At 42.6% G+C, this 72,089-nt stretch overlaps 4 protein-coding genes across 4 annotated transcripts in view; all 4 read right to left on the bottom strand.

The window, feature by feature from the left end:
- The window catches only part of LOC143975649 (gamma-crystallin-3-like), a 9,464-nt gene extending 8,047 nt beyond the window's left edge, over window positions 1–1,417 (bottom strand). The window contains exons 1-2 of the mRNA XM_077478139.1: window positions 1,313–1,417; window positions 769–1,011 (exon numbers count right to left, since the gene is read on the bottom strand). Coding sequence (XP_077334265.1) covers window positions 769–1,011; window positions 1,313–1,321 — 252 coding nt within the window. The 5' untranslated portion in view covers window positions 1,322–1,417. The remainder of the gene's footprint in view (window positions 1–768; window positions 1,012–1,312) is intronic.
- Window positions 1,418–19,896: 18,479 nt separating this feature from the next.
- On the bottom strand, window positions 19,897–27,345 carry LOC143975647 (gamma-crystallin-3-like). Its single transcript, XM_077478138.1, has 3 exons — window positions 27,260–27,345; window positions 24,381–24,623; window positions 19,897–20,224 (listed from the first exon to the last, which is right to left on the bottom strand). Exons 1-3 carry the CDS (start codon window positions 27,266–27,268, stop codon window positions 19,949–19,951), a joined length of 528 nt encoding a protein of 175 aa, XP_077334264.1. The 5' UTR covers window positions 27,269–27,345; the 3' UTR covers window positions 19,897–19,948.
- Window positions 27,346–44,614: 17,269 nt separating this feature from the next.
- On the bottom strand, window positions 44,615–53,675 carry LOC143975646 (gamma-crystallin-3-like). The gene is made up of 3 exons (XM_077478137.1): window positions 53,646–53,675; window positions 46,437–46,679; window positions 44,615–44,939 (listed from the first exon to the last, which is right to left on the bottom strand). The coding sequence occupies exons 1-3, from the start codon at window positions 53,673–53,675 to the stop codon at window positions 44,664–44,666; spliced, it is 549 nt and encodes a 182-aa protein (XP_077334263.1). The 3' UTR covers window positions 44,615–44,663.
- An 11,577-nt stretch (window positions 53,676–65,252) lies between these two features.
- Window positions 65,253–67,216, bottom strand: LOC143975645 (gamma-crystallin-3-like). Its single transcript, XM_077478136.1, has 3 exons — window positions 67,104–67,216; window positions 65,698–65,940; window positions 65,253–65,576 (listed from the first exon to the last, which is right to left on the bottom strand). Exons 1-3 carry the CDS (start codon window positions 67,179–67,181, stop codon window positions 65,304–65,306), a joined length of 594 nt encoding a protein of 197 aa, XP_077334262.1. The 5' UTR covers window positions 67,182–67,216; the 3' UTR covers window positions 65,253–65,303.
- Window positions 67,217–72,089: the final 4,873 nt, after the last annotated feature.

Raw genomic sequence — 72,089 nt, 5'->3', positions numbered from 1 at the left:
TTGAACATTTGTTGTCAGACTTTCCACCAACAAATGTTGGCTAGCAGGTTCTCAAATTTTCCACCAACAAAACATTGTTGTCGGACTTTCCGATCAAGTCCTTCGCACAAAAGTTCATGCATGCTCAGAATCAAGTACGAGTCAGAAGCGCTCGGACTTGTAAAACTAGCGTTCGTAATGGCGATATTACATAACTATTGAACTTTCTTTTTATCGGCTCACCATACGTCTTGTACATCACTACGTTCGTAATTGTTGGCCAACATTTGTGTGACTGTGTATATGCAAGACAAATTGGAGCCAAAAACCTTCAAACAAAATTACACAGTCTTGTTGGACTGTCCAAACGTGTGTACAGGGCAAAAGGATTGGACCACCCCCTCCCTTACTTCTGCCTGATCTCTGGTGGTTGGCAGATCCTTAATGTTGCAGGGGGCTCAGCTGCTGTCTACAGAATTCCCCTTTGAACCCAGGGAAGGGGAGAGCGCTTGGCAGTCTGAGTTTACAGGAAGTGGATTGAATAAACTTGAGTGGCATTCAACCTAGAAGAGGAATGGTGTTCGATTGGTGAACAAGTGATTCTGCAGGGGGCAGCTCTGGGGATAGGGTGAGTGTAGCAGCTTTTTTGTATATTAAACAAATGATGGCAACCAATTTTTTTTTTTTTTTTTGTGGGTATTTTTTAACCCACATTGATAATATTCTTTGCAGCAAAAAAATAAAAATGGAAAAAGCAAAATGATTTAATAAAGAGTACAAAAGTGTTACCTGGGGGCTCAGACGCACAGATTTAATGGAGTCATTGTAGCCCATCCATTGCTGGAAGTCAGGATAGTCTCCTCTATGGAGGAAGTACTGGTGTCCTCTGTAGTTGGGGAGCTCATACAGGATCCAGTTCCCACTCTCCACACGGATGGAGTTGCAGCGTCTGAAGTATGAGGACAGGTCGGGACATTCAGAGTTACACTCGTAAGAGCGACCCTGGAAGTTTTTGTCCTCGTAGAAGATGATCTGGAAAACAGAAATGGAAAATACAATGGTAAATTCACAGTGGAAATTATTAGCAACTCACAGAATGTTTTACCATTTTTACTTTTTAGAATACTTAGCATTTTGGATTTCTTTTGTTTTGTTTTTTGTATTCCTTCTTTAAAATACTTACCTGCAACTGCTTTCGTAAGAGACCACAACGTTTTTTTTTTTTTTTTTTTTATTACTATTAGCCTTAACATATAGTGTCACTAAAATAAAAAAGCCAGTGACACAATAGTGGGTAATCATATTTCTTATAGCAGTATTAGTAGGTTCTTACCTTTCCCATGTTGCTGGATGTGTACTCCAATGCTGTAATGAGGCTGACATCAAGAGCACAGGCTTATATACATCCACAACTGCTTACACCCTCACCTGCTGACACCATGCACAGTATGCACAAAGGGTGGATTTTCCCATTACTATGTCTTTTTTGTGTATGTGATTCTTTACACCTATTGTGTGTTAGTTTTTGCTTGTGTTAGTGTTATCTGTCATGAGAAGGGGCCTCTTTTTATGTGTGAGTACTATCACTATACCATTGAACTCATGTCTACTGTAGACTTCAAGGCTTACAATGATCAAATCAGGGGAATCTGTGATTTACACATTTTCTGACCCTCTTATCTGTAGAGGATGAAACTCAGGATTCAAGTCAATATACTGTATACACGATATTACCAAAAGTATTGGGATGCTTGCCTTTACATGCACATGAACTTTAATGGCATCTCAGTCTTGGTCCGTAGGGTTCAATATTGAGTTGGCCCACCCTTTGCAGCTTTAACAGCTTTAACTCTTCTGGGAAGGCTGTCCACAAGGTTTAGGAGTGTGTCTATGGGAATGTCTGACCATTCTTCCAGAAGTGCATTTGTGAGGTCAGGCACTGATGTGGACTAGAAGGCCTGGCTCGCAATCTCCACTCTAATTCATCCCAAAGGTGTTTTATTGGGTTGAGGTCAGTCAAGTTCCTCAACCCAAACTCGCTCATCCATGTCTTTATGGACCTTGCTTTGTGCACTGGTGTGCATTCATGGTGGAACAGGAAGGGGCCATTCCCAAACTGTTCCCTCCAAGTTGGGAGCATGAAATTGTCCAAAATGTCTTGGTATGCTGACACCTTAAGACTTCCCTTCATTGGAACTAAAGGGCCAAACCCAACCACTGAAAAGCAACCCCGCACCATAATCCCCCCTCCACCAAATGGTTTGGACCAGTGCATAAAGCAAGGTCCATAAAGACATGGATGCGTGAACTTGGTGTGAAGGAACTTGACTGGCCTCCACAGAGTCCTGACCTCAATCCAATAGAACACCTTTGGGATGAATTAGAGTGAAGACTGCGAGCCAGGCCTTCTCACCCACATCAGTGCCTGACCTCACAAATGTGCTTCTGGAAGAATGGTCCAACATTCCCATTGTTGGAATCAGACAGGAATTATTATTATACATCTACACAGCTGTTTGTACAGCCGAACTCAGCACTATTGATGCCAGGCAGTTTCACATGTTTAAAAGCAAGGAATGTGACAGAATCTGCATAGCAAAGGAGTTATCTTCAAGCCCACCTGGTGTACGCAAAGCTTCAAAGAGATTGATGACGAAGACGGCCCAGGGCACATCAGATGCATACTGGCCACAAAAGCCAAGTATGGCAGGGCAGTCAGTAATATTAGGAGGGCTGTCATGTGAACACTGATTGGTCCAAACCAAATGGGACTGGCAGTAGGGTGTGGTATGGCTGAGGTATGTTTAACAAAAAGGTTTGCAACCATGAGGTCTCCCTCTGTCTCTTTATTCCATCATGAGGCGTAGCTGCGAAGGTCGGATAAGTATGGCTTATATTGTACTTTGATTGTATGCTATGTATTATTGTAACTTCTATTGATACTTGATGCACGTTTTTTATTTCCTTGGGAAATAAATGAGATTTAATTGACATTAGACCGTGTATTGATTTCATAGCCAAGGGTGGTAGCATTGTGGTATTAACAATAACATGTGCTTGGCGTAATAGACTAGCTAAACTATAGGGACTAGACAAAGGAATACATGACTGATAATAGTAGTACTAGATTGAATTGATCAGTTACTTCACCCATAGACACACTCCTAAACCTTGTGGACGGCCTTCCCAGACGAGTTGAAGCTGTTATAGCAGCAAAGGGTGGGCCAACTCAATATTGAACCCTACTAAGGCTGAGATGTCATTAAAGTTCATGTGCGTGTAAAAGCAGGAGGCCCAATACTTTTGGTAATATTGTGTATGTGATGGAACTTTGGGTACTTCCGTCAAGATACAGCTTCCTCTAGTCTGGACCCAGGAACCAGGTATTATAGCTGAGCAGTGAGCACCGAAGGACTAGACGACACTAGCTTAGATGTAAAACAGAACTAACTTTATTGAAAATTCACACAGAATATATAGCACAGAAGATCAGGTAGAGCCTGAACACATTACCCTAACAATACAAACTGTAAACAGGAATTTAATTAACATAGCTAAGGAGCAGCCAACATAAATAAAAACATTAAGCTAATTAAACAGTAAGCTATTTAACAACTAGTCACTTAAGCAAGCCTAGGTGCCCAGACCATCCGGCAACAAGCCCACGGATACACAAAGTACATCACACATTCTAAAAAGCATAAACACATAATCATCCCACAATGGTTCGGTAACAAGGTAAAGTGGGCACAATAATAATCGCATCTCCAAGAGATGAGCAGACTGACTTAAGCATTAGGTGAATTAATTACCAATGGGGATTAACACTTAGGAGGCGCACAGTGGGACAAAGAAACTTAACACATAACACCTTAAACAGATTATAGCAGGAGACCCCAGGATCAGGTTGGTTTGAGCTGATTATATAAACATATTAACTACCCTGAGTATCACAGTCTAAAGCAGTCATTGCTGGTTTTGGCACAAAAGCCCCAAATCTAGAACCAGGTCCTAGATTCCTAGAGTCAGTGTGTTTTTGGGGAAACATGGACCTGAACCTGGCACAAAACCACTGCAAGGGTTCCCCAGGCACACGACTCCCAAAAATAAAGCCCCTTCAAAAGCCAAGGCCCATGGCCAGTAGACAAGAGGCTTCCCTGCAGTCTCCTCCAAAAGCCCCTGTCCTGGTTTGGTCTGTCAAAGTATATATATACGAAACACACACATGGTGCCTCGTGCAGGGAAAAGAAAACAGGCAAGACTCCTCCCACTGGTTCCTCTGTTCACACAACTCGCTGTTTTTTTTCCAACTCTGCCAACAGTGGATGTCAATCACTCTTTAAAGAAATGGCACAGTCCAAAAATTATAACCCTACCATGTAGATACCACGTGGTGTACAATTCTCTTTCTTTGCGAGGAGTAACGGTAAATCCCGGACTACGAGCCCCCACATGTAGCACTGGCCCCCGAAGGAGCTGCTGGTTTGATTTGGGCCTACCGTTACCTTCTTGACCTTGCCTCCGTCTAGGGGTTTCCCATGGTAGATGGCCCAAAGAATTGCAGAAACTGACACTGACCACACAGACAGAAACTCTTCTCGACCAGAACCCAGAAACACGTGATGTCAGTACCATAAATACCCTCTCCCAGAGTGCATATCAAGACGACACTCCCACTGGGCTGGTTCCGAGAGAAAACAGGGCATTCAATGCACCCAGCCAAACTGCCTTCTCATACCCACCGAGGTGACAGTAACACCTACGGTCAAGGAGAAGTGCAATCCAGCTAGACTGGTACTTGTAGTGATATAATAATAATATATAATATAATAATGTTGTAGATTTATGTGGGATTTTATAATATATATATATATATATATATATATATATATATATATATATATATATATATGTGTGTGTGTGCACATACAGTACAAGATTGACTAGGCCAGATTTCAGTTGACTGAGTGACTTGTCCGAGCCAACTCAATTACATATACAGTGGTGTGAAAAAGTGTTTGCCCCCTTCCTCATTTCCTGTTCCTTTGCATGTTTGTCACACTTAAGTGTTTCGGAACATCAAACCAATTTAAACAATAGTCAAGGACAACACAAGTAAACACAAAATGCAATTTGTAAATGAAGGTGTTTATTATTAAAGGTGAAAAAAAATCCAAACCATCATGGCCCTGTGTGAAAAAGTGATTGCCCCCTAAACCTAATAACTGGTTGGGCCACCCTTAGCAGCAACAACTGCAACCAAGCGTTTGCGATAACGTGCAATGAGGCTTTTACAGCGTCCTGGAGGAATTTTGGCCCACTCATCTTTGCAGAATTGTCCTAATTCAGTTACATTAGAGGGTTTTTGAGCATGAACGGCCTTTTTAAGGTCATACCACAACATCTCAATAGGATTCAGGTCAGGACTTTGGCTAGGCCACTCCAAAGTCTTCATTTTGTTTTTCTTCAGCCATTCGGTGGTGGACTTGCTGGTGTGTTTAGGATCATTGTCCTGCTGCAGAACCCAAGTTCGTTTCAGCTTGAGTACACGAACAGATGGTCGGACATTCTCCTTCAGGATCTCTTGGTAGACAGCAGAATTCATAGTTCCTTTTATCACGGCAAGTCTTCCAGGTCCTGAAGCAGCAAAACAGCCCCAGACCATCACACTACCACCACCATATTTTACTGTTGGTATAATGTTCTTTTTATGAAATGCAGTGTTCCTTCTACGCCAGATATACTTGGACACACACCTTCCAAAGAGTCCCACTTTTGTCTCATCGGTCCACAGAATGTTGTCCCAAAAGTCTTGGGGATCATCAAGATGTGTTGTGGAGAAATTGAGACGAGCTTTGATGTTCTTTTTGCTCAGCAGTGGTTTTCTCCTTGGAACTCTGCCATGCAGGCCATTTTTGCCCAGTCTTTTCCTGATGGTGGAGGCATGAACGCTGACCTTAACTGAGGCAAGTGAGGCCTGCAGTTCCTCGGACGTTGTTGTGGGGTCTTTTGTGACCTCTTGGATGAGTCGTCGCTGCGCTCTTGGGGTAATTTTGGGCGGCCGGCCACTCCTGGGAAGGTTCACCACTGTTCCATGTCTTCGCCATTTGTGGATAATGGCTCTCACTGTGGTTCGCTGGATTCCCAAAGCTTTGGAAATGGCTTTATAACCCTTTCCAGACTGATAGATCTCAATTACTTTCTTTCTCAATTGTTCCTGAATTTCTTTGGGTCTCGGCATGATGTGTCGCTTTTAAGGATCTTCTGGTGGACCTTACTGTGTCAAGCAGCTCCTATTTAAGTGATGCCTTGATTGTGAACAGGTGTGGCAATAATCAGGTCTGGGTGTGGCTAGAGAAATTGAACTCAGGTGTGGACAACCACAGTTATAGTATGTTTTAACAAGGGGGGCAATCACTTTTTCACACAGGGCCATGATGGTTTGGATTTTTTTTCACCTTTAATAATAAACACCTTCATTTACAAATTGCATTTTGTGTTTACTTGTGTTGTCCTTGACTATTGTTTAAATTGGTTTGATGTTCCGAAACACTTAAGTGTGACAAACATGCAAAGGAACAGGAAATGAGGAAGGGGGCAAACACTTTTTCACACCACTGTATCAAAGGGGCTTGTTGACCAAAAGGTTGTTAAGATGGTATCTGTTAATCTAATTGCTCATATTGAAGGAAACTTGTTGATGTTAATATGCAAGAATGCGAATTAGGGCAATTTATGACTACAGCTGTTCGTGACTAGGGGTCATCTTCTGTCACTCTGAAAGACACATGGAGATCAAAGCATTTAATGGAAAGGGCCAATCAAATTGCTCAGCCATCCAATGTGTTGGGGATATAACACGGCATTCAGTCTTGTCTCAGTGTGTGGTTATGAAGGCACCAAGGTCTAAGGAACATGGGGCTCTGAATATTTACTAGTGTTGTCGTAATTATAGTCTGTTGGATTGTGTCATCTGTTGCAAGACTTTGTTCTGTGTTGGAAGTCAATAAAGTGCATCTCTCTGGAAGAATTGTGTTGCTGTGGAAGAGTACTTATAATAACTAACAAATCATCTACCCAATACACCCACGCCAATATTAGATCACTACAGTACTGAAACCATAATTTGGCAAAATTAGCCCTAAAACCCAACTGTGGTTTTAGGAATATTAATTTTTAAAACAAATAGCGCATGCTCTTCAGGAGCCAGTGCTACATATATATATATATATATATATATATATATATATATATATACGTATATACAGTATCTCACAAAAGTAAGTACACCCCTCATATTTTTGTAAATATTTTATTCTATATTTTCATGTGACAACACTGAAGAAATGACACTTGTCTACAATGTAAAGTAGTGAGTGTACAGCTTGTATAACAGTGTAAATTTGCTGTCCCCTCAAAAGAACTCAACACACAGCCATTAATGTCTAAACCGCTGGCAACAAAAGTGGCCACTGGCCTGACCACCAACATTCCCCAGGGTCCACCCATTGGCCATCCCACCAAATCCCCTAAAAATGGAGAGGAATACAACCTTCAGCCTACCAATACTTAGATGTGGTCATCTGGTCAGTTACACACCTCTTGTATTAGGGTAAGAGTACCCCCACTCTGGATGAAGGAGCAACAGAGACACCTTTGGACAGCAGTCTGAGGAGCAGGGAGGTGGGGGGGGGGGGGGGTGTTAGATGTTCTAGCAGTTTTTTAGGTACACAAATTGTAGCCATACTCCAGCTCACAATTTACAATCAGTTACAACAAACATTTTGTTTTCCTTTTGGGATACAGGTTTTACATGAATAAATGGAAACTGATCAATGTAAGCACCTCACCGGTGTTAAATGGTTTGTACCCTCTAACTACTACATCTTCAAGACAGCTTGTTCTTTTGAGAAAAAAACAGACTTACTAGCAGGATCACCAGGTGAAAAGAAAAGATAGAAAACCAAAAAAAGAAAAATGCGGCCATCAAATTGGAAAGCTGCAATAAAATAAATGTTTGCTTTTGAGTTTAATACCACTTAAAGTGGATAAAGTTAATAACGTAATTCTGGTATAGAGAGAGAGAGGGGGGGTGAGAGAGGGAGAGAGAGAGCGAGGGGGGTGAGAGAAAGAGGGGATGAGAGAGAGAGTGGGTGGTGAGAAATAGGGGGCAAGAGAGAGGGCGAGAGAGAGAGAGGGGGGACGAGAGAGAACGATAGGTAAGAGAGAGAGAGGGGGTGAGAGATAGAGAGAGGGGGCGAGAGAGAGAGAGAGGGTGTTAGAGAGAGGGGGGTGAGAGAGAGGAGGCAAGAGAGAGGACGAGAGAGAGGGGGGATGAGAGAGATAGGTGAGAGAGAGAGGGGGCGAGAGATAGAGAGGGGGGGCGAGATAGGGGGGGAGAGAGAGGGGGTGAGAGAGAGGGGGAGCAAGAGAGAGGGGGGACGAGAGAGATGGGTGAGAGACAGAGGGGGCGAGAGATAGAGAGAGGGGGTGAGAGAGGGGGGGTGAGAGAGAGGGGGTGAGAGAGTGGTCAAGAGAGAGGGGGCGAGAGAGAGAGGGGGGACGATAGAGATGGGTGAGAGAGAGGGGGTGAGAGAGAGAGAGAGAGGGGACGAGAGAGAGAGGGAGGGCGAGAAAGAGAGAGAGGGGTGAGAAAGAAAGAGAGGGGGTGAGAGAGAGAGGGGCAAGAGGGAGGTGAGAGAGAGAGGGGGGCGGGAGAGAGAGGGGTGAGAGAAAGAAAGAGGGATGAGAGAGTGGGCGAGAGAGAGAGAGGAGGCGAGAGAGAGTGTGGATGCAAGAGAGAGACAGAGACAGACAGGTTAGGGTCTGGTCAGTGAGAGTGCTCACTCACTTGGAGGGTCCCTGGGGGCTCTCACTCAGCAGCTTCTCTCAATGTGGCTGTCAGCTTGTTCAATCTTCCCGATCCCCTTCACAGACGCAGCAGCACACCGGCAGGGAGAGAGGAGCGGGAGAAGGGATGTGTGCAAGAAGCTCAGGCACGCTGGTGGGGACACATGGTGATCCTCTTTTTCAAGGACAGCCGCATCTCCTGAGCCACCTGTCATCGCACACTGAGACCAGGGATGGTTAGGAGGACGGAGCGGCCATCAAAGGAGGGGGAGGAGAGGCGCAAGTGGATGCAACCACTTGTGTTCCAGAGGGGGTGTGGCACTAATTTCTGCACCCCTCGACGTGCTCCAGCTATCCCTGCACGCTAGGCCACTGGCTGGGAGCCAGGAGCCAGTGCAGCGGGCGGCATCAGCGGGAGTCGAGACTAGTGCAGGGGTGGAAAAGAACAAAGGGAAGGTGCCAACTTGGGGTCCAGGCCCCTCCGGGATCCTCTACAGATCATAATATCTATCTATCTATCGAACCTATCTATCTATCTATCTATCTATCTATCTATCTATCTATCTATCTATCTATCTATCTATCTATCTATCGATATAGATCTATCTATAGTATATTGATAGATAGATCTATATCGATAGATAGATAGATAGAGAGAGAGAGAGAGAGAGAAATGGGATAGGCTTCCCTGAAGAGATTAGTTTTTAGGGATAACCAAGAGATAGAGCAAAAGATAGCCAGAAAGGTTAAGATAGAGAGCTCCAGAGGACGAGAGAGGCTCTGAAGAAGTCCTGGAGGTGAGCATGGGTGGAAGTAAAAAGGGGCTAGAGAGCAGGAGGTCTTGGGAGGAGTGGAGAGGAGGGTTTGGGTGATATTTTGAGATGAGGTTGATGGTGTAGCTTGGGGCAGTTGTGGATAGCTTTGTATGTTGTTGTTATTTTCTTGATTTTTTTGTGTGCTGGGCAATAGGAAGCCAGATGGATAGCTGGCAGAGAGGGTTTGCAGACACTGAACGATTGGTAAGGTGGATGAGTCTGGTAGCATCATTCATGATATGCTAAAGCAGGGATAGGCTATGGAACGGCAGGCCAATGAGGAATGAGTTGTAATAGTTGAATAAAGAGATAACCAATGAGTGAATCAGCAACTTAGCAGTGTTATTGGTTAAGAAAGTGCTTATAAACAAAAGGGACTACTAAGGAAACAGGTTCAGGTGTTTCCTTGATATGCTTCCCTGAAGAAATGCTTTTTCAGGGATCAACTAAAGGTGGACATAGTAGGAGATAGATGTACAGATTGGGGTTAGGGATGAGCCGAACACCCCTCGGTTCGGTTCGCACCAGAACTTGCGAACGACCCCCGCGTTCGTTACGAACGTTCGAACCCCATTGAAGTCTATGGGACTCGAACGTTCGAAATGGAAAGTGCTAATTTTAACGGCTAATATGCAAGATAGTGTCCTAAAAAGGGTTTGGGGACCTGGCTCCTGTCTCAGGGGACATGGGTCACTGCAAAAAAAAGTTTTAAAAACTGCCGTTTTGGCGGGAGCACTGATTTTAATGACGATTAAAGTGAAAAAAAGGTGAAATATTCCTTTAAATATGGTGCCTGGGGGGTGTCTGTAGTATGCCTGTGAAGTGCCGCGTGTTTCCCGTGTTTAGAACAGTCCCTGCACAAAATGACATTAAACGGAAATAACACCATTTAAAACTGCTTGCGGTTTTAATGTTATATCTGGTTCCTGCAATATGGTTGAAAATCATTGAGAAAAATGGCATGGGTAGCCCTCCCTGCCCATTACCAGCCTATTTGGGTCTTGTACGCATATTAAGGGGAACCCCGTACCCATATTAAAAAAAGGAAATGCGTGTGGCCCCCAGGCCCTATATACTCAGAACAGCAGTATACAGGCGGTGCAAACAAGACAGGGACTGTGTAGGTTTGTTATGTTAAGTTGAATCTGTTTGTAATTTTCAACTGGTACATTTTTAAAGTGTAGCTCCAGTCAAAAAAACTATTTTTAAGCTTTTTGGAAAACATAGGGAAGGGTTATCACCCCTGTATAATTTGTTTTGTCGTCCATCTTTTTTCATCTCACTTGCTGCTGTCTCCTTGCGTTTGCAAGTAGGAGATGTTTGTAAGTTGGATGTTTAAAAGTAGGGGCCTGCCCTATATTATAGCGGTATGTACTGGGTACAGAGCACGCAGACAGCACGCACTATCTCCTAACACTACTGACTGCAAGCTCTATTATTAACCACTTGACCACTGGGCACTTAAACACCCTTAATAACCAGACCAATTTTCAGCTTTCGGTGCCCTCACATTTTGAATGACAATTACTCAGTCATGCAACACTGGACCTATAGCAAATGTTTGTCCTTTTTTTTCACACAAATAGAGCTTTCTTTTGGTGGTATTTAATCACCTCTCAGTTTTTTATTTTTTGTGCTATAAAAGAAAAAAGACCGAAAATTCTGCGAAAAAATGAATTTTTCTTCGTTTCTGTTATAAGATTTAGCAGATTAGTAATTTTTTCTTCATAAATTTTGGCCAAAATTCATACTACTACATATCTTTGGTAAAAATAAGTACAAATTGGTGGATATTATTTGGTCTTTGTGAAAGTTATAGAGTCCACAAGCTATGGTGCCAATGTCTGAAAATTGATCACACCTGAAGTACTGACGGCCTATTTCCTTTTTTTTTTTTTTTTCCACAAAATTGTCATATTATCAGGTTATTTCACACACACACAGCATATGCATACCAAAAGACCCTGGAGAATACAATGGTGGTCGTTGCAAATTTTTATCTCACACGGTATTTGCACAGCAATTTTTCAAACGCGTTTTTGGGGGGAAAAAACAGTTTTGTGCTTAAAAAACAAACAAAAAAAACAGTAAAGTTAGCCCAATGTTTGCATAAAGTGAAAGATGAAGTTATGCTGAGTAAATAGATATCAAACATGTCACTCTTCAAAATTGCACATGCACGTGGAATGGCGCCAAACGTCGCTACTTAAAAAATCCCCATAGGCGACGCTTAATTTTTTTTTTACTGGTTACATGTTTTGAGTTGCAGAGGAGGTCTAGGACTAGAATTATTGCTCTCGCTCTAACGTTCTTGGCGATACCTCACATGTGTGGTTTGAACACCGTTTTCATATGTGGGCGGGGCTTACGCATGCGTTCGCTTCTGCATGCGAGCACATGGGGACATGGGCGCTTTAAAATTATTATTTTTTTTTTATTGTTCATTTTACTTTATTTATTTTAGTTTGACATTTTTTTCCCCAAAAATATATTTTTGATCACTTTTATTCCTATTACAAGGAATGTAAACATCCCTTGTAATAGGAATATGGGGTGACAGGTCCTCTTTACAGTGAAATCTGGGGGGTCAATATGACCCCACATCTCACCTCTAGGCTGGGAAGCCTGAAATAAAAAATAAAAAAACGATTCTGGCTTTGATCGTACTGGCGAGTTGGTAGAAGCACCGGAGGGCAGTGGGGGGCGTCTATGGCTGGGTATTTCAGGGTATCACCGAGTATGGCTGGGTATCTCCGAGTATGGCTGGGTATGGCAATTTATGGCAGGGTATTGCAGAGTATTGGCGGGGTATTGGCGGGGTACTACAGATTAATAGCAGGGTACTGCAGAGTATTGGGGGGTACTCCAGAGTAATGGGGGTTACTGCAGAGTAATGGGGGGTACTGCAGAGTAATGGCATGGTACTGCAGAGTAATGGCAGGGTACTGCACTGCAGAGTAATGGCGGGGTACTGCAGAGTAATGGCGGGTACTGCAGAGTATTGGGGGGTACTGCAGAGTATTGGGGGGTACTGCAGAGTAATGGGGGGTACTGCAGAGTAATGGCAGGGTACTGCAGAGTAATGGCAGGGTACTGCAGAGTAATGGGGGGTACTGCAGAGTAATGGCAGGGTACTGCACTTCAGAGTAATGGCGGGGTACTGCAGAGTAATGGCGGGGTACTGCAGAGTAATGGCAGGGTACTGCAGAGTATGCACTGGTATTGCAGAGTATTGGCAGGGAATTGAGGGGTTAAATTCGGTGAGCAGCGATGTGGGCACTGCAGATGCAGCCCACATCGCTGCTGACACCGATCTCTTTTCCCTCCGCTGTACCGATCGGTACAGAGAGGGGAGGGAGGAACCGGCGTCATAACATGACGCCGGTTTGTTTACAAGTGATCACTCCGTCATTTGACGGAGCGATCACGTGGTAAACGGCCGCGACGAGCGGCCGTTTACCGTGATCCGTGATGCGCCGGGTCCTGTGGACCCGGCGGTCACGGATGCTCTCGAGTGCGCCCCAGGGGGCGCGCGAGAGCAGAATTCTGGGAGGCCGTTAATTAACGGCCTCTCAGAGTTAAACAACCGCCCTGAAGCCGTTAATCGGCAATGGGCAGTTGTTAAGTGGTTAAAGCTAGATCACTAGCTATATAGGTGAGGTGAATATAGTGGTGTATACTGCAGTCAGGGCACAGACAACAACCACTACACAGCAGCAAGATAGGAAATCAGCCAAAAACGATTGGTGTGTAACTGTGTTGAAGGTACACAGAACACCCACTGCTTCAGATGCTAACACACTACACGAGGCCGCCTCAAAGGCGGCCTTATATAGTGTGGGGCGTGCACTACACAGCCTGAGCTATGATTGGCCACAGGCAGGATGCCTGTGGCCAATCATGGCTCTCCTCGCTGCTGGCGCTACGATTGGCCAAGCATGCGGGGTCACAGTGCATGCTTGGCCAATCATGAGCCAGCAATGCACTGCGCCACCGCAGTGCATTGTGGTCCGCGCGTGCCACTCGAATTTTGACGCGAACGGCCCAAACGTTCGGAATTCGCCGAACGGCCGAACAGCCAATGTTCGAGTCGAACATACGTTCGACTCGAACACGAAGCTCATCCCTAATTGGGGTATAAAAAACAACAAAGGATTCGCCCTGGGACTTTAAATGAAGTGGGTACTGTTTCCACCAGTAAACATAACAGTAGTAAATATAGTATATGGTTTATTCAAATACAATTGTTTACACGGATAAATAACACCAACGGTTGCCAATTAAAAAAATACATAAACAAGGAGTATTGGTACATAAATGTAGAAGTAGTACATGGTACACGGCATCATACTACCCGACTAGTTTCGTGAAATCCAGCTCGCTCTTCAGGGGTGGATGTGTGTAACAATGTACCTAGGATGAACAAAAATATATATGTTTGGCAATATAGCACAGTATTGGTTATAAAGGCACAGGGTAGGAGGGGTTGTAGCCCCCCCCCCCATACTTACCACTGAGCTTGGCCATGGCTTCAGGCTCAGTGGTAAGTATGGGGGGGGGCTACAACCCCTCCTACCCTGTGCCTTTATAACCAATACTGTGCTATATTGCCAAACATATATATTTTTGTTCATCCTAGGTACATTGTTACACACATCCACCCCTGAAGAGCGAGCTGGATCTCACGAAACTAGTCGGCTAGTATGATGCCCGTGTACCATGTACTACTTCTACATTTATGTACCAATACTCCTTGTTTATGTATTTTTTTAATTGGCAACCGTTAGTGTTATTTATCCGTGTAAACAATTGTATAATTTGTATAATTTAAACTGACAAATATCCATTTAAATCTGCCATTCCATAGACAACAATGGGTGGTCCGATCGGGTTTGTCTCAAAAACAGACAGGAGGACACGATTGGACTAGTCATGTGAAAGGAGCCTGAAAAACAATCCGCATGGGTTGCTTTTCAGAGCATTGGCTAGGTTAGTGAACCTGGACTAATAACAGTCACTGTAATGCTACCCAATTTGATGTCCTTTTAACATGGTGACATAAGCTGACACCTATGCTGCACATGTGTAAAGTCACTTTCACTCTGCTAAAAGGACAGCAATAGGGCTGGCAATAAAGTGATTGGTATTAATAAGGGAGCACAGGCTGTGCACTGTGCATGTCTTGTAGTTGCTTCAGGGAAACACTTTTTTTATTCACTCACCTCGCTCTCGCTGGAACAGCAGCTTCTTTGCAGAGGAATTCTGTCCCTCCCGCCAACACAGGAAGCACGAGGCTCTGCAGCATAGGCATGCGCACAGGTTGTGCCAGGTGTGCATGGGCACACCCTAATCACCCTGTGCTGCGCAGATTACCCCTGCTGCTTGGCTGCAGAGAAAGGGACAGGGCAATCTCTGTCCTGAGTCCCTTTCTTTTTCTGTAATGTGAGACATCAGGGGTCTATTTAGACTGGGGCCAATGGGGCTCAGAAAAAAATAAATAATAATAATAATAATAAAATGATTGTACAAATAATTAATTTAAAAAAATTGTAAAAAGGTAATAGAAAAGTTAACTACTGACACCAATCTCTACCCTACTGACACCATCCACTGCTCAAGTGACACCATCCGCTGCTTTATTGACACCAACCTCTGCCCTACTGACACCATCCACTGCTCTACTGACACCAACCTCTGCTCTACTGGCACCGTCCACTGCCCTACTGACACCTTCCACTGCCCTACTGACATCGTCCACTGCTCTACTGACACCGTCCACTGCCCTACTGACACCATCCACTGCTCTACTGACACCGTCCACTGCTCTACTGACACCGTCCACTGCTCTACTGACACGATCCACTGCCCTACTGACACCGTCCACTGCCCTACTGACACAGTCCACTGCTCTACGGACACCGTCCACTGCTCTACTGACACCATCCACTGCTCTACTGACACTGTCCACTGCTCTTCTGACACCATCCACTGCTCTACTGACACTGTCCACTGCTCTACTGACACCGTCTACTGCTCTACTGACACTACCCTCTGCTCTACTGACACTGTCCACTGCTCTACTGACAACTTCCACTGCCCTACTGACACCTTCCACTGCCCTACTGACACCATACACTGCCCTACTGACACCAGTCTCTGCTCTACTAACATCGTCCACTGCTCTAATAACACCATCCACTGCTCTACTGACACTGTCCACTGCTCTACTGATACCTTCCACTGCTCTACTGACACGATCCACTGCCCTACTGACACCGTCCACTGCCCTACTGACACAGTCCACTGCTCTATGGACACCGTCCACTGCTCTACTGACACCATCCACTGCTCTACTGACACCGTCCACTGCTCTTCTGACACCATCCACTGCTCTACTGACACTGTCCACTGCTCTACTGACACCGTCTACTGCTCTACTGACACTACCCTCTGCTCTACTGACACTGTCCACTGCTCTACTGACAATTTCCACTGCCCTACTGACACCTTCCACTGCCCTACTGACACCATACACTGCCCTACTGACACCAGCCTCTGCTCTACTGACATCGTCCACTGCTCTAATAACACCATCCACTGCTCTACTGACACTGTCCACTGCTCTACTGACACCTTCCACTGCTCTACTGACACCATCCACTGCCCTACTGACACCATCCACTGCCCTACTGACTCTGTCCACTGCTCTAATGACACCATCCACTGCCCTACTGACAACAGCCTCTGTTCTACTGACACCATCCACTGCTCTACTGACACCGTCCACTGCCCTACTGACACCAGCCTCTGTTCTACTGACACCATCCACTGCCCTACTGACTCCAACCTCTGCTCTACTGACACCATCCACTGCTCTACTGACACCGTCCACTGCCCTACTGACACCAGCCTCTGCACTACTGACACCGTCCATTGGTCTAATGACACCATCCACTGAGCTACTGACACCGTCCACTGCTCTACTGACACCGTCCACTGCTCTACTGACCCCGTCCACTGGCCTACTGACACCGTCCACTGCTCTACTGACACCGTCCACTGCTCTACTGACCCCATCCACTGCCCTACTGACACCGTCCACTTCTCTACTGACACCGTCCACTGCTCTACTGACCCCATCCACTGCCCTACAGACACTATCCATTGCCCTACTGCCCTATATATATTTACACACATGTACTGTATGTTTAAGCTTTGGGATGCACACCCTAATGCAATAGGCTGTGCACGCCTATGTTCTGCAGTGATGGACTGTGCATCCTGTGTAACTATTGCCTAAGGAGGCAGAGCAGCACGCCTGCTGCTGTCTCCTCAGCCATTGAGCAACTGAAAGGCTATTAAGTCCCTCCCTCTTAATGTCTCCCGAGTCCCAGCCCTGCCAGCTTACTGTGCTTAGCGTACGGCGCCTCTCCTGCACTATTTCTCCTCCGGCTCCTCTCTCCTGCACACTACCTGGTTGCTGTGGCCAAGGTCCCCCCAGATGCTCGGGCCCAGTACATGTGTATCAGCTGTACCCCCCTGATGGAAGCCCTGTTTATGTATACAGAAACACAATGCCTTTTGCTACCTCTGTTATGTGCCATTGCAATTGAACCATTTGCTGAATTACTTAGCAGGGACCTGAATACTCAGAAAAAGTATCTCTATGCGCTGATGACATGTTATTATATTTTTCTGACGCTACAGGATCACTAGCCAAGGCCCTCTTGATCATAATTCGTTTTGGAAAGTGTTTCCAAGATTCAAAGTGAACTGGAACAAATCCAATCTATTTCCACTGGACTCTTAGTCCATACCCAGTATTGACTCTTCATTTCCGCTTAAAATTGTCCATAAATTCGGATACTTGTAAATTATTATCCACTCCCCTAGGCACACCTATATTTACATTACAATATGTCCCCTCTTGTAATATTACTGTGTGACCGGATTCCAACATGGTACAAAATGGCAATAAAATGTATGGGGATAATGAACTTATTTGGAATGCTATTTCTACCTTCTACTGAATGCACTTATTTATTTCTCATAAATTCTCGATGATTAATTATATTTTTTCAATGTCTTAGCCACCCTAGTTTTTCTCTGGACACTCTTCATTTATCAGAGCAGAGTGGCAGTTTAGCTCTCCCCAGTTTGGCGGCACAGTTAACTCATGTACACTGACATTCCCTGAGACGTCAGATTGTGACGAAACGCGTGTCGGGAGGTTTGACGTGCTGACATCATCACGCTGTAACACAGTGGACGGGTGTTCACAAGCCGGCCAGATTTTTTTCTTGACCATTTTAATCAGCATTTCTGTAAGTGCAATCTTTTAGCTTTAATAAACCTATATGGTACGTTTTTACACTATGGTGAGTCTCTTTACATTTTTTGGTAACACTTGACCTATTCCCCTGGCGGTTTGTTGTTTGAGTCTCCCTGGTCGCCTGGTGCTTAGTTGAAGATTCTTCCCAATCAATACCTATGGATATTCAACACTCTTGTGGACCGAGGCCCTGGCTGGGTATTTAGCCGCAGGCTCTTAAAAGCTTTCTTTTGGTAAGCACGCACTCTATGTGGTGGAGGAGCACTGTCTTTGAGAGGTGTTTATCACAAGAATATTACCGTGTGCACTATATGGATTGAACTTATTTTTGCAAACACATAGGTACTGTGTGTTGAGTTCACACACACATTCATTGTGTGTGTCTGTTCACAACACTTTACTCTTTATTTATATTTTTTATAGTGCTGCTATATTGAATGTTATATTTGTTTTTTTTTTTTTTTTTCCACAAAATTTTTTATTGAGGTAAAGAAGTCATACAGAGAAATACAAACAATGGAGTAAGTATAGCATCAGAATATACATGGCACAATAAGGCATGAATGCGTAGATAAATAGTTAATAGATCAACAGCTTACTCCAGAATTTAACCAATTTCCAACCGTGGAAAGAGTCACATTAAAGATCTTAGTTACTGATATAGTTGAATCTAGAACCAACCTTAAGGGTGCATTAACTAGAAAGGAGGGAACACTAAGATATTCTGAGCTATCGAATGGGAAAACAGATCAATCAGAAATATATATTATGGGGGAAAGGAAGGGTGGAAAAGATTAAATTTAGAGGATAGGGGTGACACTGAGAAGGGTATAATCTAGTATATGAGAATTATTTAACCCAATTGTGAGGAGTAAGCGTCAGTAAGTTTGAAACGGCGCCAGTCCTGCCATATTTCTGAAAATTTTGTGACTGTGTCATTGGATATGCTAATTAATTCTTCAATGGTTTCGGTGTTATTTAATCTACGGAACCATTCCACTATGGTTGGTACTGTATTTGTTTATGTGTGTATCTCACGTTTCTAGCAGCTGCTTTATTTTTAGTTGTTTTCACTTCTTCATCTTTTTTTTTTTTTGGTATCTAGCGCGGTGTGTCCCATTTTTATAATTCATGTACACTGAGGGTTGTTCCCAGACTTAAAAATACATCAGTGACTACTGAAGCAGCACTTATGCATTCATTTTAGGGTTGCACTGATACCAATACTAGTATCGGTATCGGTGCAGATACCGAGTATTTGCAGGAGTACTTGTACTTGTGCAAGGGCTCCGGGTGCCTAGTCCGATATCTGTACACTCAAGGGTGATCGGTGAGGTGGGGGAGAAGTTATAATCACTGATATCCCTTTGTGGCTTTCAATAAAGCAGCTGGCAGCTGCTTCTCGTGGCTGTCAGCTACTTTATTGAAAGCCACACAGGAAGATCGGTGATTATAACTTCACCCACCGTCGTACTGATCATCCCTGATCCTCCCCTGGCTCCCGTGTCCTCTGTGCTCCTCCTGTCCTCCCTGTCCTCCTCCCGTCCCCCCTGTCCTCCTCCGGTCCCCCTCTGTGTGCTCCTCCGGTGCTACAGCCAATGGCCTCCAAGCCTGATGCCAGACTGTGACATGAAGTCTATGTGGGTGTCTTCACCATCAACTGTCACACAGGCTACACATCATTACTCTGGACTGGTTTTCTGACAATGAAAATGGTGGACCATACCCAAGATCCAAGAAATGTGTCAGCAAGGTTTCTGGAGTATGACCCTACTGCAAAGAGCTCCTGATAAATATTTTGATTTAAAATGGTGGAAAACCTTGAAATGACTTTATAATGTAAAAAGTAGGTTTTAGACTTTGAAATAATATTTACTTTAAGCATGATTAACTATATAAAAAAAAAAAAACATACATGCAATTTTTTTTATCAAGTTTATTGTGAAGATTTTTTTTTTATGATGCTGATACTTTAGTAGAAATGATGGAGACGTCTGAAGGAACCAATTCTGGGACTTGTGGCTCCCCAGTCGGTGTATCTCCTGTACTCTCCAGGTCTCAGGTAATACTGACGTCCCTTGTAGTTGGGCTCCTCGTAGAACATCCAGTAGCCATCCTGGACGTGGACAGAATGAATATCATGATAGCGGAATCTCTCGTTGACATGAGGGCAATCCACAGTGAACTCCATCATCTGACCTCTGAAGTCTTCTCTCTCGTAGATCCTGATTCTGAAGGAACCTTGATGCTGTTAAAATAAGTTACACCACAATAAAATAATAAGGATTATTAACAAATGGCAAATGGTCATACATGTAACTCTAAAACCAGTCATTCCAAGCAGAATCTTTTGGTTATTTTGGATTAAGTTGGGAGGAATTCAATGCCTTCCCATATCTGTATTGCTGTCCTTGAACACAACCCGAAAATCTTCTTCAAACTCTGGTCCTACCATGACAGCCAAATTTCTGCTGAAGCTTGAACACCCAGTTTGCACTCTCCAAAGAACATCTCCCATGTGTTCTAAAGCTACATGTAATTATAGTCAAGTTTCACCACCCTACACAAGTTGCACTGTTGAGATCCAAAAAAGGTAATCTCACAGGAGAGTTCTTACTGTTAGAGGCAGACGTTAGGTGGTGAAGACATCTTTCAGCTCAAGGATATACCACATAAAGGGTCATACATCCCCACACCACATGTTATTAGTATGGCATATATGAACTAAATTCAAATCCCAACCAATGAAACCACCAATCTACAATCCATTCCCTTGTTATCTCTCACCTCATCTTTGGCAACTTCCTAATTGTGGGCCTACCTTCACATAGACTATCTCCTTTTCAGTCATGAATGTTGCTGTCAAGACTCATCCACCTAAGCGCAATGTCCACTACCCATCTCTGTACAATCCAACACAGGAACAGGAAAATAACCTCCAATGGGAACTCTTATTCTAGTGAGATTTGTCTACAAGGGGCTTTCCTTTCACTTCCTGTTGAGTTTACAGGACAGGAAGTGAAGGGAAACCTCCCGGGCCACAAAAAAAAACTCATCAACTCCACCACAGTGGTTTTAATTAGGCGCAACTCCATCCAAAATAACATTTGTGATTTAGTTATACCTTAACTATAAATATAGGTGATTTTTATGAAACTTTTACATAATGATGCGATTGCTCTTTCCTTTAGCGATATCCACGATGGGAAAATTTGTTTTGTTTTGGATTTGTTAAAGGGGTTGTAAAGCTTTGTTTTTTTATTTTCTAAATAGGTTCTTTTAAGCTAGTGCATTGTTGGTTCACTTACGTTTTCCTTCGATTTTATTTCTTTGTCTAAATTTCTCACTTCCTGTTTCTCCTCAGTAAACTTCACACCATCATCCGAGCGGTGGTTAGTCAGCCAGAACAGCTTACCGAACAGCTTACTGAGGAGGAACAGGAAGTGAGAAATTCAGACAAAAGAAGACGAAAGAAAACAAAGAAAAAAAACATTTAGAAGGGAAATCGAAGGAAAAGGTAAGTGAACCAACAATGCCCCAGCTTAAAGGAACCTATTTAGAAAATAAAAAAATGAACCTTTACAACCCCTTTAAGTTATTTTGTTTGAACATATTTGTTAAGTTAGAATGATAGTTTTGGAAATTATTTTTGTATATTCGGAATCGCTTTGTATATTCGTTTTTTTTTCAAATCGATTTGAATTTCAAATTGGATTCGATATTTAAATTTTTAATTTTGAAGGTTGGCTATATTCTTTCTATTCTATCCTACAGTATTTTATGTCATTCAATTTTTTTCGATTCTATTCTATTCAATTCAAAAAAAAAATTCTATTTATTATATGCATTTTATTCTATTCTGTTCTAATTTGTTTAATTATATTCTATTGAATTCTATTGCATAATTACATAGCTGGTCAGGTTGAAAAAGACACAAGTCAACCAATAAAAATGGAGAAAAAAATTAATTTAAAAAAACAAACAATCCCACATGCACAATCACATGCTGACAGTTTAACCAGGAGGAAAGCAAAATATTATTCTATTTTCTATTCTTTCCTATTCCATTATAATATATGCATTTTTTTTTTTTAGATATACACAGTATATTGTATCCTTTTCTATTCAATTCTATTCCATTCTTTAATTTTTTATCCTATTCTGTAAAGCAGCCTAAGTAGGACCCGTCATCTTATTTTACTTTTAAACCTTACTGAATTTATTGCAATATGTTTTATTTAGAATTTGATAAAATTTTCAAATTTTCAAATGAATTTTCAAATTTTCAAATGAATTTTCAAATTTGAATTGATTTTCAAATTAAAATTCAGTTTTACATTCAAATTAGAAACATTTTTTTCATTATAATTTATTTTGGATACATTTAACTTCATTGCTATTGTGATTTGGAAATTTGGATAAATCCAAATCTCAGAATAATGAAAATTTTGTACGGAATTTTAATTTGTAACGGAACAAATCACACATGTCTACTTTGAATTAGTTTTTTTAATAAACAGAGAGTTGTAGATTAGACACTATAGACAGGGCAAATTAGTCACTTCAATAACCCTTCTTCCCTTTAAAAAAACTCCTGAGATGAAATCAGCCATATGGAGAGTCTTGTTTTGTAGTCTGGGGACTGAGACTGGTATTGTAGAAAATATAAAAAAATAAAAATAGCAGTGAAGCAAAACCATTGCATAGCACAGCAAAGCAGAAAGGAAAGATATGCAACTTTGGCTTACTCCATGTGCATATACAAATACAAACGCTATAGAATGAATGATTTTAAAACATTAAACCCTAAAAAAAAAAAAAACACAAACAAAAAAAAAACCTGCAAGACAAAGGCATAATGAGCTAGAATGCATAGCATACTAGCTCATTATGAATTACTTGCCTGAGATCGAAGCCCCTGCTCGTACACAGCACTGGCCGGCGACATTTCTCCCTGAAACTACTTCCAGATTTTCTTTTCTATTCTATTATGTAAAGAAGCCTAAAGCCCCGTACACACAATCGGACTTTTCAACATCCAAAGTCTGACGGAATGATTCCGGCAGACTATTCGATCGTGTGTGGGCTGCAACGGACTTTTGATTCGCAAAAGTCTGACAGACTTTAGAAATGAAACATGCTTCAAATTTTTCCGCCAGAACTCTGCCGGACCCAGTTCCTACCGAAAAATTCGCTCGTGTGTATTCTATTCCGACGGACTAAAACCGACGCTAGGGCAGCTATTGGCTACTGGCTATGAACTTCCTTATTCTAGTCCAGTCGTACGTCATCACGTTTGAATCCGTCGGAGTTTGGTGTGATTGTGTGTGGCCAAGTCCGTTCATTCGGAAAGTCCGTCAGAACTCTGTCAGAACTCCGTCAGAACTCCGTCGAAAGTCTGTCAGACTTAATCCCTCGAAAAGTCTGGTCGTGTGTACGTGGCATAAGTAGGACTCATCATCTTATTTCACTTTTAAACCTTACTGAATTTATTGCAATATGTTTTATTTTGAATTTGATTACATTTTCAAATAAATTTTCAAATTTGAATTTGATTTTCATATTCAGTTTTTCATTCAAATTAGAATAATTTTTTTTCGTTATAATTTATTGTGGATACGTTGAACTTCATTGCTATTGTGATTTGTAAATTTGGATAAATCCAAATCTCTGAATAATGAAAATTTTGTCCAAATTTTGACTGTGCCTGTACGCGACATTGCTTCAGTGTGCATGTGCCGATGATGTTGGCACATGCAAATACATGCCAATACAAGGGATATCTCCTCAACCGTGCAGGTTTAGGTGATATCCAGTGTAGCTACAGGTAGGCCTTATTATAGGCTTGCCTGTAGCAAAAAGTGGTTGTAAAGGGTTTACAACCACTTTACAACAAATTTAATACACAGTTTCAGGCATGGACCCCCTCCACCCCAATGCTTTTTCTGAACACGACTTGATTCTATCTTGTCTATCTTCAGTCTAATGATATCAAAGGTCTTTCTCATTCCCGGTTTCTTCTGGACCTGGGCAGGCCCGTAATGCTGTAGAGAGGGCAGCTTCTTCTTATATCATTTTCCTGTGAATCAAGGGTTGGGGGTGGGGCCTTGACACCTCAAATTTACAGGAAGTGGGTTGACTGACCTTGGATGTCATTAAACCTAAGAGAGGAATGGTGAGGAATGGTGCTGGATTGGGGAACAATTGAGTCTGTGAGGTTCAGTAAGTACTGGGTAAGCATAGGAGCTGGAACTGCTTTTTTTTATTTTTCACAAATGAGGACTGATCTTTTTTTTATTTTTGGAGGGGATATTTTTTAAACCTTCACCGATAATTTTCTGTATAGCAATATGGCCTTGTTTAAAAGTTGAAACATTAGAAAAACTTTTAAGGTGTTGTGTTACCTGGGGGCTCAGACGCACAGATTTAATGGAGTCATTGTAGCCCATCCACTGCTGGAAGTCAGGATAGTCTCCTCTATGAAGGAAGTACTGGTGTCCTCTGTAGTTGGGGAGCTCATACAGGATCCAGTTCCCACTTTCCACACGAATGGAGTTGCAGCGTCTGAAGTATGAGGACAGGTCGGGACATTCAGAGTGACACTCATAGGAGCGACCCTGGAAGTTCCTGGCCTCGTAGAAAGTGATCTGCAAAAAAAAAATGATTAATTCGCTATAGAAGTTTCGAGAAACGTACAGAATGTTTTACCATTTTTACTTTTTAGAATATTTAGCATTACAGATTTTTTTTTTTGATTTTTTTTTTGTATCCCTTTGTCAAAATACCTCTCTACAACTGTTGCATAGCAAGAGAACCCAAATTGCTATATATATATATATATATATATATATATATTAAATTTAAATTGATTCTGTGGCTAAAATAAAACTTCACGTTGGGAGTTCTGCTTTAAAGCCCAACTTTAAGGTGCTTGTAAAGGTCCAAGGTTTTTTTTTACCTTCATTTTCAATATGTTTATTGGTTTTACAAGAACACAGAGAGTAATAACAAGTGCAATATATCAGCCTGCAATGCCTAACACAATGAAAGGACAAGAACATAATAAGGATATTGAAACATAAACTTAACATACAGCTTATACAATTCCCACAAAATAGATGTCATTAGGGTTGCAGTAAGCAAGAGTCTTATGCCGCGTACACACAATCGGAAATTCCGCCAGCAGAACTCTGATGTGAGCTTTTTTTTTTTTGGAAAATGTGAATGTGTGTATACACCATCAGTCTTTTGCTGGAGGAATTCCAGCCAGCAAAAGATTTAGAGCTTGTTCTCTATTTTTCAGTCAGGAAAAGTTCCCATCTGAAAATGCGATTGTCTGTACAATTTCCGACGTGCAAAATTCTTACGCATGCTCGGAAACAATTTGACGCATGCTCGGAAGCATTGAACTTAATTTTCTCAGCTGGTCATAGTGTTGTACGTCACCGCGTTCTTGACGGTCAAAAGTTCAGAGAACTTTTACATAGTTAGTAAGGTTGAATAAAGACACCAGTCCAACCTGAGTGAGTGTCTACAATTGTCCCTATCCCTGTACATTGCACACTCACATCAGTCCCTAGCCTCAAGGAGCCCACAATCCAAGGTCCCCATACATATACTAGAGCCAATTTTGGGATAGAAGCCAATAAGCTACCTGCATGTCTTTGGAGTATGGGAGGTATCCAGAGGAAACCCACGCAGGCACAGGGAGAACATGCAAACTCCAGGCAGGTAGTGCTGTGGTTGGGATTTGAACCAGTGACCCTTTTTACTGCTAGGCGAGAGTTCTAACCACTGTGCCACACAACATTTGTGTGACCGTGTGTATGCAAGCCAAGCTTGAGCAGAATTCCGTCAGAAAAAACATCCACGTTTTTTTCCGATGGAAAATCCACTCGTCTGTACGGGGCATTAGGTTCTCCATGTGAGATTAAAGCAGAACTTCAATAATTTTTTCAACTTTCCATCTATTTAATCTTCTGCCCTTGTTGTTTTAACTTCGGATAGTAAAACATTTTTTTTCTGCCAGTATATACCTTATGCAGCCCACTTCCTGTTTCTTCTCTGGTAAAAAGACTAGGCTTATGACATCATGCACACCTCACTCTCTCACTCTCGTGAGAGATTGTCGGGAGGAGGGGGGGGGTGAGTCATAAGAGGGCCAATGAGAGCTGCAGAGCTGGAGGTGTGCCTCTGTGTGTGTAAATCCAGGAAGTGAACAGGCAACAGCTTCCGCTGCCCACAGTTAAAATGGATGCAGCCAGACTCAGTGGAGGGAGATTTCTGCAGCATATTTGAGAAGTACAGAATCACAGTATATATAAAATATGCAAAGTAGTTGGAGGGAAGCTTCAGAATGGCAAAGATGTTTTTTTATTACATATTATGTGAGCAGACTGCAGTTCCTCTTTAATAATAGAGATGGTTAATAACAAAACAAAATCAGGTCCCGGCATGGGGCATCCTCGCCCCCCCCCCCCCATGGGTTCATGCTGTGAACTAGGAGACCCCACCAGGAATAGTTTTTTATCTTCATTCATTATATTCATGAAGGTGAAAAACCTTCTGTGTTCTGCTCCCCTAGCCCTCCCTAATACTTACTTGAGTGCCATTGTGGTCCAGCGATGTGCACGAGAGCAGCGGCTCTCCAGGGTCCCTGCCTCCTCATTGGCTGAGACAGCAGAGGGAGCCATTAGCTCCCACTACTGTCAATCATAGCCAGTGAGCCAATGAGGAGAGAGGAGGAGCGGAGCATAGCTGGGCTCTGAATCTGAACGGACATACAGAGCAGCATCCAAAGAGCAACCCACCTCGGTTGCCCCTATAGAAAGCTGCTTGCTCTGAATGTACTCAGAAGGAGGGAGGGGCAAGGAGCGTCGGGGTGGGACCCTGGAAGATGAGGATCTGGGCTGCTCTGTGGAAATCCACTACACAGAGCAGGTGAGTATGGCATTTAACTTAACTTAAATATGGAGTAGTACCTTTGTCATAAGATGTCTTCAGTCTTCCATGAAGTTCAATAACTGGTCAATAATGGACACGCACCCACACTCAATACATATTCATACAGTTCATATAATAGTGTTAGTAGGGTTTAGAGGCTCTTTCATCTCTAATACCACTTTTTGGGCTAATGTCCCCAAAGTAGTAAAAAAATAAAAAATAAGGGATGGTGTCTTCAGTCTTCCAGGTTCGATGATCCTTAATTACTGGTCAATGATGGACTCACACTCCTATCTTTAATAGTTATTATTACATTTCTTATAGTAGCATAGGTTTTTACCTTTCCCATGTTGCTGGATGTGTCCTCCAATGCTGTATAGTGACTGGCAGTGAGAGCACAGGCTTATATACTGCTTACACCATGCACAGTATGCACAATGAATGGATTTTTCCATTTCCATGGCAATTGTTTTAAGTGTTTCTTTATGACTATTGTTAATTTTTGCTTACAGTAGTGTTAAAATTGTTTACCTAACCTGAGCTAAAAAATAAAATAAAAAAAAAAGAGTGTACTAATCTGTCAAGAGAATGGACCTCTTTCTATTGTGTTATAATACCATTGAACCCATGTCTACTGCAGACTTCAAAACCTATAAAGATCAGTTCAGGGAAGTCTCTGATTTACCCATTTTCTGACTCTCATGAGTATTGTGTGTGGAGCCCCCTCTGATCTGTGAACGTTGCAATTCAAGATTAGAAGCAATCATGATTTGGGAATTATATTATTCTCAACACGTTGAGCAAATTATGTATAAACATTCATGTAAATTAAAACATTTAAATTTGCTGCTTCCTCTGATTTGTAAATGATTTATTTAATGTACTTGGCTGCAATGTAAAGTAATGAGTGTACAGCTTGTATAACAGTGTAAATTTGCTGTCCCCTCAAAATAACTCAACACACAGCTGTTAATGTCTAAACCGCTGGCAACAAAAGTGAGTACACCCCTAAGTGAAAATCACCAAATTGAGCCCAAAGTGTCAATATTTTGTGTGGCCACCATTATTTTCCAGCACTGCCTTAACTCTCTTGAGCATGGAGATCACCAGAGCTTCACAGGTTGGCACTGGAGTCCTCTTCCACTCCTCCATGATGACATCACAGAGCTGGTGGATGTTAAAGATCTTGTGCTCCTCCACTGTCCATTTGAGGATGTCCCACAGATGCTCAATATGGTTTAGGTCTGGAGACATGCTTGGCCAGTCCATCACCTTTACCCTCAGCTTCTTTAGCAAGGCAGTGGTCATCTTGGAGGTGTGTTTGGGGTCGTTATCATGTTGGAATATTGCCCTGCGGCCCAGTCTCTGAAGGGAGGGGATCATGCTCTGCTTCAGTATGTAGCAGTACATGTTGGCATTCATGGTTCCCTCAATGAACTGTAGCTCCCCAGTGCCGGCAGCACTCATGCAGCCCCAGACCATGACACTCCCACCACCATGCTTGTCTGTAGGCAAGACACACTTGTCTTTGTACTCCTCATCTGGCTGCCGCCACACACACTTGACACCATCTGAACCATATAAGTTTATCTTGGTCTTATCAGACCACAGGACATGGTTCCAGTAATCCATGTCCTTAGTCTGCTTGCCTTCAGCAAATGGTTTGTGGGCTTTCTTGTTCATCATCTTTAGAAGAGGCTTCCTTCTGGGATTACAGCCATGCAGACCAATTTGATGCAGTGTGCGGCGTATGGTCTGAGCACTGGCAGGCTGACCCCCCCCCCACCCCTTCAACCTTTGCAGCAATGATGGCAGCACTCATACATCTATTTCCCAAAGACAACTTCTGGATATGACGCTGAGCATGTGACCTCAACTTCTTTGGTCGACCATGGCGAGGCCTGTTCTGAGTGGGACCTGTCCTGTTAAACCGCTGTATGGTCTTGTTCACCGTGCTGCAGCTCAGTTTCAGGGTCTTGGCAATCTTCTTATAGCCTATGCCATCTTTATGTAGAGCAACAATTCTTTTTTTCAGATCCTCAGAGAGTTCTTTGCCATGAGGTGCCATGTTGAACTTCCAGTGACCAGTATGACAGAGTGATAACACAAAATGAAACACACCTGCTCCCCATTCACACCTGAGACCTTGTAACACTAAAGCCGCGTACACACGTAGCCGTCTGTCCGACGTACTTAGTCTGGCGGACTTCCGCCAGACTGTCCGTCGGAATTTCCGAACGGGCTACTTGCCCACACACGGCACTTTTTCAGCGGACTAATACGGCGTACTAAGTCCGCCGTACTTTAATAAGGGGGCCCCCGGATACCGGCCCCCCACCCTATGTGAATGAGTATGGGGTACAATGTACCCCTACCCATTCACCTGTAAAATAAAAGTACAAAAAAAAACACAACACACGAGATAAAATACTTTATTGCACAGCTCCGGGGGTCTTCCATCTTCGGGGGTCTTCTCGCCGGACTCCTCAGCTATCTTCTTGTAGCTCTTTTGCTAGCGGAGGAGTCCGGCTTTCTTCCTCGCAGCCGGCCTCTTCTTCCGACTTCGGGGGTCTTGTCCCCCTCTTCGGTTCTTCTGCCAGGCCACCGCGTCTTCTTATAGCTCTTTTACAGGCGGTGACCCGGTCTTCTGTCGCCGCCGTCGCTGCCGTCGCCACCGCCTTCCGTTCTTCTTCTTCTTCTTCTTCTTCTCCAGGACAATCTCTCCGGCCGCAATGCCAGGGAAGCGCTGCGCTGCCACTTATATAGGGACAGGGGGCAGTGTCACATGGCTTTATGTCACATGGGTTGGTGTCACATGGGAACCCCACCCCCTTGCGATGTCACAGTCCCCATGTGACATCAACCCATGTGACCAACCTATGTGACATAAAGCCATGTGACACCGCCCCTTGTCCCTATATAAGTGGCAGCGCAGCGCTTCCCTGGCACTGCGGCCGGAGAGATCGTCGAGTCAATATCTCCTGGAGAAGAAGAAGAAGAAGAAGAAGAACGGAAGGCGGTGGCGACGGCGGCGACGGCGGCGACGGCGGCGACAGAAGACCGGGCCACCGCCTGTAAAAGAGCTATAAGAAGGCACGGTGGCCCGGCAGAAGAACCGAAGAGGGGGACAAGACCCCCAAAGTCGGAAGAAGAGGCCGGCGGCGAGGAAGAAAGCCGGACTCCTCCGCTAGCAAAAGAGCTACAAGAAGGTAGCGGAGGAGTCCGGCGAGAAGACCCCCAAAGACGGAAGACCCCCGGAGCTGTGCAATAAAATATTTTATCTCGTGTGTTGTGTTTTTTTTTGTACTTTTATTTTACAGGTTAATGGGTAGGGGTACATTGTACCCCATACACATTCACATAGGGTGGGGGGCCGGTATCCGGGGGCCCCCTTATTAAAGGGGGCTCCCGGATTCCGATAAGCCCCCCGCCCGCAGACCCCGACAACCAACGGCCAGGGTTGTCGGGAAGAGGCCCTTGTCCTCATCAACATGGGGACAAGGTGCTTTGGGGTGGGGGGGCCGCGCGGCCCCCCCTTCCCCAAGGCACCCCCCCATGTTGAGGGCACGCGGCCTGGTATGGCTCAGGAGGGGGGGAGCTCGCTCGCCCCCCTTTCCTGGCCGGCCGGGTAGCGGGCTCGGACAAGGGTCTGTTGTGGACTTGGGGGGGACCCCCACGCCAATTTTTTTCGGCGTTGGGGTTCCCCTTTAAGTCCATACCAGGCGGCGGGGCCAGCGACGTCTCCTTCGCGGGCCCCGCCTACCTGGAGACCCGCTCGAAATTAGCGGACTTTTCTCCGGGCGGGAAAAGTCCACTCATTTCAAAAGTACGGCGGACTGGCACACACACGGCCGGATTGTTCGCCGAAATGCGAGTCCGACGAATAGATTGGTGTGCAACACGGCATTCTAAGTCCGCCGTACTTTCGGGTCAAAAAAGTATGCCGGAGGCTACACACGGTGGGATTGTTTGGCGGACTTGAGTTTGCCGGACTTTTCCACCGGATTGTTTGATCGTGTGTACGCGGCATAAGGAGTCACATGTCACCGAGAAGGGAAAATGGCTAATTGGACCCAATTTGGACATTTTCACTTAGGCCGCGTACACACGGGCGGACTGTTCGCCCAACTTTGTTCGTCAAACAATCCGACAAACAGTCCGCTCAAAATTTGCATGAACGGACTTGACCACACACGATGAACGAACAGTCCGCTGAAAGCGTGCGCGATGACGTGAACGGCACGTACGACGGGACGAGAAATTCGACGTCCAATACACTGCAATGCAACCTTCGCCGTGTAAATCCTTTCTGAGCATGCGCGAAACTTAGTTTGTCGAACAAGCCTACACACGAGCGGACTGTCCGCTGAAACCAAGTTTCAGCGGACTGTCTTACGGAAATTCCGAAAAACTTTGTTCGTCAGACTGTCCGCTGAAACTGTCCGCTGAAGCCCACGCACGAGCGGACTGTCCGCTGAAACACTGTTCAGCGGACTAAGTTGGGCGAACAGTCCGCCCGTGTGTACGCGGCCTTAGAGTTGTACTCACTTTTGTTGCCAGTGGTTTAGACATTAATGGCTGTGTGTTGAGTTATTTTGAGGGGACGGCAAATTTACACTGTTATACAAGCTGTACACTCACTACTTTACATTGTAGCAAAGTGTCATTTCTTCAGTGTTGTCACATGAAATGATAAGAATAAAATATTTACAAAAATGTAAGGGATGTACTCACTTGAGAGACATGTGCACATACATACATACATACACACACACACACACACACACACACACACACACACACACACACACACACACACACACACACACACATATATATATTTTTGAATATTGACATGGAATTTAGAACAACAAGAAACAGTAAGTTTGGTGCCTCATTACATATACACTATTACCAAAAGTATTGTGACTCCTGCCTTTACACGCAAAGGAACCTAAAGGCATCCCAGTCTTAATCCGTAGGGTTCAATGTTGAGTTGGCCCACCCTTTTGCAAATATAACAGCTTCAACTCTTCTGGGAAAGCTGTCCACAAGGTTTAGGAGTGTGTCTATGCGAATGTTTGACCATTCTTCCAGAAGTTCATTTGTGAGGTCAGGCACTGATGTTGGACTGGCTCGCAGTCTCCTCTCTAATTCATCCCAAAGGTGTTGAAGTCCGGACTCTGCACAGGCCAGTCCAGTTCCTCCACTGCAAACTCGCTCATCCATGTCTTTATGGACCTTGCGTTGTGCACTGGTCCGAATCAATTGGTGGAGGGGGGATTATGGTGTGGGGTTGGTTTTGAGGGGTTGTGCTTGGCCCCTTAGTTCCAGTGAAGGGAACTCTTAAGGCGCCAGAACACCAAGACATTTTGGACTATATCATGCTCCCAACTTTGTGGGAACAGTTTGAGGATGGCTCCTTCCTGTTCCAATGTGACTGCTCACAATGTGTGCAGCACTTTATAAACTAAAGGGAGAGTTTGAATACAATTCAAGGGAGAAAGTTAAAATACAATTCAAGACAAGAGGTTAGGAGGGCCTGCCCAGCACTCTGAAATGGAAGGGCAAGTAAAGCAAAGGATATTACCCATGTGGCAGTGCAATTTTTATTTATATACATATTTTTTATTTTATAATTATTGATCTATGCTATTCCTAAGCATACTGGAATCCACTTACTGTCGACTGACTCAATCTGCTGGAAGTATATTTCAAGGATCAACTACTCTTTTAGGAAAATAATATTTTCTAAGGTTAGTATTGAACTTTTCTCATGCCAATTTGAATCATATATTGGAGTAGGGAGTACCAAAGAATGGGAGAGGTTGGGGAGACAAGCATAGGAGGAAGTGACTGGGGAGCATGAGAAGGGGAAGTGACTGGGGAGCATGAGAACAGGAAGTCTTGGGAAGGATGATGAGGCTGGTTTGGATGATATTTTGAATTTGGTGATGTAGCTCAGGACAGAGTTGTGGATGGCTTTGTAAGTTGTTGTCAATATTTTGAATTGTATACATTGGGCAACTAGAAGCCAGTGCAAGGATTGGCAGAGAGGACTGTCAGTCACTGAGCAGTTGGTAAGGTGGATGGGTCTAGCAGATCACTTTGGATAGACGGAAGGGGGAATGGTCTGTACAGAGATAGGCCAATGTGGAGGAGATTCCAATAGTCAAGGAGAAAGATAACCAGTGAGTGAATTATTAACTTAGTGGTATCATTGGCTAAGAAGGGGCTTAGATATGAAGGGTGTTTCATCAGATTTGGCTGCCCGTCAGAGTTTGTAATGGAAGTGATGTTTCGTCACCGCCATCTTGCTACACCCCACACTCCTTCACAGTAAGGATACACTGAGAAGGGGGAAAGCACACATCTTGTTACACCCACCAGAGTTTTGCATTTTACACTTATTTTTAACAGTAAAACTAGTTCATATAGTGAAATACAGGACTTGGAACTCCCTCTGACTGGTTAGATGTTGAATTTTTAAAGCAGCGGCAAACCTGCTCATCTGTCAGGTTTGCTAATCTTACAGAAGTTTGCTGCTTTTAAAATTCAACATCTAACCAGTCAGACTGAGTTCTAAGTACTGTATTTCACTATATGAACAAATTTTACTGTTAAAAATAAGTATAAAATGCAAAACTCCAGAGGGTGTAACAAGATGTCCGCTTTCCCTCCTTCTCAGTGTATCCTTACTATAGAGGAGTGCGGGGTGTAGCAAGATGGTGGCAACAGAACTTCACTTCCGTTTCACATCCTGGCGGGTCGCCTAATCTGACAAAACAAGGGGCTGCCAAGAAAACAAGTTTATTTTATGGAAGAAAAAAAGAAAGAGGGGAAGCAGATTTAGAGGTTACATTGATTGTACTTTTTTTTAATTAAGACTTCCTCCTGAGTTTATATTACGTGACAGCAGAGGTCATTTAGTCTTGGAAATTGACAAGGATGAAAAAAAAAAAAACATTAAGCTAACAAAAAAATCTTTGATACTTCATGGAACATATGTTCTGTCTGAAAGAAAACCAGCACACTACGAATATAAGGTTGCCAATGTGCGTGTACTGGGAATATTGTGGGAACATTGCGCTGTCATGTTAATTAGAAGTACCAGAATGAATAAGGGTCATCGTTGAAAAGAAGCTTCATATATGAAAAAATGTACTTATTCCTCCTTGTGAAATATGATGTAAAATGTGTTTTTTTTTTTTTTAACTCATTTTATTAAACATTTAACTTTTTTTTCTTTTTTTTTAACATCCAAATTTCTAACAAAGAGGGAAAGATGTCCTGCTCCCCGATCCCCTCCCCATGACTTTACCATTGACTCAATGGCACAACCATTGATCCCTCCCCACATGCCTGGACTCTGACCTCTTCTTCAGTCCCCGCATCTAGTCATTGGCTACATCTTGCCGCCTTGACCTCCGCAACATCTTCAGAATTCGACCCTTCCTGACTAACACTACAAAACAAATTTTTCACTCCTTGGTTATTTCCCGCCTCAACTACTGCAACTCTCTCCTCACTGGCCTACCTTTACACAGGCTATCCCCCATCAGTCTATTATGAATGCTGCTGCTAGACTAATACACTGGCTTCCCCTACCCCACATGTGTCAAACTGAAGGCCAGCGGGCCGAATGTGGCTTTGCCCTCAGCGCATCACAGATCTAACAGGTTCCCACACGTACTCACAGTGGGGCACGGCAGAGACAAATCTCCAGAATCTAAGAGAGGGAATGATCTTCCTGCAAGGTGAGGAAGATCTGCCTACACAGGGATGGTACTAGAGCCAAATACACAGCTAGTAGAGTCACCAACACAGGGAGGTACTAGAGTAGGGCCAGGTAGGTGAAAGAGTTGCAAGAAAGATTTGTGGGGGAGGTTGGGGTAGCAAACTGTGCATAGTGCACCCCTAAATCTTGCACTAGGTACACAACACACCCCTGGACCCAACACTCTGTACATAGCACACTTCTGAACTCTGAACTCTGAAAGTAATGCACTCCTGAACCCTGCACCCTGTATGCAGCTCACCCCAGATACAACCGGCCCTTTGAGGACAAACAAACTGCTGATGCGGCCCGCAGGGAAATCTAGTTTAACACCCCTGCCTTAACCCATTGTATAATATTAGAAATACTAACCTCAACATACAAGGCCATCCACAACATCGCCCCCCAGCTACAGCAACAACCTCATCTGCAAATATCACCTAAATCATCCTCTCCGCTCCTCCCATAAACTCCTGCTCTCTAGCTCCCTTGTTACCTCCTCCCATGCTCACCTCCAGGACTTCTTTAGAGCCTCTCTCATCCTCTGGAACTCCCTGCCCCAGTATATCCAGTCAGCCCCTACCCTGTCCATCTTTAGGCGATCCCTGAAAACTCACTTATTCAGGAAAGTCTCCACCTAAGAACTGTACCCAAGTCACCTCCATCAGATCATACCCGCAGCTATTACCTTTTGTAACACCTCCCCATCCCTTTAGACTGCAAGCTCCATGAGCAAGGCCCTCCTATTCCTACTGCATAGAAGAAGAAAGAAGAATGGCTGGGCATCATCAAGGGGCAAGTGGCTGATGCCATGGTCAAATAACTCAGCTGACTCCTCAATGGCTGATGTTGGGGCTATGGCAGGAATAGATGTGGACAAGGAGGCAGTCTGTGGAATGTGTCTGTGTAGTGTGAGTACTCAAATTAAAGTGCACCTCTTTAGATTGATTAAAGTGTATCTATGTACAAATGTTGACTTCTTCTTTACATTTGCTTATATACATATGCATATCATTGCAATTTTTTTTGCCTTCATCAAGAGCACCTCTATAGGGTTACGGTGGGAAGGCACCCCCGACATCCAAAGAGTACATTTTCTGCACCTGTTTGACAGATGCATATCATTGCAATTTTTTACAGCAAGGCCAATTCTTGCTTTCATCAAGAGTTCCTCTATAGGGTTATGGTGGGAAGGCGTCACGGCACTCAAACTCACTTCCATCCAAAATAAAAGTGACACCAGAATGTATCCAAAAAATCTCTAATCTTGTTCCCAGTGCACTACCTTGTGACCTCATCATAAACACTGTCTCCCCAGGTGTTGAGCAAAATAAAGGCAGCTTGCAGGTAAAATGTAATTTATTTTGGCTTTAGAAATGCAATTATTGCTGCAGCAGATTATAGAAATGATACAGATCTACCACTTTACAGATAGACTAAGGGGACCCCTCAGGCACTATATTGGAAGGATTTTTTCATTTTTAGGCTTTCACTCAATTAAAGCACTGCTCAGTTTTTACAAACTTTTTGTTATTGATTCATGTCCCCCAGGGTAGAACCCAGACCCCTATAACCATTGTATGCCCAATTGCATATAAGCCTTCAAAATGGGCATTTTTGATGTGCACATTCCATTGACTTTAATGAGGTTCGTTATTCAGGTCCAAACTTTTGTTGTGTTTGGAAGTTCTGGTGCGAACCTAACAGGGGTCCATTCCCTAATCATCATTATACTAAATGTAATCAATTACTAAATTACCAACGGGGCATCGGTAATTTAGTGGTAAGTATCACAGAATGGGGACAAGGCATGACCAGATAACATTCCAAGTGACAAAAAACCTTTGACCTCCTTATAAGAAAGAAAATATTAGAAGGTGAAGAAAGAAAAAGTTACTCAAATAACTCAAAAAGGGAAACCATAAGTCATATTTCCAATGGTCACAATATCTCATAAATTATGTAGTACGCATATCATGTCTCAGGGCTTGGTGAGCTGAGCCTTTGCAAAGTACTCAGTGTATCGGAAGATGACATCAGTTGCATCTCCTCTTCATCTAAAGCGTATTCAGTGAAATTATTCCACCTGTTGGCGGGGCCAGCTGTAGGGTGCCCAAGTTGAGGAAGCAGCTTATCAATATTGGATTTAGTTGAGTGCAAATCCCGCCCCCCATGTTTAACTTTAATTTGGTGAGTGATGGGACAGTTGCCGAATGACAGAAACATGGGGAGTGGGGGTCACCCACTGACATCACCGGAAGACCCCATCCCCATGTTTACCTATCATTCCACAAGTGTCTTTCCATGGGACATGCCAGTGTTTTTTTTTGTTTTTTTCGTGTTTCAGTATTCATCGTGATTGAAGTTGGATCTACTTTGTGGGACATGTATATTTTTTAAGCTTTTTAAAAAAGGATAAACTGCATCTGGGTATTTATTTAAGCTTGACATTTTTTTTGGGGGGGGGGGGTACCTTAAAAAAGGGGCTTCAGGATTACAATAAGTCCCACCAAAAACCACCGGACTAGGGTTGTGGGAAAGAGGCCCTTGCCCTTATCAACACCCATAAGGCACTTTGGTGGTTTGGTAGAGGGGGAGCCCCACTCCCTCAAAGTACCCTCCCCATGTTGGGGGCTTGTGGCGTGGTAGGGTTCAGGAGGGGAAGCTGCTTGCTTGTTCCCTGGTTTTTGGGGCTGCATGCTCAGATAAGGGTCTGGTATGGATTTTGGGGGGACCCCATGCCATTTAAAAAAAATTGACGTGGGGTTCCCCTTAAAATTCAAACCAGATCCTTATCTGAGCATGTGATGGAACAATCGCCGAATGACAGGAAACATGGGGGTATGGTCACATGGTGATGTCTTCAGACGACCCCATGCGGTTTGGTATGGTATGGATCGGGGGCACCCTGTGCTGTTTTAAAAAAAATAAAAATTTTACATTCTGCTGTCAGCGGGGAATCCTGCTGACAGCAGATGAGTCATGGTTGTTAAGGATGGGGCAGCCATCAACTCCTTAACAACCACAGCTACTCACAATGAATTTATATCCATCTGAAGTTATACTGAAGTATAAAAACAAAAATGATCAAACGAACTATGGTAACCGAAACAAAACAATATATATGTGCACAATGCTGTATCCACCTAGGTGAGTAGTATCATTTTCTTTCTTTTTTCAGAAACCCATACTTCTCTTTTAAGATTTCACTCCATCCTCGAGGCAGCAGGGCACCACCTACTGGGTGGAGTGGAGACTACACCTGCCAGCACACCTAAAAAAAAAAAAAAAAAACAAGAAGTGCGTATATTGTGTATAAATCATGTATAATAATATTTAACATTTCAGGGTTCCAATTTTTGCAAAACGACGTTGTATAACGTCTTTTTTTCTTTTGAGCCAGTAAGGTTGGAGGTTGGGATGCAGTGCAGCTCTGCATTATACAGCATCTGTCAACGAGCAAACAGATATGTAGCCAATCTGTCCTCTGACCAACTTCCCTTGTAGATTCATTGTTGAGGTCAAGTTGTTACTACAGATAACTAACCATAGGACCTTTTTGTTTTGATGCACTCGGAATTTGTTTAAATGATTTAAAGTGAAAGTTCAATTGTCTTTAGCTCCATGTTACCTGGAAGTAAAGAGAAAAATATATAATGGGGATAAAAACAGCAATAGCACTCCAATGCTGCAAGGTTATGAAGGCACCATTATCATTGGCATCAATGAACTTTAAGTACAGTTGTCACGAATGTCACGTCTACCCCAGCACAGGTGGTCAGATACTATAGTTGCCTACTTAAGACAAGCAGGCCTACAGGTACTTGGTTGCCCCCAGGACTTATACACAATGCTATAATGTCTGGCTACCACGCTAGGGCAGAAGCGAACTGAGCAAAGCAAACATGTACTTGCAGATGGGTAGTGTGGTTCAGGTAATAAAGCAGGCTGAGTTCAGGGGATAATCCAGTATCCAATCCGGGTCATACACAGGAGATCCAACAGCAAGCAAGGGAGACTAACGAGAAGCTTGATCTAGAACAATGCAGGTAAGTCTGTCTCTACCACAAACAAGGGATAGAATGTTCGGGTTGCTTATATAAGGTGACTGACCAGATTAATCAGCTAACAGGTGAACACAAACGAGGTAAAATAAACAGCCAAGACCCAGGTGCTGGAATGCGTAACAAAGGCACTAAGTGATCATGACATTACCCCCCCTCTGAGGAGGGGCCCCCAGACCCTCGAAGACCAGTTGAACATACAGCACAGGACCATCAAACTGGGTAGAGGTCCATGGATCGACGAGATCAGGCTGGTTAGCATAGCACATGTCACAGGGGTCAAGCCTGATAGCTGAAACATGAGCGGGGTGCAGAGAGCCCTGAAAAAAGGATTGAAACCCCACCTGGTCGAATGAGACAGTTTATCCAAATGGTGGATTGAGCCTCTTAGACCAGTTAGAGAAGTAGGGTAAAGCCAGGTTATAGAAAATCCTGAATAATAAAAAGCAGGAAGTTCGGGCATGGGCTGGACTGGCATAATTGATGCGGTGGCCGACTGAGCCGCATCGCCAGGCATAGCAACTGCAGACAAGTTAGCCTGGCTGTGCATCCAAGGGAGTTTAGCGATGGGCAAAGGAAGGGGTACTGCAGGGGGCTTGACTTCTGAGGACTTATAGAGAATTCAATAAACTTGTCAGCATCTTTTGCTATAACAGAGTCATGTAAAGGCACATACTTATGCAAACCGGGGTCACATTTGGAAATATTGTCATGATCGGGATATGAATAGGACTGGAAAAAAAAGCATGTGACTGGTACTGGCCACATAAGAATTATACATGGGCAACTGGTCAGTGGTTTTAATGCAATTCTGCACTCAGGTCTGGGAGCAGGACCCAATTTCTTTTGCAGCCCAGTCTATGTGCGGGTTGTACAGTTTAAGCCAAGGATATCCTACGATAAGGGGATAAGCAGGAGATGAGATCACATAGAAGCTGATTGTCTACTTATGCGATTCCCCAATGGTCAGGGTAATGGGTACCGTATACAAGACCACCAGGCCCGGGGACAAGGGAGAATTATCAACGACTAAAACAGAGAAGGATCTGTGCACCTTAGTCACCGGAATCTTTATACGTTGTGCTAAGTCCCTATCTATGAAATTGTCAGCAGCACCAGAATCAATGAAAGCAGAGAGGTGGTGAGAAAACTTATGAAAACTAAGTTGTGCAGGAACAAATAAGCCATCTCTGAGGGAAACAGACACAATATGATCTATAGAAGCAGACCCCACCCGCACTAGGTTCTTGACGTTTCTCAGCTTATTAGGACAGCTAGGGACAAAGTGGCTGTGGTTGCTACAGTATAAGCAGAGACCCTGAGATCTCCTTCTAGCCTTTTCCCCAGAGGATGGGTAGCACCAATTTACACAGGCTCATCCTCCTGGGGAGGCTGAGAGGGCTCAGGGAATGAAAGAAAGGTGGGCAGCGTACTGGGGGGCAAAGAAACAAACCTCTCTGTACGCATTTCCCATAAACGCCTGTCCATGCGGATGGCTACTGCATGGCTTCATTCAATGACTTTGGCTCAGGGTACTGTTCTAAGCCTAACCTCAACTGACTTCTTAGAGCTTGGTCATTCCACCCTGAGTCAGGTGCCCAGAGGCAGAAATCAGAACGGTATTGTCAGCGGTGCGTTTACCCTGACGTGATGACCTAAGATTAGATTCTGCTGAGTGGGCACGATCAGGATCATCATAGAGTAAACCCAGGGCCTTGAAAAAATGTTCAACTGACCCTCAGGCTGGGTCATCTGTGGAGAGACTAAAAGCCCAAGACTGGGGGATCCCCCTGCAACCATGTAATAATCAGGCTGAACCAGAGGAGTTTTGTTTGCACTTAAAGTATGGCATACAACTATTTAGAAAACACATGCATCTTGACAGAAAAGTTTTGTAAAAGGCTTGTGATAATGTCAAGAATATCACGTCTACACCAGTGTAGGTGGTCAGACACTATAGCTAGCTACTGTGCGCTTCACCTATAGCAGCCCCCTTTCCCTTAAGAAAAGCAGGTCTATGGGTACTTATACACCCCCAGGACTTATACACAATGCTATAGAGACTGACTGCTAGGGCAGATGCGAACTGAGCAAAGCAAACAGGTACTTGCAGTTTGCAGACAGGTAGCGTGGTCCAGGTAATAAGGTAGGCAGAATTCAAGGGATAATTGTCAGGGCTGGGCTCAGCTGTCCGCTAATTGCAAGCTCCTATCTCTCCACAGTTACTCAGCTGTTGTTGATATCCTGCTCGTCAGTCCTGCCTACTTAAGCCGTCCAGCCCAGAGGATCTCTGCCTTCGCCTTGGTCAACATCACAGAGACTATCTCCTGCGTTTCTGTTTAAAGGTGTACAGATGGAATATTGGGCAAGAGGCCATTGTCATCTCTGATTGGAAAGCAAACTCTCGAAATCTTGTAACTGCAAGATAAAGGGTCCTTTCACACAGGCTTTCTGGTCAGTTCCATCTGTCAGGTGGACCTGATCGGATGCTCCATTCACCCCTATAGAGTGGTGGATGTCAGCGGTGACATGATTAAAAGAAGGAACACACAATACAGTACAGGTAGAATTTGACCTCCGAAAACAGTGAAGCAACTGTAATTATATTTAATGCTATTAAACATGAGTTCACCAGAGCTTCACAGGTTGCCACTGGAGTCCTCTTCCACTCCTCCATGAGGACATCACAGAGCTGGTGGATGTTAGAGACCTTGCGCTCCTCCACCTTCAGTTTGAGGATGCCCCACAGATGCTCAATAGGGTTTAGGTCTGGAGACATGCTTGGCCAGTCCATCACCTTTACCCTCAGCTTCTTTAGTAAGGCAGTGGTCATATTGGAGGTGTGTTTGGGGTTGTTATTATGTTGAAATACAACCTCTGGATTTGACGCTGAGCACGTGTACTCAACTTCTTTGGTCGACCATGGCGAGGCCTATTCTGAGCGGAAACCTGTCCTGTTAAACCACTGTATGGTCTTGGCCACTGTGCTGTAGCTCAGTTTCAGGGTCTTGGCAATCTTCCTATAGCCTAAGCCATCTTTATGTAGAGCAACAATCCTTTTGTTCAGATCCTTAAGAGAGATCTTTGCCATGAGGTGCCATGTTGAACTTCCAGTGACCAGTATGAGAGAACGAGAGCGTTAACACCAAATTTAACACACCTGCTCCCCATTCAGGCCGGAGACCTTGTAACACTAAGGAGTCACATGACACCAAAAAATGGCTAATTGGGCCCAATTTGGACATTTTCAGGGGGTGTACTCACTTTTGTTGCCAGCAGTTTAGACATTAATGGCTGTGTGTTGAGTTATTTTGAGGAGACGGCAAATTTACACTGTTATACAAGCTGTACACTCACTACTTTACATTGTAGCAAAGTGTCATTCCTTCAGTGTTGTCATTTACAAAAATATATATATATATTTATTTTTATTTTTTTCATGTATGTATTTGTTTATTTATTTTTAGCACCATAATGTGATACTTATTTCACATTTTTGTCATTCCTTTTCCCATCTTATTGCTATCTGTTCGGGGTTTCTATATTGCCTTCCTCTGCATCAAATGGAAGATTGTGTATATGGAGGGTTTTTTATGAATTCATGTAGTTATTTATTCATTTATCTATTAGTTGAACTGTATGGACTTGTGTCTTGTTTTCAACCTAACCATGTAAGCTTTTTTTTTTTACTATTTACACTTATGTCTGTAATTAACAGTTATGTCTTCTATTAAATTTTTGTAAAAGTTCAGAAATTGCAACTGACTTGTGACTGACTCTGACTTTCATGTCTCAAGCCTGGATGGCAAGTGGGACTGTGGGATTGGGAGCTGGATCTATTTATGTTGCCTAATTCCGCGTACACACGACCAAACTTTTCGACGGACTAGGTCCGACGGTCTTCCTGACGGACTTTCGGCGGAGGTCCGATGGACTTTCTGAAGGAAACGGACTTGGCAACGCACGACCGGACTAAGTCCGTTCGAATGTCTGTTCGTTTTGAACGTGATGACGTAAACGGGACTAAACAAGGAAGTTCAATAGCCAGTAGCCAATAGCTGCCATTGCATCGTATTTGGTCCGTCCGACTAGCACACAGAGGAACGGTTTTCCAGATTTTTAGTCCGTCGGACTTGAGTCCATCGGATAGATTTGAAACATGTTTTATTTCTAGGTCCGTCAGACTTTTGGGGAAAAAAAAGTCAGCTGGAGCCCACACATGATCGGATTGTCCGATGGATTCCAGTTCGCCTGACCAAGTCTGCTGGAAAGTCGGATCTTGTGTACGCGGCATAAGTAGTCACATGGTGCCCTTGGCAGGTTTTTGTTTTTACCTTCCTATGGATCATATGTGGGTATGGCATTGTGTTTATGAAGGTTTTCTATTTATTTATTTATTAATTAATTGATTGGTTTATTTTCTATTGGATGAACTAGATGGACCTGTATCTTTTTTTCAACCTACCTATGTAATTCTGCAACCATGCAACCATGATCTCCTAACGTCTCTTTCAATCACTTTCTGCTTATATGTACTTGCTTCAGCATCAGCTGAACATCGTTGCCCTGGACTGACTTCCTGAAATTGACAATGGTGGACCATTTGGTGGAGGCAATATTGTTCTGAACATTGGTGAGGTTTTCTTTTTGGGTATCCTGGCGTATTGTCCACTGAATGCTGAGTTGACTCCTTGGATCCTGTGAGAGTATACGATGTCTGGTTGGCTTCTTCCCGCATGGAGTAAGGCCGCGTACACACGCGGGGACTGTTCGCTCAACTTTGTCCGTCAAACAGTTTCAGGAAACAGTCCGCTCAAAATTAGCATGGACGGACTTGCCCACACACGACGAACGAACAGTTTGCTGAAACCGTGCGCGATGACGTGAACGGCACGTACGACGGGACGGAAAATACAACGTCCTATACACTGCATTACAACTTTCGGCGTGTAAATCCTTTCTGAGCATGCGCGGAACTTAGTTTGACGAACAAGCCTACACACGAGGGGACTGTTCGCTGAAACCAAGTTTCAGCGGACAGTTTTTCGGAAATTCCGAAAAACTTTGTTCAGCAGACTGTTTGCTGAAACTGTCCGCTGAAAGCCCACACACGGGCGGACTGTCCGCCGAAACACTGTTCAGCGGACAAACTTGGGCGAACAGTCCCCGCGTGTGTACGCGGCCTAAGATCTGTCCATGAGCTAACATCAGAGTTTCCCTCAGGATAAAGGCTTTGGCTGGGCAATATGCACAAGCCTTTTAAGCTTGCCATCTGGTAAGCGTGTCTTCTATTTGGTGGAGGTGGACTTTTTCGTCGTGGTGTGAGAATATTCATTTAATTGTCACAATGAACACTTAAAGGGGCACTGATTTATAAGATTTTTTGGCCAATGGATTCCATGATCTATATGGACTATTAATTTGCTTATATTTATTTATGAACATTTATTAATGAATTGTATTAGGGTTAGTGCAGCTCTCTTTGCTCTTGACCTGAGAAATATGTGCCAGCAAGGCTGCCTGTAGTCCCCATCCTGATAATTCCGACAGGGTGACAATGCAGGAGTACAATTTAAAAACATTTGTTGTCGCATGGACTTCCAAAGGAGCTGGAACATTCTGAAAGTAACCACCCAATGAAAGCTTTAGATTTAAAGTGGTTGAAAACCTTTTAAATTACTTTAACATGTTAAAAAGTATATAGGATTTTAGAAATTGGATTAAGATCTTTTGACATGACCAACTATCAAAAAAAAAAGAAAAAAAAAGAAACAATATATATATAACTATATAAAAACCATATGAACCTATATAAAAACCATATAAACCTATACAAAAACCATAACAATTGAAGTTTCTTTTTCTCAAGTTTATTATGAAGAAAATAAGTCACGACTGTCACTTTAGTAGGAGTGGTGGAGACATCTGAAGGACCCAATTCTGGGGCTTGTGGCTCCCCAGTCGGTGTATCTCCTGTACTCTCCAGGTCTCAGGTAAAACTGACGTCCCCTATAGTTGGGCTCCTCATAGAACATCCAGTAGCCATCCTGGACATGGACAGAGTGGATGTCATGGTGGTGGAATCTCTCCTGGACATGAGGACAATCCTCAGTGAACTCCATCATCTGACCTTTGAAGTCTTCTCTCTCGTAGATCCTGATTCTGAAGGAACCTTGGTGCTGTTAAAATGTTAAAGGTTACACCTTAATAAGATTAAAAGAAGTATTACCAACAAATGGCAAGTGGTCAGAACAAAATCATTTGTTTTGTTTCATTTCGTTTCGATTTGTTATTTGCATAAATCAGTTTAGTTAAATTAGTTTACCTCGCTTTCGGAATTTTTTTTGTTTATTCATATTCGAATCTATACAAATTTTCAGAATTCTAATAGTTTTCAAATCCATTTCGAATAGTTTTTGAATTTGAAAAGTTTTCCAATTTCCGAAGACAATAAAATAGAAAATAAGATGAAGGAATAGAATAGAAAAAAATATAATAGAAGAAGAAGAGAAAAAAATATAATAGAAGAAGAAGAGAAAAAAATATAATAGAAAAGAATATAACAGAAAATAAAAGAGTAGAATATAATAAAGTAAATAATAAAGTAAAACAGATAAAATCCAATAGAAAATAAAAAAAAATTAGAATAGAATAAAAAAAATACAATAAGATAGAAAGAATATAACCATATTCTGAAATTCGAATAGAAAAGAATGGAATACAAGAGAATATAATTTAAAAAAAAACAATAGAATAGAAAGATTGTAACCATTCCCCAAAATTCAAATAGAATCAATTTGAATTTTAACAGAATAGAAAAAAATGATTAGAACAGAATATAAAATAACAGAATAGTACATTAAAAACCAACAGAATAGAATAGAAAGAATATAACCACCTTCCTGTTCTAATCTATTTGTTTCTATTCTACTCAAATTTGAATTGATTCTATTCAAATTTTGGGAAATTGTTATATTCTTTCTATTCTATTATATTCTATTTTTTTATTCTTCTTTTTCTATTTGTTTATTCTATTTTATTATTTTCTATCCCAATTCAAATTTCAGAACATTTTTTTTTTTCTATACGATTGTGTTATTTTCTATTCTAATCTATTATTTTTTATTCTATTGAAAGTCAAATTGATTCTGTTTGAATTTTGGGAAATTAATATATTCTTTCTATTCTATACTTTTCTCTTTTTAATTCTATTCTTTTCTATTCTATTATAGTCTATTCTATATTTCTTTCCTATTCTTTTCTTTTCTATTTTATTATTTTATTATATTATTCAAATTCTAATGTATTCTATTTGAAATTAGAATTTCATAAGATGGTCATATTCTATTTTATTCTATTCTTTTTTATTCTATTCTATTCTATTTCTTTATTTTCTATTTTATTTTATTCTCTTTTGAAATAAGAGAATAATGGATAACAAATGTAAAACTATTTGAATTCGAAAACTTTCTGAATTTGAAAACTTTCCGAATTTAAAAACGTTTTCAAAATTGATTTGAAAACTATTTGAATCGATTCAAATTCAAATTTTGCCCAAATTTTTTTTGTTATTTCCAATTCGTTTAAATTCGCTGCTATTGTAATTCGAAAAATTGGAATACATCCAAATTTACAAAAAAAGGAACATTTGTCTGAATTTTCAGGTGTTGTGTTACCTGGGGGCTCAGACGGCAAGACTTAATGGAGTCATTGTAGCCCATCCATTGCTGGAAGTCAGGATACGCTCCTCTATGGAGGAAGTACTGGTGTCCTCTGTAGTTGGGGAGCTCATACAGGATCCAGTTCCCACTTTCCACACGGATGGAGTTGCAGCGTCTGAAGTATGAGGACAGGTCAGAACATTCAGAGTGACACTCGTAGGAGCGACCCTGGAAGTTCTTGTCCTCGTAGAAGATGATCTGCAGAGAAAATAATAAATTCAGTGTGGAAATTGTCGGCAAATTGATGTTTTACCATTTTGACTTTTCAGAATGGTTAGAATTTCAAAGCCAAACTCACTGGTTGCAATACTTACCTTCATTCTGTAGCTGTCCCCATGCAGTAGCTCTTTTTTGTCACAGTTTCTTCAGTCTTCCAAGTTCAATGATACCCAATAACTGGTCAATGATGGACACACAATAACACTCCTATCTTAATATACAGTACTGGGCATAAGTTTTAGGCAAGTGTGCAAAAAGGCTGTAAACAATGAATGTTATCTGAAATAGAAGTGTTAATATTTTGTTTTTAACAACTTTCAGACCGGACCATTTTGCTGGTAAATGACCAGAGGTCTTTTTACACTTTGGCACTGCGCTGCTTTAACTGGTAATTGCGCGGTCATGCAATGTTGTACCCAAACAAAATTTGCGTCCTTTTCTTCCCACAAATAGAGCTTTCTTTTGATGGTATTTGATTGCCTCTGCGATTTTTATTTTTTGCGATATAAACGTAAAAAGACCGCAAATTTTGAAAAAAAATGATATTTTCTACTTTTTGTTATTAGAAAAATCCAATAAACTCAATTTTAGTCATACATTTAGGCCAAAATGTATTCAGCCACATGTCTTTGGTAAAAAAAAAGTCAATAATTGTATATTTATTGGTTTGCGCAAAAGTTGTCACATCTACAAACTAAGGTACGTTTTCTGGAATTTACGCAGCTTTTAGTTTACGACTGCCTATCTCATTTCTTGAGGTGCTAAAATGGCAGGGCAGTACAAAACCCCCCCAAATGACCCCATTTTGGAAAGTAGACCCCCTAAGGAAATTGATAAGAGGCATGTTGAGCCCATTGAATATTTTATTTTTTTGCCTCAAGCGATTGAATAATGACAAAAAAAAAAATTTTTTTTTTTTTTTACACAAATTTGTCACTAAATGATATATTGCTCACACATGCTATGGGCGTATGTGAAATGACACCCCAAAATAAATTCTGCTGCTTCTCCTGAGTATGGGGATACCACATATGTGGGACTTTTTGGGAGCCTAGCCGCGTACGGGGCCCCGAAAACCAAGCACCGCCTTCAGGCTTTCTAAGGGCGTAAATTTTTGAGTTCACTTCTCACTACCTATTACAGTTTTGAAGGCCATAAAATGCCAAGATGGCACAAAACCCCCACAAATGACCCCATTTTAGAAAGTAGACACCCCAAGCTATTTGCTGAGAGGCATGTTGAGTTCATGGAATATTTTATATTTTGCCACAAGTTGCGGGAAAATTACAAACTTTTTTTTTTTTTTTTTTTTTTTAACAAAGTTGTCACTAAATGATATATTGCTCATGCATGCCATGGGCATATGTGAAATGACACCCCAAAATAAATTCTGCTGCTTCTCCTGAGTACGGGGATACCACATATGTGGGACTTTTTGGGAGCCTAGCCGCGTACGGGGCCCCGAAAACCAAGCACCGCCTTCAGGCTTTCTAAGGGCGTAATTTTTTGATTTCACTCCTCACTACCTATTACAGTTTTGAAGGCCATAAAATGCCAAGATGGCACAAAACCCCCACAAATGACCCCATTTTAGAAAGTAGACACCCCAAGCTATTTGCTGAGAGGCATGTTGAGTCCATGGAATATTTTATATTTTGCCACAAGTTGCGGGAAAATTACAAACTTTTTTTTTTTTTTTTTTTTTTCACAAAGTTGTCACTAAATGATATATTGCTCACGCATGCCATGGGCATATGTGAAATGACACCCCAAAATAAATTCTGCTGCTTCTCCTGAGTATGGGGATACCACATATGTGGGACTTTTTGGGAGCCTAGCCGCGTACGGGGCCCCGAAAACCAAGCACCGCCTTCAGGCTTTCTAAGGGCGTTACAGTTTTGAAGGCCATAAAATGCCAAGATGGCACAAACCCCCCCCAAATGACCCCATTTTGGAAAGTAGACACCCCTAAATTTAGGGGTACACTAGTGAGACTAGGTAATAAATAGCGGGTGCCCTGAAACTATAAAAAAATAACTAACCAACCAGCGTCACCTGTAACAGTTATATGGTGATCACTGGTGAAAGGGTTAACTAGGGGGCAATTAGGGGGCTTTATGCGGTAGTATATGGGGGTCCCTGGCGCTATAAAAAGCTGCAGCGAACCTAAATACCTACCTGCCTAACTAGCGTCACCTGTGACACTAATACGGCGATCAGAAAAACGATCGCTTATTAGGCTGGGTTCACACTGGAGCGATGCGGGAACGCCACGAATGCGTGGCGGGTTCCCGCATCGCATGCCTCCCGGCGGCAGTTCACACTGCCCTATGCGAACTGCTGGGAGTGTCAGTGAAATGTTACTGACACCCCCAGATCAGTTCGCATATCGCAGTGCGATCTGCAAACTCGGATCGCATGGTGTGAACACCCATGCGATCCGATTCTGCTGCGGGCCAAAAAAAGGGTCCCGTGCGAATTTGCGGCGGGTGCGGCGGGTGCGGCGAATGGCTGAACTCGAATCGCACAGAGATCGGATGTGATTTGCACTGCAGTGCGGTGCGAATCACATCCGTTCTCATAAACCGCTGCAATGTGAACCCAGCCTTAGTGACACTGGCGACGGGGGGTGATCACGGGGTTAAACCTTTATTGGGGGGGTTAGGGGGGTACCTTAGAACTAAAGGGGGCTAACCCTAACTGCCCTAACAGTTATTAGTCACAAATGACACCCGCCGGGTGATCAGGGGGTTAAACCTTTATTAGGTAATAAATGGCGGGTGCCCTGAAACTATAAAAAAATAACTAACCAACCAGCGTCACCTGTAACAGTTATATGGTGATCACTGGTGAAAGGGTTAACTAGGGGGCAATCAGGGGGCTTTATGCGGTAGTATATGGGGGTCCCTGGCGCTATAAAAAGCTGCGGCGAACCTAAATACCTACCTGCCTAACTAGCGTCACCTGTGACAATAATACGGCGATCAGAAAAATGATCGCTTATTAGGCTGGGTTCACACTGGAGCGATGCGGAAACGCCGCGAATCCGCGGCGGGTTCCCGCATCGCATGCCTCCCGGCGGCAGTTCACACTGCCCTATGCGAACTGCTGGGAGTGTCAGTGAAATGTTACTGACACCCCCAGATCAGTTCGCATATCGCAGTGCGATCTGCAAACTCGGATCGCATGGTGTGAACACCCATGCGATCCGATTCTGCTGCGGGCCAAAAAAAGGGTCCCGTGCGAATTTGCGGCGGGTGCGGCGGGTGTGGCGGGTGCGGCGGGTGCGGCGAATGGCTGAACTCGAATCGCACAGAGATCGGATGTGATTTGCACTGCAGTGCGGTGCGAATCACATTCGTTCTCATAAACCGCTGCAATGTGAACCCAGCCTTAGTGACACTGGCGACGGGGGGTGATCACGGGGTTAAACCTTTATTGGGGGGGTTAGGGGGGTACATTAGAACTAAAGGGGGCTAACTCTAACTGCCCTAACAGTTATTACAGTCACAAATGACACCAATGCAAAAAAAAAAAAATGACATTGGTGTCACTGTGACTGGGGGGCAGGGGTAATTGGGGGGGTGATCGGGGGGTAAAGGGGGGGTGTGAGTGTGCCTGGCATGTTCTACTGTGTGTGTGAGTGTTGGTGCAACTTACTGATCCGCTCTCCTCCGTGTCGGAACGAAAAATACCGACACGGAGGAGAGAATACATCACTTCCTCTCCTGTGTTTACATTACAGGAGAGGAAGTGATGTCACCGGGGATTTCTATTCGTCGGGAGCGATCGCGAGGGGGTGGCCATGAATGAATGGCCGTCCCCTCGTCCGGGATCGCTCCCGTACGAATACCGACCGCCGCAGGCACCGGGCGGGGGCCCGATCGGGCCCCCGACCCGCGGGAGGCAAGGGACGTACATGTATGTCCTTATGCCTGCCCGTGCCATTGTACCGACGTACATCGGCGTGCGGCGGTCGGCAACTGGTTAATAAATAACTAACTGGAAAGTAAATGAACTGAGGAGAAATCCAAATCAAATAAATGTGTGGCCTTCAAACCAACATCAATTCTTCTAGGTAGACTTTCACACAGTTTATCATGGAACTCAGCAGGTAGGTTGTTCGAAACATCTTGGAGAACCAAGCACAGATCTTCTGTGGATGTCGGCTGCCTCAAATTCTTACTTTCACTTCATGTAATCCCAAACAGACTCTGTGAACAGGGCTCTGTGGAGGCCAAACTTCCAGGACTCCTTATTCTTCTTTACACAAAAGATAGTTCTTAATAGACATGTGCAATTTGTTTTGTTCTGAATTTCGACAAATTTGTTATTTTGGAAATATCCGAAATTAACGAAAACACGTTTAACACATGTTTCCGAATAGTCGTAAACACGAATATTCAAAAATTCTTAAATTCGATCATTCGTCAATTTGAAAATTCGATAATTTGTAAATTTAGAAATCCAAATTGAAAAAGGTCAGAAAACCCCAAAATTTTAAAATCTAAAATTAACTAATAATAACTTAACTATTACTAACTCTCAAATTATAGGTATTGGAATTTCCTTTCAAATTTGTCTGTTAGTGATTGATTTGATTCAAAAATTCGTAAATTCAAAAATAAGAAGGAATATCAGAAAATTTGAAAGAATAACTAACTAATAATAACAACTAACTATTAAATATGAATATTCGAAAATTCGTAAATTCCGGAATTAGAAAATACGTAATTACGATAATTTGTAAATTCATAAATTCGATAATTCATAAATTTGGAAATTCGATAATTTGTATATTGAGAAATTCAAAAAATCCGAAAAGCCGAAAATGTGAAAATCTGAAATAATAACTAACTAATAATAACTTAACTATTACTAACTATTAAATTATAAGTATTGGATTCCTTTCAAATTTGGCTGTTAGTGAATGTAATGAATACAAATGTATCCATAAATTTGTAAATTCTAAAATTCGTAAATTCTAAAATAAGAAAGAATATCTGAAAATTAGAAAGAATAACTAACTAACTAACTAACAATAACAACTAACTATTAAATTATAGATATGGGAATTTCCTTTCAAATTTGACTGTTATGCCCTGTACACACAGTCGGACATTCCGACGACAAGGATTTTTTCCAACGGATTTTGGCCCAAACTTGTCTTGCATAAACAGGGTCGCACAAAGTTGTCAGAAAATCCGATCGTTCAAAACGAGGTGACTAAGGCCGCGTACACACGCGCGGACTGTTCGCCCAACTTTGTCCGTCCAACAGTTTCGGCAAACAGTCCGCTCAAAATTAGCATGGACGGACATGCCCACACACGACGAACGAACAGTTTGCTGAAACCGTGCGCGATGTCGCTCAAACAAGGTTTCAGCGGACAGTTTTTCGGAATTTCCGAAAAACCTTGTCCGTCCAACTGTCCGCTGAAACTGTCCGCTGAAAGCCCACACACGAGCGGACTGTCCGCCCAAACACTGTTCAGCGGACAAAGTTGGGCGAACAGTCCGCCCGTGTGTACGCGGCCTTACACCACGTACAACGAGACTATAAAGTGGCCAGTAGCCAATAGCTTTCGTCTCGTAATTTATTCTAAGCATGGGTGGCACTTTGTGCGTCGGAATTGTATACACACGATCAGAATTTAAATGATCGGATTTTGTTGTTGGAAAATTTTAGATCCAGCTCTTAAACTTTGTGTGTCAGAAATTCCAACTGAAAAAGTCCAATGGAGCCCACACAGGATCGGAATATCTGACAACACAGTCCGATCGCACATTTTCCGTCAGAAAGTCAGACCTTGTGTACAGGGCTTTAGTGAATGTAACAAAAACAAATTTATCCGAAGTTACGAATTATCAAAAATAATGAATGCTGTATCTAAATGAAAAGAATGCAATGAATTTAAAAAAAATGTAATTTAGGTTTTTAGGAATTTTTGAATTTACAAATTTACGAATTTACAAATGTTCTGTTTTTTGAATTCACAAATTTACAAATTTTCTCATTTATGAATTTTATAAAAATTCAATTTTATTAAATTTTAGAATTAATACATTTACAAATTTATGAATTGCAATCAAAATAAATGACCCGAAAAAAATAAAAAAAAAGAATGAAAAGAAAAAGTACAAATTTTTCGTCAGTGCACATGTCTTGTTCTTAATGGCATTGACTGAATGTTTGGCGTCATTGTCCTGCTGCAGATTTTTTTTTCGAATTTTCAAATTTACGTATTTACAAATTTTCTAATTTACAAATTTTATTAATTTTCTAATCTACGAATTTCCGAATTTTTGGATTTTCGAATTTACAAAATTATACATTTTCACATTTTTAAATTTATAAATTTACGAATTTACGAATTGCGATCATAACAAATGACCCGAAAAAAAACAAAAAACAAAAAAAAAAAAAACAAATGAAGCGGAAACCAATGCATTTTTTTGGCAGTGCACATGTCTACTTCTTTATGACATTGGCTGTATGTTTGGGGACATTGTCCTGCTGCAGAATACATTTTGAGGCCAACCACACACCTCCCTGATGGTATGGCATGATGGATAAGTATCTGCCTGTATTTCTCAGCATTGAGGACAATGCAGAAATGCAGCTCCAAACTTGCAAGGACCCTCCACCATGCTTCACATTTGGGTGCAGAAACTCATTATTGTACAGCTCTCCAAACCTTCCCCAACAAACTGCCTCCTGCTACAGCCAAATATTTCACATTTTGACTCAGCAGTCCAGAGCACCTGCTACCATTTTTTTATTTTTGCAATGGCAGTTCCTATGTTTTCCTGCATACTTGAGTCGCCTGGCCTTGTTTCCACATCCTATGCACGAAAATATGTGATTTTTTTTTAACCTGCCTAAAACTTTTGCATAGTACTGTATATTATTACATTTGCTATAATAGTGTTAATAGTTTCTTACCTTTCCCATGTTGCTAGATGTGTACTCCATTGTGTTTTCTTTTCAACTATTGTGTGTTTAGTTTTTTGCTTGTGTTAGTGTTAAAATTGTTCACCTAACCTGAGCTAAAAGATTTGTGAACTGATCTGTCATGGGAATGGGCCTCTTTGTATGTGTACAAAGCACCAACAGTTTACTCAACACTTTACAAAGAAGGGAGATGGCACAGTTACAATATCATTCAAAAGAAATTAAAAAATGTAAAGTCTACAAGGAAAAAGGAAGAAAACAAGAGGTAGGAAGCGCGTGGTTATCGGTTGTTTGAGAATTAAAATTCCAGTTGTTATTTAACCACTTGCTACCCAGGCCAATTCTGACACTTTGCTCCTACATGTAAAAACCTTATTTTCTTGCTAGAAAATTACTGAGAACACCCAAATATTAAATATTATATATGTTTATTTTATTTTTTTAGCAGAGACCCTAGGGAATAAAATGGCGGCCGTTGCAACTTTTTATCTCGCACACTATTTGTGCAGTCATTTTTCAAACGTTTCATAAATTAAAAACCAAAAAAAAAAAAAACAGTAAAGTTAGCCTAATTTTTTTGCATAATATGAAAGTTACGCCGAGTAAATAGATACCGAACATGGCATGCTTTGAAATTGCCCACACTCGTGGAATGGCGCCAACCTTACTTGAAAATCCCCATAGGCGACTCGTTAATTTTTTTTTTTTTTTTTTACAGGTTAACTGTTTAGAGTTACAAAAGTGGTCTAGCACTAGAATTCTTGCTCTCGCTTTAAAGTTTGCATGATACCTCACATGTGTGGTTTGAACGTCGCTTACATATGTGGGCGTGACCTACATATGTGTTCACTTCTGCGTGCGTGCACGTGGGGACGAGGGCGCTTTTGTTTTTTTTATTATTTATTGTTAATTTTACTTTTATTTTTCTACTTTGACCCTTTATTTTAACTTTTTTTACATTTTGTTATTGCTTTTATTCCTATTACAAGGAATGTAAACATCTCTCGTAATAGGAATAGTGCGTGCCGGGTCCTCTTTACAGCAAGATCTGCGGTCAAGTCCCCACATCTCACCTCTGGGCTGGGAAGCCTGCAAAAATAAAAATGAAAAAACATGATCCTGGCTTCGCAGCCGATGCAGCTGCATTTTTTCGAATGCAGAGGCCGGGCATGATGTCATAACATAGCGCCCGGCCTCCAAAAGATCACAGAGATGTCCGGGGGGAGGGGGGGCATCTGACCTGCCAGATTCACTATGGTAAACTTCCGGGATGGACCGATTTCTTCTCCCTCTCACCAATCATACGGGTGAGCCAGGAGAAGCACCGGAGGGCGGTGGAAGGGGGGGACGTCCCGCTGCCTGTAAGAACGATCAAGTGGCTGAAAATCCACTATGACTGTTCTTACGGTGAAGGGAATCATTGGCTCTAAAAGAAGATATCTGAATGATGCCTGTAGCAGGCATCATTCAGATATTCCCACTTAGGCTCCTTTCTCACTGGGGTGGTGGGTCCATTGGCGGTTTACCGTTATATTTACAGTGATATTCGGCTGATCGCGGGGTGCTTTTAACCCCCGCTAGCGGCCGAAAAAGGGTTAAAACCACCCGCAAAGCACTGCTTCAGCAGCACTTTGCCAGCGGTATAGCCACACTGCCCATTCATTTCAATGGGCAGGAGTGGTGGAGGAGCGGTATACACACCGCTCCTTCACCGCTCCAAAGATGCGGCTAGAAGGATTTTTTTTTACCGTCCTGCCAGCGCACCGCTCCAGTGTGAAAGCCCTTGGGGCTTTCACATTGGAGACAAAGCAGCGGCTCTTTCAGGGCGCTTTGCATGCGCTCTTTTTAGCGCTGTAGCGCCTGCAAAGCGCCCCAGTGTGAAAGGGGTCTTAAAGTCAACAATGCCATATGACGTCATTTGGGCGGGAAGTGGTTAAAGGTGAGATAGGCTTCCCTGAAGAGATGAGTGTTCAGGGATTGCTAAAATGTGGACAGAGTAGAAGATAGATGGACCGGTTGGGATAGAGATCTCCAGAGGATAGGAGAGGTTCTTGAGAAGAAAAGGTACATTTGTCCTATGGGCCTCATCCAATAAAATCTAAGCAGAAATAAAGCACCGGGCTAAGCCCCTATGTGCCCTACAACAGCAGACTATAGCGGCCATAAAAAGGAGACATGTTAAAATGTTACATAAATTTATTGTATAACTTTAAAATCAAATAGAAGAGGAAAAATGCCCTCATCCAACACAGGGGGAGTCTAGCACTACCTACACAATATATAGTTGGTACAGTATACTGAGTATGAGAAAATTGATCTGGTGTTGTCTGCAGTGCCTTTACACACACATGAACACGAATGGCATCCCAGTCTTAGTCCATAGGGTTCAATATTGAGTTGGCCCACCCTTTGCAGCTATAACAGCTTCAACTCTTCTGGGAAGGACGTCCACAAGGTTTAGGAGTGTGTCTATGGGAATGTTTGACCATTCTTCCAGAAGTACATTTGTGAGGTCAGGCACTGAGGTTGGAGGAGAAGGCCTGGCTCACAGTCTACGCTCAAATTCATCCCAAGGGTGTTCTATCGGGTTGAGGTCAGGCCAGTCAAGTTCCTCCACCCCAAACTCTATCGGGTTGAGGTCAGGCCAGTCAAGTTCCTCCACCCCAAACTCGCTCATCCATTTCTTTATGGACTTTGCTTTGTGCACTGGTCCAAATCAGTTGATGGAGGGGGGTTTATGGTGTGGGGGTTGTTTTTCAGGGGTTGGGCTTGGTCCCTTAGTTCCAGTGAAGTGAACTCTTTAAGGCATCAGCATACCAAGACATTTTGAACAATTTCATGCTCTCAACTTTATGGGAACAGTTTGGGGATGTCCCCTTCCTGTTCCAACACAACTGTGCACCAGTGCACAAAGCAAGGTCCATAAAGACATGGATGAGTGAGTTTGGGGTGGAGGAACTCGACTGGCCTGCACAGAGTCCCAACTTCAACCTGATAGAACACCTTTGGGGTGAATTGGAGCAGAGACTGCGAGCCACATCAGCGCTAAAAAAAATATAGTGCAAACTTAGTGAAAAGTGAATAACATCCTCATATATGACTACGTAAATTCTCGTGATACCTATGGTAAGTAAAAAACCAAAAAATATCAAAAAATATTGTTATACCAATTTCATGTGAAATTGTGCTTATATGTATCCACATGTATATAAATACAACATGCTGTGTAAGCAGCTTCTAGATATTTGCATAGCGAAGTGTTTTTTTCTTTGAAATTTTTTTTGCAAACTTTCCCATAGACACACTCCTAAACCTTGTGGACGGCCTTCCCAGAAGAGTTGAAGCTGTTAGCCCTTGTACACGCGGTCGGAGATTCCAACGGAATGTGTCCTATCGGACCGTTTTGTCAGATAATCTCAGATGGTCTCCATCGGACTCTTTCCGTCAGAATATCCGACGGACCAACTTTTCCAACTTGTCCGTAAAATTTTATGACAAAATGCTCCAATCGGACATACTCCGATCATGTGTAGCCTACTCCGACGGACAAGGTGCCACGCATGCTCAGATCAAATTCCTACACCAAAGCTATTGGCTACTAGCCTGAACGTAGTCCCGTCGTAACAAAATAACGTCATCACGTTATGTACAATCGGATTTTCCGACAACTTTGTCTGACCGTGTGTATGCAACAGTTTCGGACAAAATCCAACGGATTTGGTTGTCAGAATTTCCGACCGTGTGTACAAGGCATTATAGCTGTAAAGGGTGGACCAACTCAATATTGAACACTACGGACTGAGACTGGGATGCCATTAAAGTTCATGTGCGTTTAAAGGCAGGCGTCCCAATACTTTCGACATTATAGTGTATGTCAAATTTTTTTGTTTGAGGACAGAAATCCAAATTTCTGACAAAGACATATAACAAAGTGTGGCAACCAAGTAAATAGTAACATGTGAAGTGTTTCTAAAACGATTAAATTTTTTCTATTGAAAAGGTATACTTTATTGCATATAATAAAATATACAAAAAACAAATACTTAATCGGGGTATCTTCCCCCATGTACTGTGACTAAGTGCATAAATGAGTTCTGGTTCCAAACATATAATAAATACATTCACCCTGCTGTATGATGCCTTGACGTGTTGTGCGGAGTAAAATTACCCCAAAGCACCACATCATTCATGACGCCGCTTACCCGAAAAGCATTTACTAGAAACACAATTTCTAAGATACACATTACTGGACAAGGCATGCATCGTTTCAAATGTAAAACAATTCAACAATCAACGGGTGTGATGGGGGGTAGGGAAGATGGATAGGGGAACAAAAAATTTGAAAGGGGTAGTGATTGCTATTAACCACAAATTGCTGAGCTCCAACCTAAATGCTCACAATAAAGAAAATATCACCAAATGGCAGCTAAAAAATGAAGATACAATAACGATGGCTTAGATAAAGTCCATGTAACATATAGAAATCTAGCAGCTTTAGAAGGCAGCTCCGTGGAAGCATAAGAAGGAATCTTCTGAGAGTACTGTAGGTAAAACAAAAGCTCCTCTCTAAGTGCAATAAGTCTGGATACTTTAATAAGAAGCTAAAAACATGGTACTCACAAGGGTACAAAAATTATCAGCTTGTAGGCATGTAATGACGGGTGTCCGTAAGATTAGTAGATTCCATACACTGGATGGCAGCGGTTTCCGTGTAGCAGACTGAATACGAAGTGTGCAGGCACTTCCTGCAAGTGCAACGCAAGCCGCAAGCCGACAACTAGGGATTGCGAACGTGCAGGTGACGCGTTTACGGAGCTACGCTCCTTCTTCGGGCCTAAAGTAGGTTGTGATAGGGACAAGCTTATGTGGGCGGAGAGCTATTCCCATTGGTCAAAAGAACCCGCGGCTCATTGGTTGACGCCGCGGTCACTCATAGCTTAAATGCATAAACAGGATTCAATATATTTACGGAGTGGCATATTCTTAATAAAAATTCTTAATAATAATTCATAAGAATTCATGAAATTGGTCATAAACATATATAATTCTTAAAAAAAAATCTTAAAAAAATGATATATATATATTGACATAAAATTCAATTGATAATAAAACTCATGCAAACAAATTAATAGGTGCATGCCCTTATTAGAACTGTTTTTTTTTTTTTTATAAAAAACAATTTTGACATATGCTTGTTTATACTGTGGGCAAAATGATCAAATGGGGACCTAAAAGACAGAAAATTTAGGTTGCCAATGCTGGTCTGTGGAAAGAAATTTACATACGGATTCTAATACTATTGGGAATTTTCGCTGATGATAGGCTGGGATGAATTAAAATAAGAGAAGGGGATGGGTACACTGAGGTACTATCATACATAGACTAGTGTGAATGAAACGGGGGGGGGGGGGGGGGGTAAAGAGAGAAGGGAAAATCTGGATGAATATTTTTTACTGTTGTAAAGTGCTTGTGTATCTGAATAAAACAATAATGAAACCCTAAAAAATAAGAATAAGATATGACAATCATATTAGACTGCTCACCTCTATCTCCTCATTCAGGCCCCCTGGGGCAAGAGAGTCTAAAATATAAATCCAATATGTTTCCCTCTGACAGAGACATTTAAAATGCTCTGCCAGTGGGAACGTACCGGAAATGGACTCAATATTCCAGACCCGGAGTCCTGACGAGGAATGAGCATGTTTTTTGAGGAAGTGTAGAGGGACACAATGCGTGTCATCTCCTGCCTCTATGAGACAGCGGTGCTCCCCGAACCTCTTCCTCAAAGTGCGTATGGTCCTGCCCACATAGTACAACTCACACGGGCAGGCCAAGCAATAAATTACAAACTCTGTGGAACAGTTGAAAAAAATTATTAATCTGGTACATTTTGCCTTTGTTTGTGAATTCTTTTTGACCATGCTTTACATGTTTGCATGTCAAGCAAAGTTTCTTGATACATGCTAACTAGGGGAATACGACATGGAGGTGCAATTATAGGATTTGTCTGGATTTGAGTTTGCTGGGTGCTACCAAACTGTGGATCTTGATGTAAAGTAGACCAATGTTTATCCAAAATACGTTCCATATAGCCTTATATTGAGAATGATACTGTGTCACAAATCTAACAGGTTGAGTACTGGGTTGCTCAATATCCCTAGTGGTTATTTTATGTTCTGTCAAGTAAAATTCATAAGCTTCTTCAATGAGTTTGGTGGAAATGCCAGTCTTTGTAGATGTAGATAGTCTTTGGCTTCCACAAGTCGGGCTTAAATGTGTGCTGCCCCCGCTCCTTGATAAACGTTGAAGTGTCCAAGTAATACCAAGGAGTTTCCCAGTTGTAGGGAATGAAACTGTCCCATTTGTCCCATCCCAGAGACCGCCAAAGAGGCAGGAGGAAAAAACGGAACATGGCGTTTCCACCAAAGTCCCTTACTGCCTTTGAGGGGTTCCTTAAACATGACTACCCACTTCACTCTGCCACCCTAAGTACAGAGAAGATTACATGGTAAAATATCACATGCATATTAGCCTGGTCTACTGGAGTGTTAGTGATTTAGGGGTATGTATCACATAATGGAGACATTACCAGATAACATTCCCAGTGACAAAAAACTATGACTGCCTTACAAGAAAGAAAATACTAGAGGGAGAAGAAAGAAGTTAAAACTTGAAAAGTAAAAATAGAAAAGTCATATTTACAATGGTCATAATATCTCATAAATTAGATGTTACATACAACATATATTTTAAGTCTCAGGGTTCCTAAAGAATTGTTGAGTCTTTGCATACAACTCAGTGTAGTGGAATGGTGAGATTAGTTGTTGTATTTCCCCATTATCCAAAGTGTATTCAAGAAAACATATAAATAAAATAAAATAAAATAAAAATGAATATGAATATGTCCAAATCAATAATTGGGTATAAATAACAAAAAGGCACATAAGCGAGTGCTAAAAAGTGACACCGCCACCACATAGATTGTGCACTTACCAGAAGGCAAGCTTAAGAGAGCCTGCGGCTAAATACCCAGCCAGGGCCTTTATCCAAACGGAAGATAATATTCCACCTCTAGTTAGGGAAGGAGCCAAAGGTACTCGAGCATCAACCACCAGGAACCACCAGGAACCAATTGAGACCCTTTGGGTCTGGTATAGATTTTGGGGGTGACCCTCAAGGCATTTTTTTAAAAAAAATTGGCATCGAGTTCACCTTAATATCCATAGCAGACACGAAGGGCCTGGTATGGACTGGGGGAGGGGGAACCCATGCTGTTTTTTTAAATGATTTTCTATGTATATTGCCGGGATCTGGCAATTCATTGCAGCCCTGAGAAATTTTTAATGACATTTTTTCCTTTAAAAAATGTAATTTTACTGCAGTACTTTTCTAAACATGGGGAAAATGTGTTACTTTACAGGCAGACTAAGGGGACCCCCCATGCATTTAAAGGAATATTTCATTTTAATTGTCTTACTTTAAGCATTCATAAAATCACTGCTCCAGAAAAAATGGCTGTTTTAAAAACTTTTTTTTGCATTGATACCTGTCCCCCTGGGGCAGGACCCGGGTCCCCAAACACTTTTTATGACAATAACATGCATGTAAGCCTTTACATTGTGTCCCATAGACTTAAACAGCGTTCGCATCTTTGCACAAATTTTTGGTCTGTTCACAAGTTCTAGTGCGAAACGAACCGGGATGTATTCTGCCCATCCCTAGTTATAACATAATAATTTATTATTTATCTATTCACTGTGAAATTACTGGTTTGAAGTTATAACTTCAAATTCCAGTCATTTGTTCGTTAAGCCACCTGCTTGAGTACAGTTTTTGAAAATATAGTAAATTACCCTAAAAAACAATATATAAAAATAATTTGTATATTACTTACTAATGATAATCAGCCACTTGCCACCCAGGCCAATTCTGACGCTACAATTCTATATGTAAAAAAACTTTTTTTTTTTTTTGCTAGAAAATTACCCAGAACCCTCAAATCATCATATTTATATATATATTTTTAGCAGACACCCTAGGGAATAAAATGGTGGTCACACGGTATTTGCGCAGCAATTTTTCAAACGCATTTCATAAATATAAAAACACTAAAGTTAGGCCCATTTTATGTATAATGTGAAAGTAACTTTCACATTATGAATATGTAACCTGTGATACTAGCCAGTGCCTCATCACACGTCCCCGGTGAAGGATCCTGGTGACTGCTGCTTCTATCTCTTGTGCATCAGTACAAGACCTTGCCTGGCATGGGATATTTCCGAAGGTGTACCAGTGTTGTCCATTTTCTGGGCCATGACTAGGGTATGAAAAATGATTTTGGCACTGTGACTGCTTGACCAACAATACTTTCTGTCACATTTTATTTGTGCAGCGGTCTTAAGCCTTGTACACACGGTCGGAGAATCCGTCGGAATGTGTCCTATCGGATCGTGTCGTCGGATAATCCGACTGTGTGTGGTATGCATCGGACTGATTCCGTCCGATTCTCCGTCGGACCCAATTTTTCAACATGTTGGAAATATTTCCCGATCAACTGGGCCGGTCGGACCTTATCCGATCATGTGTAGAGCATTTTGATCGGACCAAGTGCCACGCATGCTCAGATCAAATTCCTACATCAAAGCTATTGGCTACTAGTCTGAATGTAGTCCCATTGTAACGAAATTACGTCATCACGTTCTGAAAGATCGGATTTTTCGCCAACTTTGTCCGACCGTGTGTATGCAACAGTTTCGGACAAGATCTGACAGACAAAATCCGACGGGCAGAATCCGACGGATTTGGTTGTGGAAATCTCCGACCGTGTACAGGGGCTTGCAAGCACACTTGTTTTGAATTAAAAAATAAGACAACAATAAAGTTAGCCCAATTTTTGTATATTGTGAAAGATGATGTTATGACAAGTAAATTGATACCCAACATGTCACGCTTCAAATTTGCTCCCGCTCGTGGAATGGCGACAAACTTTTACCCTTAATAATCTCCATGGGCAACGTTTAAAAAAATTCTACAGGTTGCATTCCGCTCGTGTGTACGCGGCATCAGCCTTCTCTCCTGTGAATCTTGTTTCTGAAACTTATGCTGACCCTGTTATTGATCCGGCTTCCCCTTGACCTGATCATCCTTGTTTACTTGTGATTGCTGTTCATCTCCGTTAAGGACTTCAGCCTGGACTTTTGACCAAAATTCTGCTTATCTACCTGGTACCTCAATGCTTGCTCATTTCTAACCTCTGCCTATTCTTGCTCCTGACCCTGCTTTCAATTTGGAGCCTTCTTGCTCAGCTGATACTGGAACTGGCTTGTAACTTGACTCCACTCAAGTGGACTTCATGTATATATGGTGTACCACTGTGCCCATTCTCATCTGATACGAACACTCCCAAATTCCAGTCTTTAGTGTCTGGCTACTGGAGCTTGTGCTTTTCCATTGTGCTCTTCCATCACCATGCAGAGCCTGTTGCAGTTTCCAGGGCTGCTAGGATCAGAACTGTGCAACAAGGCCACCCTCATCATCTCAAGCTCCTCTTACATGTACTTTCTCCCTGTGTGTGGAAGCAGTGGTCTCTCTGCAGAGGCCCACCATCTCCCACCTAATTTGTAGGAAGGTGCAGCACGGTCTCATATCTGCCCACTAGATAGCAATCCCTGCTAGTTATATACATGGTAATGTGAGTAAGCTGATTATTGGGAAGAATTGCGGGTTTACTGGAAGAAATAGGTTCAGCCTCAGACTGTTTGGCCTCCATTGGATTTATGAGGTTTACTGTCTAGAAAGTGATGTGACTCTCCTGCATTAAGTATTCCCTGGATGGGGAATACCTGAAGAGTTGGTACTGCTCCTGGGAGCAGTATGAGTAGTGGAGTAACCCCTTGCTAATCGCTAAAGAAGTGCTAAAGGACTATAATCGTATGTGCACTGAAGTTGTTGCTTATTTTACTATGTGCACTTATATCTGCCATTAACTGTTCTAACTTCTAAGAAGTTTTTGTAAAAGTTCAAAATAACTACCAACTTGTGCCTGAGTCCTTTCAAGTCTCAAGCCAGGATGGCAAGTGGGACTGTGGGACTGGGAGCTAGATCTGTCTATGTTTCCCAAGTAGACACATGGCGTCCTTGGAGGATTCCTTTTTTGCTTTACTAAGGATGAAATGTGGGTATGGGATTGTTTATATGGAGGGTTTCTATTTATTTATTTACTGATTTATTTTTCTATTGGATGAACTAGAGGGACTTTTTTCAACCTAACTATGTAATTATGCATCCATGTAACTTTAACCTCTCTTTCAGTTACTTCCTGTTTACTTGCGTCGGCATTTGCTGAGCATCATTGCTCTGGACTGGCTTCATGACAGTGACAATGGTGGACCATGCCTGAGAAATACACTATATTGTCAAAAGTATTGGGATGCCTGCCTTTACATGCACATGAACTTTAATGGCATCCCAGTCTTAGTACGTAGGGTTCAATATTGATATGGCCCACCCTTTGCAGCTGTAACAGCTTCAACTCTTCTGGGAGGGCTGTCCACGAGGTTTAGGAGTGTGTCTATGGGAATGGTTGGCCATTCTTCCAGAAGCTTATTTGTGAGGTCAGGCACGGATGTTGGGTGAGAAGGCCTGGCTTGGAGTCTCTGCTCTAATTCTATCAAAGGTGTCATATCAGGTTGAGGTTAGGATTCAAGTTCCTCCACCCCAAACTCGCTCATCCATGTCTTTATGGACCTGGCTTTATGCACTGGCCCAAATAACTTGGTGGCGGGGGGAATTATGGTGTGGAGTTGTTTTTCAGGGGTTGGGCTTGGCCCCTTAGTTCCAGTGAAGGGAACACTTAAGGCATCAGCATACCAAGACATTTTGGACAATTTTATGCTCCTAACTTTGTGGGAACAGTTTGGGAATGGCCGCTTCCTCTTTCACCATGACTGTGCACCAGTGCACAAAGCAAGGTCCATAAAGACATGGATGAGAGAGTTTGGGGTGGAGGAACTTGACTGGCCCAAACAGAGTACTGACCTCAACCCGATAGAACACCTTTGGGATGAATTAGAGTGGAGACTGTGGGCCAGGCCTTCTCATTCAACATCAGTGCCTGACCTCACAAATGCACTTCTGGAAGAATGGTCAAACATTCCCATAGACACACTCCTAAACCTTGTTGACAGCCTTCCCAGAAGAGTTGAGGCCGTTATAGCTGCAAAGGGTGGGCCAACTCAATATTGAACCCTACGGACTAAGACTGGGGTGTCATTAAAGTTCATGTGTGTGTAAAGGCAGGTGTCGTAATATTTTGACAATATAATGTATGTGTTAGCAAGGATGTTTGTATTCCCCACCTTGCTAATTCTGACAGGTTGACAATGCATGAGTACAATTTAGAAACAAGAAAGGAGTTGGACCAGTCTGCAAGGAACAACTATTGAAAGCTTTAGATTTAAAGATTTAAAAAGCTTTAAAATTACTTTAACATGTTAATGAGTATACGGGATTATAGAAATTGGATCAATATCTACTTCAAGCATAACTAACTATATAAAATTATATAAGTAACTATAAAAAAAAACACCAAACTAAAGATTCTTTTTCAAATTTATTGTAAAGAAAATAAGTTATGAAGCTGTCACTTTATTAGAAATGTTGGAGACGTCTGAAGGACCCAATTCTTGGACTTGTGGCTCCCCAGTCAGTGTATCTTCTGTATTCTCCAGGTCTCAGGTAATACTGACGTCCCTTGTAGTTGGGTTCCTCAAAAAACATCCAGTAGCCGTCTTGGACATGGACAGAGTGGATGTCTTGGTAGTGGAATCTCTCATAGACATGAGGACAATCCTCAGTGAACTCCATCATCTGACCTCTGAAGTCTTCTTTCTCATAGATCCTGATTCTGAAGGAACCTTGGTGCTATTAAAATAAGTTACACCATAATAAAGCAAAAAGAAGTATTACAAACAAATAGCAAGTGGTCATATATATTTTTATTATGTAATTATACTTAATAAAGAGTACATGGGTTTTGTGATACCTGGGGGCTCAGACGCACAGATCTAATGGAGTCATTGTAGCCCATCCATTGCTGAAAGTCACGATACTCTCCTCTATGGAGGAAGTACTGGTGTCCTCTGTAGTTGGGGAGCTCATACAGGATCCAGTTCCCACTTTCCACACGGATGGAGTTGCAGCCTCTGAAGTATAAAGATAGGTCAGAGCTTTCAGAGCTACACTCGTAGGAGCGACCCTGGAAGTTTCTGTTCTCGTAGAAGATGATCTGCAAAGAAAATGGCAAATTCACTCTGAAAACTGTGTGCAACTTACAGAATGTTTTACCATTTCTAGTTTTTAGAATAATTAGCGTTTTGGCCTAGTTTTTTGTGTCCCCACACCTACTGCAACTCTTACTTAGTAAAGCTGACCATAGATGGATCAAAATTCTACTGGTTTAGCAGGGACCAGCTGAATTTTGATCCACCTATGAGCAGGCTGGTTGCACAGAAGTCAATTTCTCTATCAACTTCAGCACTGATGAATGTATTCTGATGGCGTGGGAACTCAACACCAAGTGTGTTTATGGGGAAATTGAAACATTTTTGTTAGCTCAACCTGCTGATTGAATGAAAAAAAAAAATGCATCATCTACTGTATGCCTAAGCCCTTGTACACATGGTCGGAGAATCCGTCGGAATGTGTCCTATCGGACCGTGTTGTTGGATAATCCGACTGTGTGTGGTATGCATCGGACTGATTCCGTCTGAACATCCGTCGGACCCAATTTTCCAACATGTTGGAAATATTTCCTGACCAACTGGGCCGATCGGACATACTCCGATCATGTGTAGAGAATTTTGATCGGACCAAGTGCCACGCATGCTCAGATCAAATTCCTACATCAAAGCTATTGGCTACTAGCCTGAACGTAGTCCCATCGTAACGAAATAACGTCATCACGTTCTGAATGATCGGATTTTTCGACAACTTAGTCCGACCGTGTGTATGCAACAGTTTCGGACAAGATCCGACGGACAAAATCCGACGGACAAAATCCGACGGATTTGGTTGTCAAAATCTCCGACCGTGTGTACAAGGGGCTAAGACAACACAAAATGTTTTTTTTTAATCAAACTTAAATTAACGTTGTCACTAAAATTTAAATTCCAGAAATGCTGGAAGTTCTGCTTTAAAGCTCAACTTTTTTTTAATGTCCCCTAGGTAGTGGTAAAAAAAAAAGAAAGAATTAGGATCTGGCTGCAATACTCACCTTCAGTTTGGAGTTGTCCCCATGCAGTAGTTCTTTTTTTTTTTTTTTGTCACAAGATGTCTTCAGTCTTTTGGGTTTAATGATACCCAATGACTGGTCATTGATGGGCACCCACCCAGACTCATATCTTAATATGCATTATTATATTTCCTATAACAATGTTAATAGGTTCTTACCTTTCCCATGTTGTTGGATGTACTAGTACTCCAATGCTGTACTAGTGACTGGCAGTAAGAGCACAGGCTTATATACATAACCAACTGCCCATCCCCTCATCTGCTGACACCATTCACAGCATGCACAATGAATATATTTTTCCCTTTACTGTGTCAATTCTTTTCTTTTAGGTGTTTCTTTACAATTATAGTGTTTTTTGCTTGCCTTAGTGTTAAACTTGTTTACCTGAGCAAAAATAAAAAATGTGTACTAATCTGTCATGAGGATGGACCTCTTTTATGTGTTTTGCATGTGTACGTGTGTGAATGTGTAATATCACTATATATATATATATATATATATATATATATATATATATATATATATATATATACATACACAGTATCTCAAAAGTGAGTACACCCCTTACATTTTTGTAAATATTTTCTTCTATCTTTTCATGTGACAACACTGAAGAAATGACACTTGTCTACAATGTAAAGTAGTGAGTGTACAGCTTGTATAACAGTGTAAATTTGCTGTCCCCTCAAAATAACTTAACACACAGCCATTAATTTCTAAACCGCTGGCAACAAAAGTGAGTACACCCCTAAGTGAAAATGTACAAATTGGGCCCAAAGTGTCAATATTTTGTGTGACCACCATTATTTTCCAGCACTGCCTTGGCCCTCTTGGGCATGGAGTTCACCAGAGCTTCACAGGTTGGCACTGGAGTCCTCTTCCACTCCTCCATGACGACATCACGGAGCTGGTGGATGTTAGAAACCTTGCGCTCCTCCACCTTCCGTTTGAAGATGCCCCACAGATGCTCAGTAGGGTTTAGGTCTGGAGACATGCTTGGCCAGTCCTTCACCTTTACCCTCAGCTTCTTTAGCAATGCAGTGGTCATCTTTGAGGTGTGTTTTTTTGTCGTTATCAAGTTTGAATACTGCCCTGCCCCCCGCCAAAGGGAGGGGATCATGCTCTGCTTCAGTATGTCACAGTACATGTTGGCATTCATGGTTCCCTCAATGAACTGTAGCTTCCCAGTGCTGACAGCACTCATGCAGCCCCAGACCATGACACTCCCACCACCATGCTTCACTCAGGCAAGACACACTTGTCTTTGTACTCAGAGTCAATCTGTGGATAGTATGGCAAGGAACAAAGAGAAACAAAAAACATAGACCTAAAGTGTGCCGGGGTCACGTGGTCAGTATGCCTAAAAGGGGGCATACCCAAGTATGAAATATAATGAATGAAACGAAAAAGGGAATGGGTGGGTGGGACACGACAGATGGCGTCCACGAGAGGAGGAGGCACAGGAGGGCAGGCTTTATGCAGTCTGACTCCTCCTACAAACACAGGCTGACCTGCGGTCAACCTTACATTTGTACTCTGAGTCAATCTGTGGATAGTATAGTTTCATAGTTTCATAGTTAGTAAGGTTGAATAAAGACACCAGTCCATCCAGTTCAACCTGAGTGAGTGTCTATCCCTATCCCTGTACATTACACACTCACATTGGTCCCTACCCTCAAGGAGCCCACAATCTAAGGTCCCCATTCATACACTAGGGCCAATTTTGGACAGAAGCCAATTAACCTACCTGCATGTCTTTGGAGTGTGGGAGGAAACCGGAGTACCCGGAGGAAACCCACGCAGGCACAGGGAGAACATGCAAACTCCAGGCAGGTAGTGTCGTGGTTGGGATGTGAACCAACGACCCTTTTTACTGCTAGGTGAGAGTGCTAACCACTACACCACTGTGCCACCCTAGTATGGCAAGGAACAAAGAGCAACAAAGAACATAGGCCGGTAACCAACGCACAAGGATACCTGAGAGTATGACAGATATGTCACAAAATAAGACCCACAATGGGAAGTCAGCTGAGCACCGTAGGGGGACTACTCTGCTGGATCCTCTGAGGAAGGCTTCAATCGGAAGTGCCGAAAATGAAACAACCTGATGGGTTAACCAACCTGAAATGGTGAGACTCAACTCGATCCGATCTGAAAGTGCTGTGGGCTGATACGAGCTGGAAGAGGCTAAAAAAAAGAAACAGAAAAGCAAATAGGAACTGGATGTCAACCATCAGGACTGGAAACCTAGACCGGAAAACCTGGAAAACATGCCAAGCAGTGACATGAGACAAACCTAACCTGTGACAAAAATGTAACCTGCGTGAAGAAAACATGATTGAACAGGAAACATGAGTAGCGTGAGCTGATACAAACGAGAGCAGCAAAAGAACTGAGGCTGCAAGAAAGCACCATCTGCATAAGAAACACAGTTTGCATGAGAACGTGAATTGATGAAACAACGAGAAAAACCTAGGAAAAATGAGAGAAACTTAGGGACACGATAAGGAACCTGGGGACACGAGAGGGAACCTGGGGACACGAGGAAAAACCTGGAAGACGAGAGAAACGTAACCTGGCATGAGAAACGTAACATTGCATGAGAAACGTAAAAAGCATGAGAAACGTAACATAGCATGAGGACATGCATTAGAAACCGTAACATTGCTTGAGAACTGAAATATTCCATGAGAAACATAATTTGCATGAAACTTACCTGCATTAGAACAAACTGCATGAGAAATGTGAGTTAAAATGAAATGTGAGTGGAGAAAGAACAGATGAGGAGACTTGCCACCGAACAAGCCAAATAGAACGATCACCTCCATCTGTTAAACCCATAAGCTTAATGGGTAACCCGCGATGGAAGAACATGGACAGCCCAGCTGTGTGAAACAACCAGCGAACATGATAGACCACCTACTCATAACATAACCATCCCTCTGGTATCAGCTAAATATAAGGACACGGGTGTCGAAAAGACAGGACCAACAGCGCATGAATGTGAACCTAATGACAACACCACCCTAGTGAATGCAGAAGTGAGCCCAAACAACCTGCAGCGCTAAGACAGGAAATTAAAATAAATGAACACTCAGGGCTAAGGTACCCACAGACCGTGGTGGGTAGTAGTAGAGGTGTAAAGGTGAATGTAATGTATGACACATGGACTACAGGCGAGAAGATTATGGGACGACAATCAATTAATAACGAAACCTCAGCCCATAAGGACCTGATAACGTGATAGATCCTGGATGTAAGCACCAGCTAACAGAAAAGCAGCAAACGAAGGGGAACAACAAGAAAAGCACAAGACATGAAACGTGCGTGCGGCACATGAGAATACGTAAGAAAACACGAGAAAAGGCAAGAAAACATGGGAAACGTCAAAACGCAAGAAACATGGGGAAACGTCTGAAACATGAGAAACGTCCGAAACATGGGAAACAAAAGAAACATGGGAAACAAAAGAAACATGAGAAACGGGAGAAGAAAGATGAGACACGTAAATAGCATCAGACACGTACATACATCCGACACATAAATTGCATGAGGAACGTTAAATACCTGAGAACCACAAAATTACACGAGGGCAATGACATGAAAGGCATAAGACATGAAACGTGCGGCACATGGGAATACGTAAGGAAACACTGGAAACACGTAAGGAAACACGGGAATACATCAGAAACATGGGAATACGTCAGAAACATGGGAATACGTAAATGAGAAAACATGGGAATATGTAAGAAAACGCTAGAAAAACATAGGGAAATGTCAGAAACATGGGAAATGCATGAGACACGTAAATTGCAACAGACACGTACATTACACCTGATACGTAAATTGCAAGAGAAACATAAATTCATGAGAACCATAATTGTGTAAGAACTTTAAATCGTTTAAAAACGTCAATTGCCTGCGAAACGCAAACCGCACGAGAAATGCAATCTGTATGAGAAACCATAAAAATTGCATGGAAAACCGTCAATTGCATGAGAAACGCCAACTTCATGAGAAAAGCAAATCGCATGCAAAACAAAATTGCATAAGAACCGTAAATTTCATGAAACGTCAACTGCATGAAAACCGTGAATTGCATAACCTGTGTATTGCATGAGAAACGGCAATTGCATGTGAAACTGTAAAAAAACGCGTAAGAAACGTGCGTGAAAACATAATGCATGAGAACGTCAAATCGAATGAGAACATAATTGCATGAGAACGTAAACCGAACGAGAACATAATTGCATGAGAACATAACTGCACGAGAACGCAACCGCAGGAGAATGCAACCGCACGAGAACGCAAATGCACGAGAACACAAATGCATGAGAACATAAAATCGAATGAGCACATAATTGCGTGAGACCGTAATGGCACGAGACCGTAATGGCACAAGACCGTAATCGCACGAGACCGTAATCGTACGAGAAAACCGTAAATAGCACGAGAGCACGAATAGCACGAGAACATCAATTGCACAAGAACGCCAAATTGCATAAGAACGTAAATCTGCACAAGAACGCAAATCTGCACAAGAATGCAAATTGCACAAGAACGCAAATTGCACAAGAACGTAAATTGCACATTGCACGTGGAGCTCAGGCGGGGGGAGGCACGCCACGTGGAGCTCAGGCGGGGGGAGGCACGCCACATGGAGCTCAGGTTGGGGGGAGGCACGCCACGTGGAGCTCAGGCGGGGGAGGCACGCCACGTGGAGCTCAGGTTGGGGGGAGGCACGCCACGTGGAGCTCAGGCAGGGGGAGGCACGCCATGTGGAGCTCAGGCGGGGGGAGGCACGCCACATGAAGCTCAGGCGGGGTCGAGGCACGCCACATGGATCTCAGGCGGGGGAGGCACACCATGTGGAGCTCAGGCGGGGGCAGGCACGCCACGTGGAGCTCAGGTGGGGGGAGGCACGCCACGTGGAGCTTAGGAGGGGGGAGAGACCTACCACGTGGAGCTCAGGAGGGGGAGAACCCACCACATGGACTCGAATTTGCCGCAAACACCCAATATACAATCCATCTGCGAACAAACGTACACCCGATGTTTGAAACAAACATCAGGGCCAACCCTAATCAGCGCACAACAGTAAAGGAGAAAAATTACCCGTTTCAACATTTTTAAACCGGAAACTA

This window comes from Lithobates pipiens, unplaced genomic scaffold, assembly GCF_037356315.1.
Source record: "Lithobates pipiens isolate NorthernLeopardFrog02 unplaced genomic scaffold, aLitPip1_a1.2 Scaffold_13, whole genome shotgun sequence".
In the NCBI taxonomy this organism is placed as follows: Eukaryota; Metazoa; Chordata; class Amphibia; order Anura; family Ranidae; genus Lithobates; species Lithobates pipiens.
This window is presented reverse-complemented; position numbering and strand designations above follow the sequence as displayed.

What these genes read in the sequence shown, in the direction of transcription:
- LOC143975646 (XM_077478137.1), bottom strand. Translation starts at nt 53,675, where the DNA reads ATGGAGTACACATCTAGCAACATGGGAAAG. An exon ending in CATCTAGCAACATGGGAAAG is followed by an intron (nt 46,680 to 53,645) that starts GTAAGAAACTAT and finishes TTTTCTCTGCAG; the next exon opens with ATCATCTTCTACGAGGACAA. An exon ending in CTTGCCGTCTGAGCCCCCAG is followed by an intron (nt 44,940 to 46,436) that starts GTAACACAACAC and finishes ACATTTTAACAG; the next exon opens with CACCAAGGTTCCTTCAGAAT.
- LOC143975647 (XM_077478138.1), bottom strand. An exon ending in CTGTGCGTCTGAGCCCCCAG is followed by an intron (nt 20,225 to 24,380) that starts GTAACACAACAC and finishes TTATTTTAACAG; the next exon opens with CATCAAGGTTCCTTCAGAAT.
- LOC143975645 (XM_077478136.1), bottom strand. Translation starts at nt 67,181, where the DNA reads ATGTATATAAGCCTGTGCTCTTACTGCCAGTCACTAGTACAGCATTGG. An exon ending in CATCCAACAACATGGGAAAG is followed by an intron (nt 65,941 to 67,103) that starts GTAAGAACCTAT and finishes TTTTCTTTGCAG; the next exon opens with ATCATCTTCTACGAGAACAG. An exon ending in CTGTGCGTCTGAGCCCCCAG is followed by an intron (nt 65,577 to 65,697) that starts GTATCACAAAAC and finishes TTATTTTAATAG; the next exon opens with CACCAAGGTTCCTTCAGAAT.